The sequence below is a fragment of the Lactuca sativa genome, chromosome 7, assembly GCF_002870075.4.
Source record: "Lactuca sativa cultivar Salinas chromosome 7, Lsat_Salinas_v11, whole genome shotgun sequence".
In the NCBI taxonomy this organism is placed as follows: Eukaryota; Viridiplantae; Streptophyta; class Magnoliopsida; order Asterales; family Asteraceae; genus Lactuca; species Lactuca sativa.
The window spans coordinates 102,919,211-102,991,299 of record NC_056629.2 but is presented as its reverse complement, the minus strand read 5'-3'; the positions used below and the strand labels follow the sequence as shown (position 1 = coordinate 102,991,299).

At 37.9% G+C, this 72,089-nt stretch overlaps 2 protein-coding genes and 1 pseudogene across 2 annotated transcripts; 1 reads left to right on the top strand and 2 right to left on the bottom strand.

Annotated features, from left to right (window-relative positions):
* Nucleotides 1-23,956: 23,956 nt before the first annotated feature.
* On the bottom strand, nucleotides 23,957-26,716 carry LOC111877776 (uncharacterized; annotated as a pseudogene).
* Nucleotides 26,717-30,354: 3,638 nt separating this feature from the next.
* On the top strand, nucleotides 30,355-32,623 carry LOC111877780 (FRIGIDA-like protein 4a). The gene is made up of 3 exons (XM_023874281.3): nucleotides 30,355-31,372; nucleotides 31,483-31,658; nucleotides 31,904-32,623. Exons 1-3 carry the CDS (start codon nucleotides 30,475-30,477, stop codon nucleotides 32,411-32,413), a joined length of 1,584 nt encoding a protein of 527 aa, XP_023730049.1. The 5' UTR covers nucleotides 30,355-30,474; the 3' UTR covers nucleotides 32,414-32,623.
* Nucleotides 32,624-33,843: 1,220 nt separating this feature from the next.
* LOC111877779 (uncharacterized) lies at nucleotides 33,844-39,305 on the bottom strand. Its single transcript, XM_023874280.3, has 3 exons — nucleotides 38,238-39,305; nucleotides 35,728-36,029; nucleotides 33,844-34,445 (listed from the first exon to the last, which is right to left on the bottom strand). The coding sequence occupies exons 1-3, from the start codon at nucleotides 39,116-39,118 to the stop codon at nucleotides 34,063-34,065; spliced, it is 1,566 nt and encodes a 521-aa protein (XP_023730048.1). The 5' UTR covers nucleotides 39,119-39,305; the 3' UTR covers nucleotides 33,844-34,062.
* Nucleotides 39,306-72,089: the final 32,784 nt, after the last annotated feature.

Sequence of the window (72,089 nt, the reverse complement as noted above, 5' to 3'; positions counted from 1 at the left end):
TTGCCTATTGATAGACTAGATAATGCTTTATTAGTCGAAGTAGCTAGTGGCAAGTTTGTACCTGTTAGCTATCGTATGAAAGACATCTTGATCGACCTTAATGGGAATAAGTTTCACGAGGCGTTATTGCCTATCGAACTTAATGGTTTCGACATCGTCTTGGGAATGGATTGGCTTAGCGCCAATGATGCCGAAATTTTATGCAAGAAAAAGATAGTTAAAGTAAACCCGCCTGGAAAAGATTCGTTTATGGTGTATGGGGACAAACGCCGAGTGAATTCTGGGATCATTTCTCTAATGAAAGCCAGAAAGTGTTTGACCAAGGGATGTACATCATATTTAGCATTTGTGATTGATGCTAAGAAAGAAAATAAGGTGATGCAGAGCATTCCAGTGATGTGTGATTATCCGGAAGTATTTCCCGAAGATCTTCCTGGATTACCACCTGATAGACAAGTGGAGTTCAGAATAGACTTGTTACCAGGAACCACGCCAATAGCAAAAGCACCTTATCGATTAGCACCGACGGAGATGAAGGAGCTGATGATGCAACTTCAGGAGTTATTGGACAAAGGTTTCATTAGACCTAGTTCATCGCCCTGGGGAGCTTCGGTGTTATTTGTGAAGAAAAAAGATGGAAGTATGAGAATGTGCATCGATTACAGAGAGCTGAACAAGGCGACGATAAAGAATAGATATCCGTTGCCGAGGATTGATGACCTGTTTGATCAATTGCAAGGTTCAAGCTATTTCTTGAAGATCGATCTTAGGTCAGGATATCATCAGCTGAAAGTAAGAGAGCAAGATATCGAGAAGACTGCATTCAAAACTAGATATGGACACTACGAGTTCTTGGTTATGTCGTTTGGACTAACCAATGCTCCGACAGCGTTCATGGATTTGATGAATAGGGTTTGTGATCCTTTCCTTGATAAATCCGTGATAGTGTTCATAGACGACATTCTGATCTACTCGAAAAGCCAGGAGGAGCATGGCAGGCACTTGCGAGAAGTGTTAGAAGTTTTGAAGAAGGAGAAGCTTTATGCGAAGTTCTCCAAATGTGATTTTTGGATTCGTGAAGTCCAATTCTTGGGTCACGTGGTCAACCAAGAAGGGATAATGGTTGATCCAGCGAAGATCGAAGTTGTGACGAAGTGGGAACAACCGAAAAGTCCCACGGAGATTCGAAGCTTTTTGGGATTAGCCGGATATTACCGCAGGTTTATCCAAGGCTTTTCTTCGATTGCTACTCCATTGACAGCTTTGACCCATAAAGGAGCTACTTATTCTTGGAGTGAGAAGCATAAAGAAGCATTCGAGAAGTTAAAGAAGAAGCTATGCGAGGCACCGATACTTTCTCTACCCGATGGAGTTGAAGACTTTGCTGTTTATAGCGATGCGTCTGGTGTTGGATTGGGTTGTGTTTTGACCCAAAGAGAAAAGGTGATAGCATATGCGTCTCGACAGCTGAAAGAGCATGAAAAGAATTACCCGACTCATGATTTGGAGTTGGCAGCGGTAGTTTTCGCTCTGAAAATATGGAGGCATTACCTCTATGGCACGAAGTGCAAACTCTTCACTGATCATAAGAGTCTCCAATATCTCTTTAATCAGAAGGAATTGAGTATGAGGCAACGACGCTGGCTAGAATTACTTAAAGACTACGACTGCGAGATACTTTACCACCCCGGTAAAGCTAATGTTGTTGCTGATGCTCTCAGTCGGAAGGTCAATCTTGAAAGGAAAAGGCCAAGAGCGTTGAGAATTGAAGTTGTCTCAACCATTGTGGAAAGTATAAAGAAAGCTCAAGAGGGAGCTTCTGAGAAAAATGACCAAAAGGAGGAACGTTTGGGTAAAACGTTGGTGTTTGGTACTAACGGTCATGGACTGAAGGTATTCCAAGATCGTATTTGGGTACCTAAGTCAGGAGGAATTAGGGATCTTCTGATGGAAGAAGCTCACAAAACCATGTACTCAATTCATCCGGGTAGCACTAAAATGTATAGGGACCTGAAACCATACTACTGGTGGCCGACGATGAAGCTTGATGTTGCAAAGTATGTGGCCGAGTGTGTGACTTGTGCGAGAGTCAAGACACAACATCAGAAACCTTACGGGAGTTTAGAACCATTGCCTGTGCCTATGGGTAAGTGGGAAGACTTGCTATGGATTTTGTCACTAAACTGCCAAAAACAAAGAATGGTCACGACATGATTTGGGTGGTCGTTGATCGATTCACTAAGAGTGCGCATTTCATAGCGGCCAGGGAGAAATGGTCTATGGAAAAGCTTGCGAATTCTTACGTGAGGGAAATTGTAAGGCTTCACGGTGTTCCGTTAACGATTGTATCGGATCGTGATAGCCATTTCACCTCAAGGTTTTGGAAAAGTCTACAAGAGGAAATGGGTACCAAGTTATGTTTAAGCACAGCTTACCATCCGCAGACTGATGGTTAGAGTGAAAGAACAATACAAACACTTGAAGATATGCTGAGAGCATGTACCTTGGAATTCCCAGGTAATTGGGATGAACATTTACCGTTGGTAGAATTTTCCTATAATAATAGTTTTCACTCGAGCATTAAGATGGCACCTTATCAAGCTTTGTATGGACAGAAGTGTCGTATGCCGTCTTGTTGGCTTGAGGCTGGGGAAAAGCAGTTTATGGGACCGGAGATGGTTCATCAAACTGCTGAAAAGTTGAAAATAATTAGGGAAAGAATGTTAGCAGCTCAAGATCTTCAAAAGAGCTATGCTGACAAAAAGCGAAGACCGATGACTTTTGAGGTTGGAGATTCGGTTTTGCTTAAAGTCTCGCCGTGGAAGGGACTTATAAGATTTGGTAAAAGGGGAAAGTTGAGTCCAAGGTTTATTGGACCGTTTAAAGTCCTTCAGAGGATTGGGAACCAAGCTTACAAGCTCGAATTACCCGAAGAACTGAATGGAATTCACAACACCTTTCATGTGTGTTATTTGAGGAAGTTCACGGGAGAAGTTCCCGATATAATTCCAATTTCTGAATTGAGAATTGATGAGAACAAAAGGTTGATTGAAGAACCAGAGGCAATTGTTGACTGAAAGACTAAGAAGTTGCGACGCAAAATGGTTGGGTTAGTGCTTGTCCGATGGAAACACACGAATGGGCCGAATCTCACCTGGGAGACGGAGAGTGACATGTTGAGTCGCTATCCGCATTTGTTTGTTGATGTGTGATTCCGAGGACGGAATCATTCTAAGGTGGAGAGAATTGTAACGCCTGTGTTTCCGGGCTTGCCGTTTGTAGCAATATAATAGTCTAGGTTAACCTTTGTAACCCGTTTTGAAATAATAAGATTGTATTATTTGAGTATTATGTGTTTTGTGCTTAATTGCTTAATTATGTGGTTTGATTAATTAAGAATAAAAATAAGCGTCAAAATTTAAGTGTAAAATAAACTTAATATCTTTGATCTATGTTGTAGTAGTTGAAACGAGGTTTCCGAATATATATAGAACGCCCAAATCTGACTTCGTATCAGGAAGTTATGATTTATCGAAGTTCCGGCTTAGCGGTATGCAGCCTGTTATACTCGATTTGAGATCGAGCGGTTTTTAGCCAAAGCAATCTAAATGAGAATCGAAGATCTCATTGTTGGTATCGAAGCGATAAAAAGTTAGGCGAGAACGGACGTCAAACGAAGAAGTTATGAATTTATAACGAAAGTTTCCGTCCCGGCCTATTAAAAATAATTAATAAAAATAAATTCAAAATTAGCCGACGGAGTCTAAACGAAAGTCGTAGAGCGTGGTCTCACCTTTCCGTGGATATAAAGAACGTCGAAAACGGAGTTCGTATGAAGAAGTTATGAATTTCCGAAGTTTATTAATCATTTTGTATTTAAATTTAATTATAAATTCGGAGGTATTATCCGAAGACGAGTCACCGGTGTGATCCGGAGTACGCCCTGCGTACGAGGGTACGCTACCGCGTACTCAGAATAATGTCGACACTTCGGATGACGCATGCGCTTACGACTTCGGAGCAGTACGCCCCGCGTACTTCGAGGCTTCAGCCTCTTATAAATAGGATGCGAGGGTTCCGGGTATTTTTACCATTTTCCTCTCGTTTTTGTGTCGAAGATCTGCGCGAAAACCCCCGAAGCCATCCCGAAGCCCCGGTATCATACTCTAGTCCCGAAGCAAGATCCGAGATCCCGAAGATCCCGAGAAGTGCGGTTTCCGAGTCGAAGCTCTGCCCGCGAGAAGTTGGATTTTTGTGAAGATCTTCCAGATTTGCTGTGGATTACTACTTCTGCAAGTCGTAGTGCTGTCCGATCATCTTCTGATTATGTGAGTGTGTAGTTATTTTCTTCTAATACAATAATACGAAGTATTTTATATGAAATACGTGCTATGTGTATATATTTGGTTGTGTTATGTGTGAATGTGTATTCACTCTCTTCTATCTTATAGATCTGGTTATTTCTCTATGAGATATGTGTTATGTGTGTGTGTGCCTCATCTGTTATGTGATATATGTGTTGACTAAATCATGTTATACAGGTTTTTAAACTATGTATACAAATGTATATTTTTATCTACTAATATGTTGGGTAGAACATGGGTAGATAGTTGGTGTGTAATAAACAGATGAGAGGCCTCGTTGTTGTTTGATTGAGTCATCTAGCGGAGTTTAGATGACGACCACTGGCTATTCTAGACAGTCTTGTGGAAACATTAGCAGGTTCGCCACCTGTAGGTGTTAATGAACTTGGGTGTTCATTCGCTGTACTCCATCCCCCTCATGGTTGCCTTATTTGATTTATATTGCTGAGGTACCCCCAAAGCATGTGTTGTCGCCCCGATGAAATATTCTTAGACTAGGTCCCTTATGTTAGTTGTTTTAGGGACATTAAAGTGAGAATAACGGGAATGGGTAATTGGGTTATTGTTGGTTGGTGAAAATTAAATATGATATGTATTGTGGGTTGAAAACCCTATATGCTCACCAGGCTCCCAAGCCTGACTGTGACAACCCGAAATTTCCATTGTACGAACATTATCTATCCAATAGAAGCTAGTCCAGTTTCTGTGATTTTCACACTTTTCCGAACAAGTTTGTGTACATTAGGGTTTATTTTTAAGGAGATATCAGGAGAATGGATGCTCCTGGTTTTGTGAAATTTGAGCATTTCAAGTTTCATAATGTTACAGTCCAAAATCAGGAATAAAAATATTTTCTGCCAAAATATTCCAGGACTATAAATAGTTTTCTGAATTAAATTAATTCATTATTCACAATTCCAAATAGAGAAAAGCCATATTCTCTCTGACGGATCTTCGGGTTTTCATCCCAGATTGTGAGTCTACTTTACTAAATGTGTTTCAATACTTGTTAGATGCTTTATAACTTCAAATACATGTTTAGATTACAAGATCCGGGAGTTTACCGTCCAATAACGTTCTTGGGGAGTAAACTCCAAAATGGAACATTAAGGCTTCCTAGTCCCGATTCCTTGTTAGACAACTTGTTTAGGGGTTAGTGTATAAGCATTTGGGACTAAAAAGCAACCAAGAAACACAAGAAATTGGAGTTTACGGCCAAGGAACTTCCTTGGGCCGTAAACCCCTTTTTAAGGGACATAGATGCCCTAACTCACCCCCTTAAGCCTAAGGACTTTACCCACTAATGCTTGTGCTTATTTTGGACTTCAAAACACTTCAAAATCATAGATTTATAGGAGTTTACGGCCAAGAATATCTCTTGGGCTGTAAACCCCTTTTCTAAGGGTAAAATGCACCACAATCACACCTTAGGCCTTAATACAATTTACCTTGAACACATGGGACTTGAATGGAGAACAAAAGACATCATAATCACTCCTTAAAAGGAGTTTACGGCCAAGGAACATATCTTGGGCCGTAAACTCCAAGTGAAGGCACAAATGTGTGCCTCTTGTCCCCATTAGCCTTAGATAAAAGTATGGAAGCTATCCTACACATGCAAGGGCCTCAAAACAATTAAAAGCCATCACCCCATAGGAGTTTACAGCCGTAAACTCTAGGGGATAAGGTCCTTTGGCTGTAAACTCCCCTATGGAGCATTCTAGGGCCTTAAACTACTTCATGTGTTATTCCAACAAAGCTAGGAGTGTTCTAGGATCAAGTTAACACTTTAAAAACACCGAAAACCACCATGTGAGGAGTTCATGGCCATAAACCCATGAGTTTACGGCCGTAAACTCCAAAGGGTGGGGTTTGTTGGGTGGTGAACTCTTATGCAAGGCCATTTGATGTTTCAAACCCTTTTGCCTTGTCCCGTAGCAACCTAGATGCAACCATTAGGACCTATAACACTTATAAAAAGTGTTTGCATGTTCCTAAGTGTTTTAACTTATTTATTAAGTTATTATTTGTCTAATTCGTTATATATATGCTTATTATATGATAACTAGGCTCGTGCGTGTAAACAAGTCTCCGTTTGCCACCTAGCACGGTATCCGACACTGCAATTCAAACGACTCACCACAAGTGAGTTCATACCCCTTGAATCAACCTTTGAAATGATTTTAAATACTTTATGGGGGGGGGGGAATACAAGTCAAATACTTATAGTTATTGCTTCAATCACATGTGATTAAAACTAGGAAAACAACGATTTTTACCACTGTTCAAACTGTTTATCAAACTGCTTTACTTTGAAATGTTTTACAAACTCTTTTACTATCCAAACTTACTTACAAACTGTGATTCAAACAAATATTTCTTATACTTAAACTGTTTTTATCAACTTATGCCTTCAAATTGTTTTATAGATCGACATCAAGTCGATCTCCTCTTGAAATTATATTTATGCTTCAAATGTCTTATGAAAACTTATTTATGCTTTTACATATTCAATTGCATGCCCATATATGTATAGATATATAAATAATGTTTAAAGGGCTTAGGAAGGTCATCCGCCCTATTTCCTTTTTCTCGATTTGGATGTGGTCTGGTGGGATTTCGGGTGACCATCCGAAGGTCGTTTCCATATTACTTATATATCATATATACATGTATAGACATAAAAGTACTTCCATATTCATACTTATCAGTACATCAATAGTTAGTTACCATCGGGATAACACAAGTACATATACAGCTATACTAGAAACAAGTACATATACAGCTATACTAGAAACAAGTACATATACAGCTATACTAGAAACAAGTACATATATAGCTATACTAGAAACAAGTACATATACAGCTATACTAGAAACAAGTACATATACAGTTATACTAGAAACAAGTACATATATAGCTATACTAGAAACATGAACATATACAACTATACTAGAACGAGAAACATTACATATACATGAATACGTTAACAATTGTGATCCACTGTGTCGGAGCATGCCTTAAATGTCATGGCCCGAGTTGTAGCCAGAATTCTCTTGGAGGGAGAGCGTGAGTTTGCGTATAGATCTATACTGGATTGACTATCCTACACCTTGCTGCTAGCTACAGCCGGACCTGCAGGTCTGCGGGTGCCAAACGTCATTTCTTTATTTCGACCATTCATTATGTCGTTGTTACCAGTCGATAGCATGGTGCAATTTATCACATTATACCTTAATATAAATCCGGTTTAAGGTAGTAGTAATTAGTACAGCAGTAGTTCTTATTATACAAAGCTACAGTACTACAATGATTTACCCATTACATATTTTAGTGATAATCTCACTTCAGCATTAATGTACAAACTATATTTTATTAAATGATAGTTACTAGGGTAATTACACACTTTTACAACAAACGAGTATACAAGACAGTTAAGCCTTGGTAGAAGGTTACTTTTATAGAAAATATAGGATTTTCTGAGAGATTCAAACTTTTACAAACACTTTCAAACATTTACTTACATTTTTACAAACTTATACATTGAGACAGGTTCAAACGTTTTTGACAACAAACATTGACACTAAAATACTTATGAACTCACCAGCTTAATGCTGATAAACTCTTTCAAAATAACTTGAATTCTCAGGTCATCAGTAGACAGGTACCGAGGCCAGCTTTTGAGAAGATGGAGTGCATTCAAGACTCATCTCATATTATTTTGTGTTACATTATTTTTGGTGTCTATAACTGTACAGAACACACTTGTATTAAAATTATATATTTAATGCAATGGATGGTGTTGTTTACTTATTTACATTTACTGTGTTGTGATACTATACATGACGTCCTTCGCCCCAGAACGTTTCCGCCGTTCTTGGTTTTGGGGTGTGACACTGACCCACTCAGTTTTAAATTGTATTACAGGAAGTGGCGGAAGGGCATGAGATGGATGAACCATCAAGTTGTTTTGTTTACAAGTCTGCATATGTTTATATTTGTTATATGACTTGTAATGTATTCGTTTATGCTTATTGGTCTGTATCGGAACATGACACCCCGAGTTTTGATTATAATGAAAATACATTTCTTTTATGAAATGCTTCGGTAAACATTGTTTTATCATGTTTTGTTTTTGGGAACAAATTCCGCAACTCTTTCAAATCAAAAGGATTTACTCTGAAAATATTTAAAAGCATAAATGAAAATCGGTCTTTTCTGGCCGAGATTTTGGGGATGTCACACTAGCAGTCAGGGTGCGGGGGTGTCAATCCCGTATAGATCTATACACACAATGTCCGCTCTCCCTATAGGAGACTCTGGTTACCAACTAGACGACGGAGAAGGCCGTGTCCCGAAGATGCATCCCAAATAGTGGGTAATGACTTCCAAACAGTGGGTAGTGGGTTTCTAATGTAAGTGTTGAACTAGAGGTAGAGACTCATGACTGAACTGACTAGAGCATACCTATACATATATACTCGTATACATAATATTTAACTAATGAACCAAACGACCTTCGGACGGCCATCCGATCCCACCAGACCACATCTTAACGAAGAAAAGGAAATAGGGCGGACAAACCTTCCTAAGTCTTTCAATCATTATTTATATATATCCATACAAGCACAGACATACACCTAACTACGACTGAGTGTGTAACAAGTGGAAACGTATCATCGTGGTGTGTAATCATACAGTGTGGAATAACCGAATTGTGAAGTATAAGTGTCACCAAAATATAAGTGTATCACGAAGTAGAAGCGATATCAAGTATAAGTGAAGTAGAAGCGATATCAAGTATAAGTGAAGTAGAAGCGAATATCAAGTATAAGTGAAGTAGAAGCGAATATCAAGTATAAGTAAAGTAGAAGCGTATCACTAAGTAAGAGTGTAATCAAGTATAATCATTTAACTAAGTAGAAGTATCCACTAAGTGAAAGTATAACAAGGCAGTGGTATATAACGAGTGGGGTCTCAAAACATGGAAGAAAACTTTATACTTAAGAAAAACACGACTGGGGATTCCTTTGTAAAATAAGTTTGAAAACCTTTAGAATTTCTTTGGAAACCTTTCATAAATTAGTTTTAAATGAAGTTTTGATAAAACAATATAAGTAAGAGATTTGTACAAGTGGAAACATTTTAGAAAACCATTTACAGTATCAAAACCGGTAAAACAGTTAACAGTGTGGTAAATCCTTGTGCATGCAGGTTATCAATCACATGTTATTGATATGATAACTGGCATGTTTAACTTGCATTCCCCCCCTATAAAACATGTAAAAACATTTAAAAGGTTCATTCAGGGGTATGAACTCACCTGAAGTGAGTGGTTCTGATGACAAATGTTGGATCTGTTGCTAAGTATCAAGTGGTGACTTGAGTACACACGCGAATCCTATTTAGCACATATTAGAAACCCACTACTTAGTCGTGTTTTTCTTAAGTATAAAGTTTTCTTCCATGTTTTGAGACCCCACTCGTTATATACCACTGCCTTGTTATACTTTCACTTAGTGGATACTTCTACTTAGTCAAATGATTATACTTGATTACACTCTTACTTAGTGATACCCTTCTACTTTACTTATACTTGATATTCGCTTCTACTTCACTTATACTTGATATTCGCTTCTACTTCACTTATACTTGATATCGCTTCTACTTCACTTATACTTGATACCGCTTCTACTTCATGATACACTTATATTTTGGTGACACTTATACTTCACGATTCGGTTATTCCACACTGTATGATTACACACCACGATGATACGTTCCACTTGTTACACACTCAGTCGTAGTTAGATGTATGTCTGTGCTTGTATGGATATATATAAATAATGATTGAAAGTCTTAGGAAGGTTCGTCCACCCTATTTCCTTTTCTTCGTTGAGATGTGGTCTGGTGGGATCGGATGGCCGTCCGAAGGTCATTTGGTTCATTATTTAAATATTATGTATACGAGTATATATGTATAGGTATGCTCTAGTCAGTTCAGTCATGAGTCTCTATCTCTAATTCAGCACTTACATTAAAAAGCCACTACCCACTGTTTGGAAGTCATTACCCACTATTTGGGATGCATCTTCGGGACACGACCTTCTCTGTCGTCTAGTTGGTAACCAGAGTCTCCTGTAGGGAGAGCGGACATTGTGTGTATAGATCTATACGGGATTGACACCCCCGCACCCTGACTGCTAGCTACAGTCCACGGCCTACCAAGCCAAGGGGTGACAAATGTCATATTTTATAGACGCTTGTAGGGCATCTGGTACACTAGTGTCGATTAGTATGGTTATGAGTATCCCGGGTTACCTTATAATTCATGGCCTTAAGGTAACGGTATTTCACCAGCAATTTACACTGTATGCTGGTAACTCATTTTCAGAGTCACACTATTTGACCTTGCTAGATGTATCTTTCATTTGATACTGTCTGCGGTCTGTATTCTCTGTTTTGACCTTGCTAGATGTATCTTTCATTTGATACTGTCTTCTGTCTGTATTCTCTGTTTTGACCTTGCTAGATGTATCTTTCATTTGATACTGTCTGCGGTCTGTATTCTCTGTTTTGACCTTGCTAGATGTATCTTTCATTTGATACTGTCTGCGATCTGTATTCTCTGTTTTGACCTTGCTAGATGTATCTTTCATTTGATATTGTATGTGGTCTGTATTCTCTGTTTTGACCTTGCTAGATGTATCTTTCATTTGATACTATCTGTGGTCTGTATTCTCTGTATTAGACCTTATTAGATGTACCTTTCATTTGGTACCGTCTAGGGTCTGTGTCGTTCTTTGTTAGACTGAGCCAGGCATTTCGTTCATTCGATGCTTTCCTGGAGTCTATGACCCCTTTTGCCTTAGTCAGCAGTCTTCACTGCTGAGGCATATGTCATTTTCCCTGATCTCCCCTGCTTTCTTTAAAAATTAAATTATGTATTTTGATAATGATAGCATTTAAGGGAAAAACTACTTTTTACCACGTTAACTCCGTCCAGTCTTGGTAGAAGACTGCTTTTATTAAAGAAAATATAGGATTTTTTTGGAAAGAACTCTAATACACTGTAAAGTCTTAAACTACTACATTATAAGGTTATTTGAATAAAATGTCACTAAATACTTATGAACTCACCAACATTTGTAAAAATGCTGATACTCGCTTTTCAAATAACTTGTATTCTCAGGTCCGCATTAGACAGGTACAACCCAGGAGCTTCTGTTGTAGACCATTTTTGTGCCAAGCTGCACCTATATATTTTCTTGTATTACCTTGATGTATTGAAAAGTAAACCATGTAAAATAATTACTATTAATGCAATGTTTTGTTGTACTTTGATTACTATAATACATGTGTTGTGATACTTGACATGACGTCATCCACCCCAGAACGTTTCCGCCGTTCCGGTTTTGGGGTGTGACATGAAGTTCATCTCCACAAATAACTCGGGGTACTGCTCCCGCATATCCGGCTCTGGGTCCCAAGTCAAATCAGACCCCCTTCTGGTGCTGCGACTAGACCTAAACCAGAGGCACTTCCTTGTTCCTCAGAAACTTCACCTCCGATCTAGGATCGCGATCAGTCTCTAGATGTAATTCAGGCTCGCATCCATCTGAATGTCCTCTAATGGTACTACCGCCGTCTCATCAACCACATACTTCTGCAACTGGGACACGTGGAAGATGCTATGGATTTGGCTCAACTCATTAGGTAGCTCCAGCTGTTATGCAACCGTGTCAACCCTAACAATCACCCTAAAAGGTCCAATATATCGAGGCCCCAAATTTCCCCGTTTCCTAAACCAGATCACTCCTTTCCATGGGGAAACTTTCAGAAGCACAAAGTCTCCAACCTGGAACTCAAGCTCGGATCGTCGCCTGTCCGTGTAGCTCTTCTGACGACTCTGAGCTGTTTGCAACCTCTATCTGACCTGCTGAATCTGCTCGGTCGTCTTCGACACAATCTCAGTGCCACCCATAACTCTCTTCTCTACCTCTCCCTAGGAGATGGGAGTGCGACACCTCCTCCCATAAAGAAGCTCAAAAGGGAGGCATGCCGATGCTTGAGTGGTGGCTGTTGTTATAGGAAAACTCAGCCAAAGGTAGGTATGAGTCCCAACTCCCACCGAAATCCATAACGCATGCCCGAAGCATGTCCACGAGTGTCTGGATCGTCCGTTCACTCTGTCCGTCTGTCTGCGAGTGGTAGGCGGTACTAAAATGCAATCATGTTCCCAACTCCTCATGGAACTTCTTCCAGAATCTGGAAGTAAAAATCATATCCCAATCCGAAACTATGGATGTCAGCACTCCATGCTGGGCTACCACCTCTCGCACATAAATCTCTGCCAGCCTCTCAGCAGAAGAGCTCTCAATAATAGCAAGGAAGTGAGCGCTCTTCGTCAATCGATCTACAATCACCCAGATCGTGTCAACCCCATGCGCCTTCCTCGACAATTTGGTGATAAAGTCCATCGCGATTTGCTCCCACTTCCACTGGGTAATCTCCAAAGGCTGCAATGGGCCATGAGGATGCTGGTGCTCTGCCTTGACCCGGTGGCAGGTTAGACACCTCTCTACTACCCATACTACATCATTCTTCATACAGGGCCACCAATAGTCTCTCTTTAGATCCAAATACATCTAAGTGGCCCTGGGATGGATTGAAAATCTCGATGTATGCGCCTCCTCCATCAAAGTGCTATGAGCTCCGCCCGTATAAGGCACCCAAATCTGACCTCGAAAGGTCATAAGCCCCCGACTATCCATCACAAACTCGGATACCTAGCCGATCACCCGCTCCTTCTTGCGGTTCTCTAGTCTCACGACCTCTGCCTGGGCCTCTCGTATGGTATCCAATGCTGGAGTCATCACTCTCATCCTCATGCATATATCCCGAATCGGGGCACTCTTCGCCTTGCGGGTCAGGGCATCAGCTACCACGTTAGCCTTGCCCGGGTGATACAAAATCTCATAATCGTAATCTTTTACCACGTCCAACCATCTCCTCTGCCGCATATTCAGGTTAGGCTAATCCATCAGATACCTCAAGCTCTTGTGGTCCGTGTAGATGGTTCACTGAACCCCATACAAGTAATGGCGCCAGATCTTGAGGGCGAACACCACTGTCCCCAACTTTAAATCGTGGGTAGGATACCTCGTCTCATGAGGCTTCAGCTGCCTCGATGCATATGCTATCACATGCCCTCTCTGCATAAGCACTGCACCTAACCCTAATATATATGCATCACAGTAGACCACGAAGTCCTCCATTCCCTCAGGAAGAGATAACACTGGAGCTTCGCACAACCTCTGTCGAAGAGTCTCAAATGAGGTCTGCTGATTGGGACCCCAAACAAAAGTAACACCCTTCCGGGTCAACTTGGTGAGAGGAACAACAATCTTGGAGAAAACTCTGATAAAACTCCGATAGTAGCCAGCTAACCCCAGAAAACTCCTGATCTCGGTGGGGGATCTCGGCACCTCCCAACTCATAACCGCCTCAATCTTGTCCGGGTCGATCAAAATCCTGATCTTATTAACGAGGTGTCCCAAAAACTGGACCTCTCGTAACCAGAAATCACACTTGGAGAATTTGGCATAAAGCCTCTCCGATCTCAATACTTCGAGAACCTCTCTCAAATGCTCCTCATGCTGCTCTCTAGACTTGAATACACCAAAATATCGTCGATGAACATGATGAACGAACATAGGTCTGCATACTCGGTTCATGAGATCCATAAATGTTGCCGGTGCATTGGTGAGCCCGAAAGGCATCACCACGAACTCGTAATCCCCATAACGAGTTCTAAATGCTGTCTTCGGAATATCCTCATCACGAACCCTCATCTGATGATACCCAGACCTCAAATCAATCTTAGAAAACCAAGATGCACCCTGCAACTGATCGAATAGGTCGTCGATCCTCGGGAGTGGATAACGGTTCTTGACCGTTAGCTTGTTCAACTCCTGGTAATCAATACACATCCGATGCGTACCATCCTTTTTCTTGACAAAAAGGATTGGTGCTCGCCACGGCGAGCTACTCGGCCAAATAAATCCCTTTCCCAACAACTCCTGAAGCTGTGAGAATAACTCCTGCATTTCTGGCGGCGCAAGGCGATAGGGTGTCTTGGCGATAGGTGCCGCCCCTGGAAGCAAATCAGTGCGAAACTCTACCTGCCTCTCGGGAGGCACACCCGGTAACTCCTCGGGGAAAACATACGGAAACTTGCTAACCACCGGAATGTCAGTGACAGTACTCGGTCTCTCCATAACATCCTCCGACACATACGCTAGAAAACCCATGCAACCCTGCTGCAAGCTCTGCCTCGCTCGTGCAGCCGAACAAAATGCTGACCCATATCGGGTACCCTCGCCGGATACCGTAAGTACTCCCCCACTAGGGTTTCGGATGGTCACTAGTTGACGCTCATAGTCGATCATGGCTCCGAATCGGCTCAACCAGTCCATGCCCACGATGACACAGAGATCCCCCATCACGATAGGCACCAAATCTATCGGAAACTCGACTCCAAAAATCTAAAGCACACATCCCCGAATCACATCAGTCGCAAAAACAACATGCTCAGCAGCTATGGAGACTCTCAGAGGTCGACTCAAGGCCTCACATCGGCTACTGATGTGACGACTAAATGCTAACGATACGAAAGATCGACTCGCACCCGAGTCAAACAACACTAAAGCAGGTACAGAACTCACAAGAAAGGTACCTACGCATACCACATATAAGCAATATATATATATATATATATATATATATATATATATATATATATATATATATATATAAGAATAAGTAAAAGATCACATACCAGCCACAACATCAGGTGCTGCGCGGATCTCCTCCGCTGTGAACTGGAAGGCTCTACTGCAAGCCTTCGGTGCCTCAGCCTTCACTGGCCGCCCCTCTGAAGCTCGAGTAGTAGAAGTCGCAAATCCCTGCGCTGATGCCTGAAGTAACTGCGGGCACTCAGCCTTCGATGGCCAGTCTGGTTGCAATGAAAGAAAACTGAAAATCCCTTGGGGCAAGCCCTTGCGATATGCCCCTCCTTCCAGCACTTGTAACACACACCTGATCTGCAAGATCCATTATGGATCTTGCTGCACTTCCTACAAGTGTGACCCTTCTGACCTCCCGATCTCGCATCAATGGGCTTTGCCCGCTTGGCTGCCGGTTGAGACTGTTATTGGAATAGTGTCTAAAGCTACAACTATATTAGACAAGTATTTGATCCGGTTGTGCATGGTCCTTTTGGGTTGCCTTCACCATAGCAACTTGATAGGATGATTTATTAAGAGAGAATAAATATTATTAATATATTATGAGAATAATATAAAGAATAATAATATTGTTATTTGATTAATATAAGTCATAAATTAATTGGTATTAATTTGGTGACTTAAAGAGATTAATTAAATAAGAGGGTATAAACTGTCAATTGTTTGATAGTTAAACTTTAGACTGTAAATCCATAATTGATAGGGGTGGATGGATTCTAGAAGCTATGGATAGCTTCAAATCGTCCAAGGCTATCTAAGGAATGGATTTGGATAGCTTTAAGAGAAGATTATCCAATTAGGGTTTAAGCTGTAACCCTTAAGGGGTCTACAAGTATAAATAAACCCTATGGCAAAGGGAAATCGGAACTTGATCTAAAGAAAAGAATCCCTGGCCGAATTCCCTCCCCTCTCCTCTCTCTCAAATCATCCTCCTTGTTATTTGGTGTTTGTAATCCATTAGAGGAGTGACAATTGTGACTCTAGAGCTCCACGACAACAAGATCAAACAAGAGATTCAAAGGTATAATTCAAGATCTGATTTAGTATTGTTATTATTCCTAATTAGTTATTAGAAGTCTTGGATTCAAAGCATGTTTAATTAGAAAGCCTAGATCCAAGCATTAGGGTTTTGCATGCGCACATAGGAAAGTTCTTATGGCTAAAACCCATCAGTGGTATCAGAGCCTAGCTTGGTTTTCATTAAATTGTTGCTTGTTTGTTTGTAACTTAACTACAAAATTCGATTTTTGTGTTTTTGAGTCATGGACTCGGAGAGTTCCATAGTGGACTCGGCGAGTTGGCCTGACTCGGCGAGTCCCTTGGTGCACTCGGCGAGTCCAAGCGTCAGGAATGGCCAAATTCGGGATTTCTTCATGATTATCTTATGGAAACTTACCTTAATCATATTATATCAACCCTAATCCGATTTTTTGATATATATGACTATAATCTTGATCTAATTAAAGATATTTATCAACTAATAAAATATTTAATTTCCTTATATGATAATTAATTAATTATTTTGATTAACTTGGTAATTATCTTACATGAAATCTTGAATAAATCAAATATAGATAATTAGGGAATTAATTGTTAATTAAAATTATTTGTTATTTGATCCTCCATGTTTTAAATGTTTAAAACTTGTCCTCAAGTTTTGAAATTTATATTTTGTGATTAAAAGTTTTAATTTAGACAATTTAAATTTCAAACCCTAGATTTTAAAAAGGTTTAAAATACAACCCTATACTAATATGATATTACTAGAATAATATATATATATATATATATATATATATATATGTATGACTAAATATGCTAGTCTTACCGTTAGTAGGCCTCATTCACGAAGCCAATCTATAAGGTGGGTATATGGTTGCGGCCTATAAAATGATGCTTAATGGGTGTAAACTCACACCCACCGCTTGCTTGATCGGTGGAGGGTCGTTAGCCAATCGGGTAGGATAGGGCAACCTCATCCTCTCATTAAAAGTATAATAAGTAATACAAAGTAACTACACATTTTTTAAATTTCCCAATCCTAGTTACTTTAGGAAAAGTGAATTGATGCAATCCCATGAAATTACACTTTGCACCCTTGCCAAGATGTTAGTGGATCGTGTGTGGTTTACCGGCACACTAATTGGTTCTAAGCAAATGTGGCATTTATCATAGTTCGATGGAGCGTTTGTGGTTTACCGGCACATCGAATAGGTGATCGTTACAATGAAGGCACCGTGTGAATTTGCATGGTAATTCACACTTGCTTTGTGGTCCTCGGTATCCCAGTCACAAACAAGAGGGGCATATCGAGATTTAAACATGCCATTGAATAGTTTCAATGAATCTCATCCAAACCTAGGAATTCTCAATACATTTAGGACTAATAGTTAGGTTTATGTGGTGGAGAATTAGTGAATCGTCATTCACTTACCTTCATATTATTTGCATGTTGGATTACGGCATCCCTTTTCTAATATGTAAATATTGTTGTTGGATCCTAGCCCTAATTTTTCTTATTGGGTGATAATTAGGGATTCGTATTCTAATCTATCTTTGTCCTTTCTAATTGTAGATGTCGAACGCAAACAACGCTGCTGCTAGTTCTTTCACATTGATGAGCCTTTGCCAAAAGGTCACCTTCGATGGAATGAACTTTAGCGAATGGATAAGATACATTCACACCATTGGTCACTATGAGGATAAGGAGTATGTCCTCGATGAGAAGCTCGAGAAAATCAACCCTGAAATCGCTACTCCGGCTGAAATAACCGCTTTTGAAACTCATGAGCGCAATGCAACGAAGGTACATTGCATCATGATAGCCATCATGAACTCCAAATTCCAAAAGTCCTATGAGGACATGTACCCGTACGAAATGCATCAAGAATTATTGGAGAAATACCACCAAAACGCGAGACAAGAGCGTTATGAGATTTTCACTAACATGATTTCCGCTAAGATGGGTCATGGAGAATCTCTTACCGTGCACCTGTAAAAGATGCAAAGGTATGTCGACCGCCTTCGCAAGTTAAATGTTGACTTTGGAGAAGACTTGGCGATCGACATGGTGCTTCACTCTTTGCCTCCGATGTACAATCAATTTAGGATGACCTACCACATGAACAAAGAGGAGGTCACCCTAAGCAAACTCCAAGGTCTCTTGAGGGTCGCTGAGAGCAACTTCAAGGACAAGTATGTTGCACCAACTCCCAACCCACCCGTTGCTCCTGTCTTGGCTATTGGTCAAGGAAAGGGAAAGAAAAGGAAGGCTTCGTCTAAGAACTATCGCAAGGTTAAAGACCGCGATGGTGCCTCTTCTAGTGCGACCAAAGTGATCCTGCTAAGCCCTGCCCTAACCCTAAGGAGGCAGAGTGTCACCACTGCCATAAGATAGGACATTGGAAGAGAAGCTGCCCAGAGTACCTGCAAGCCATCAAGGAAGGAAAGATCAAGCCGTCTTTCGCAGATATATACACAATTAAATTTAACGATTCTAATCATACTATTTCTTGGGTTCTTGACACCGGTTGTGGTTATCACATTTGTTCTAATGTGCAGGGACTAAGAAGAAGTAGGGATGTGGAGCAAGGAAGGATCAATCTAATCATGGGGAACAGAAGATCGTCGCCTGTGACCAAGATTGGAGTGTATTCTTTAGTGCTTAGGAATAATTTATGTTTAGATTTGAACAATTGTTGCTATTCGCCAGAAATGGCTAGAAACATCATTTCATTTCATGGTTTTTTTAGACAAGGTTTTAGATTTTCTTTTAATAATGAGAATGGTTCTATTTTGGCTTATCTAAATGGTGTCTTTTATTTTGAAGCTATACCATGTAATGGAATTTATGAAACTGTTATGATTGTTGATAACTTAGGAAATGATGTTTTGAACATAGATTCTTCCAATAGTATGGATAGAGCATCCTTGTGGCATTGTCGTCTTGGACATGTCAACAAGAAACGCATAGCCCAACTCCAAAAGGATGGAGTGTTGGAGTCATTCGACCTTAGGGAAGATGACACGTGCGAGTCTTGTTTACTTGGAAAGATGACTAAATCACCCTTCACGAGTACGTGCGAGAGGGGTGAGGGTCTATGGGACCTAATACATACCGATGTATGTGGACCGTTTAGATCAACCACGAAGGATGGGAACCGCTTCTACGTGACCTTTACCGATGCTTATAGTAGATATGGGTATATCTATTTAATCAAGCAAAAGTCAGAAACCTTTGAAAAGTTCAGAGAGTTCAAGAATGAAGTGGAGAATCAATTGGGCAGGAAAATCAAGATGCTTCGATCCGATCGAGGAGGAGAGTACCTAAGTCTTGAATTCCACGATTATCTAAAGGAGTGTGGAATAGTTTCACAATTGACGCCTCCTAGGACACCGCAGTTGAATGGTGTGGCAGAAAGGCGTAATCGAACCTTATTGGATATGGTTCGCTCTATGATGATTCGTGCTTCACTATCAATCTCTTTTTGGGGGTATGCCTTGGAGACTGTCGCCCATATCCTTAACCGAGTCCCTACTAAGAAGGTTGCCAAAACACCACATGAAATGTGGACAGGGAAAGCTCCCTCGTTGGCACATATCAAGGTTTGGGGTTGCGAGGCTTTCGTAAGACGAGATACTCACGACAAGCTTGAACCTCGAAGTGAGCGATGTATTTTCATCGGCTACCCACAGAAATCCTTTAGATATCTCTTCTATAGACCGAAGGACAATGTTGTCTTTGTTGCGAGGAGAGGAGTTTTCCGAGAGCGAGAACTCATAGGTCAAGGAGACAGTGGGAGGCAAATCGAGCTTGAAGAGATTCAAGAGTCGATAGATGAAGGAACCTCTACAGCTGGCGCTCAACCCGAGGAGGAAACTCTGGTTGAACTGATTGACGAGTCCTTACCTCTTAGACGTTCCGATAGAGTTAAAGTTCAACCCCAGTTTTATGGTTTTCATATTACTACCGAAGGGGACACGTATATTAGTGACGGTACACTAATAAACCTTGATGAACCTAACAGCTATAAGGAAGCCATGGCAGGCCCGGAGTCTGCAAAGTGGAAAGAGGCAATGGATAGCAAGATCCAATCCATGTATGATAACCAAGTTTGGAATTTGGTTGATAATGTGCCCAAACGTAAGACCGTTGGGTGCAAATGGATCTTCAAGAAGAAGACCGACATGGATGGAAACGTACACACATATAAAGCGCGATTGGTTGCAAAGGGCTTTACTCAAACTCTCGGAGTTGACTATGATGAGACCTTCTCACCGGTTGCGAAGATAAAATCTATTAGAGTGATGCTAGCGATTGCCGCATTTCATGATTATGAGATTTGGCAAATGGATGTCAAGACCGCTTTCCTTAACGGAAAGTTGGCTAAGGATGTTTACATGGCTCAGCCAGAGGGGTTTGTGGATCCGAAGCATCCGAATAGAGTGTGTAAGCTTGAGAAGTCCATTTTTGGACTTAAGCAAGCGTCTCGCAGATGGAATCTTTGCTTCGATGAGAAAGTCAAAGAGTTTGGATTTGTACGAAGCGAAGATGAATCATGTGTATATGTCAAAGCCAGTGGGAGTATAGTTAGCTTCCTCGTTCTATATGTCGATAACATATTACTCATAGGAAACGACATCCCGACTCTGCAGGAAGTTAAGTCCTGGCTCGGGAAGTGCTTCGCTATGAAGGACCTCGGAGAGGCTTCTTACATTTTGGGAATAAGGATAGTAAGAGAAAGAAGTAAGAGACTAATAGGACTTAGTCAGAACACTTACTTAGAGAAGGTACTAAAACGTTCTAGTATGGAAAACTGAAAGAAGGGAGAATTACCAATACAAAGTAATGCCAAGTTGAGTAAGACTCAAAGTCCGAGTACCGAAGCTGAAATAACAGAAATGAGCCGAGTACCATACGCTTCCGCAGTTGGCCCAATCATGTACACTATGACTTGTACTCGCCCTGATGTAGCCTTTGCTTTGAGCATGGTTAGCAGATATCAAGGGAATCCTGGCAGAGCCCATTGGATTGCGGTGAAGAATATCCTTAAGTACCTTCGGAGGATGAAGGAATGGTTCTTAGTCCTCGGAGGGAGTGATGACTTGAAGGTGCGAGGGTATAGTGACGCCAGCTTTCAGACCGACAGGGACAACTACCGTTCGCAGTCGGGCTAGGTCTTTACCCTGAATGGAGGAGCAGTGACATGGAAGAGTTCCAAGCAGGAAACTGTAGCTGATTCAACGTGTGAATCAGAGTACATTGCAGCGAGCGAAGCGTCGAAGGAGGCAATATGGCTGAGGAACTTCATTGTTGATCTTGGAGTTGTACCTGCCATAAAGGAGCCCATGGAGATTTACTGTGATAATGAAGGAGCGGTTGCCTTGACCAAGGAACCACGGGATCATGGTAGATCATGACAAATCGACAGAAAATATCATTTTATTAGACATCTTGTAGAAGAAGGATAACTCGTGGTGAAGACGATATCATCAGAAGATAACCCAGCAGATCCGCTTACGAAGGGACTGAGTAGGGTTAAGCACTTACAGCATGCTAGGAGTATTGAGCTGAAGGATGATATTAGCATAGATTAGATAGATTGTATTAGAAACATGTAATAGATAAATGTAATTAACATTTGATGATTAAATAAAGGAGTTTTATTTATGAGTAATGTTACTATCTTATGTTAATTGATTAACTATTGTTTCACTTTGCATGTTTTGACTTCCAGAATAATTGAATTTATTAGGAATAATCGAATTATTCAAATTGTCCACAATCGTTCATATGTTGGAAGTAGATATGAATGAAGATTGTCATGAATTGGTATGTAGATTGTCTAAATGGTGTTAGACATAGCAGAGGGTTGCTGCAACGTTCATGAGTGCTTATGAACTGGTTTTGAGCATTGGAACAAACCCGCGCTTGCTGGAATCACCTTATGGAATATGATATAAAAGGGTGATCGCAAGACAATAATATCATATAGTCTTAAAACCTAGATATATGGTTTGTTATTTATTAGATGATTGTACATTGATAATGCGAAAACGCATCAGTAACGCGATGTTATAAAACGTATTGTTGTGTATGGTTGGTTAATGAATAAGTAAATGCATATAAGTCAAAGTTTATCTGTAACTTTTATCCTAGGAAGGTAAAAGCGATATCTCGGCAGCTCGATGATTTGATTTGACTTATGTGTCGGGCCCGGTCAGAACTGAATTGATGTGTTCGATTAAGTTCTATGTCGAATAAATCAGAGATCGAGAAACCTAAATGTTTGACTAATCATTCCATAGAATTGTCAGCATGATATCTAACAGAGGACTGTACGATCCCTTATCTAAAGGACAAGATTGATTAGATCAGAGTTTGACAGCGTCTTTGAGAGCTACGATTGCAAATCGAATTGTACTTATGCATATAGTTACTAGACTTATCCAAGTGGGAGACTGTTGGAATAGTGTCTAAGGCTGCAACTATATTAGGCAAGTATTTGATCCGGTTGTGCATGGTCCTTTTGGGTTGCCTTCACCATAGCAACTTGATAGGATGATTTATTAAGAGAGAATAAATATTATTAATATATTATGAGAATAATATAAAGAATAATAATATTGTTATTTGATTAATATAAGTTATAAATTAATTGGTATTAATTTGGTGACTTAAAGAGATTAATTAAATAAGAGGGTATAAACTGTCAATTTTTTGATAGTTAAACTTTAGACTGTAAATCCATAATTGATAGGGGTGGATGGATTCTAGAAGCTATGGATAGCTTCAAATCGTCCAAGGCTATCTAAGGAATGGATTTGGATAGCTTTAAGAGAAGATTATCCAATTAGGGTTTAAGTTGTAACCCTTAAGGAGTCTACAAGTATAAATAGACCCTATGGCAAAGGGAAATCGGAACTTGATCTAAAGAAAAGAATCCCTGGCCGAATTCCCTCCCCTCTCCTCTCTCTCAAATTATCCTCCTTGCTATTTGGTGTTTGTAAGCCATTAGAGGAGTGACAATTTCATTGGAATCATTAGAATTTTTCATAAAAAACATTTCTTTTCTTTTACCAACTAAAGCTAGTGACTAAGTTCATATGCATTACACCATCTGTAGGTAAAATACATGATTTGGTTAAAACACTCACTTCTAAGGTTGGTAGCTGCGTTCCCTTTGTTGGCATTGGCAGGCTTGGTTCCCTGACCATCACCCATGTCTTTTAACTTTCAGCTGAAATAAAATTCTAAACATTTACAAACCAATAACTTAAACTAAGAGAACAACAATCGAATTCAAATCCAAGCACAATCTTCGGTTACCAAATTTAGAACAACTCTTTGTTCTAAATCTTTAATACCACATAATAACTTTTGAATCACCCACAAGTTTTTTTTTTTTTTTTGTAAACCTACAATATTTTTTTAGTACCTAATTGTAGAGGTGAAAGAACATTCCCACCGAAAAGAGACCAGTCACAAACTTAGTCATACACCTGCATTGCATTCGGAGAGTTAAATTTTAACTTTTGATTCTATAAATTTACCTCTTGATTTCATGGAATCAGAATCAGAATGGAATCACTCATTCCATTAATTTGTGATGTGACTCCTTCCATTTTGTTAATCCTTCATTTCATTCTAGAATGGAATGAAAAGCTGCAACTTAACCAATTTTTATTCATAAATTTTGAATTCCATCATACCAAACACATTCCTCACTTTTATATAACAAATAATTACAACAAAATGAGTTTGTTCTTAACATTCGTAATGGCTCATTCCATTCCATCAGAGAAAACAAACATGTCTTCCTCACTTCTATGGAATGAGCCATTCCATTCCTCCCCTAATTCTATGACAACAAACACTATCTAAAGGAATTCCAAATAAGAACCAAAAAAAACACACACACACATTGACTGGCCTAGGAAAGCGGAAGTGATTCACAAGCTAAAATCCCTCCACGTCCTATTCTCTCACACCACAATCATTAATTGATGCCATTAAATGCATTCCACCACTACAAACCACCACATTTATCAAAATATCAACAAACACGTTTTCAAAAATATATTTTATAACAAAAATAGTTGCATGATTTACATCCTACTTCACAATTACTTCCAAGGTGTCGTATATTTCAATAGCATTTGTTATAGCATTATCTTCACAAGTCGTCCTTGTACAAAAAATCATTCACTGTTTATCCAAATCTTTGCATCATATAATACATCAAGATTCCGTATTAAAACTAAATTAATAATACATTTTATGGTTAAATCTTTTACCAAAATCCCAGAAAAATATATTTTTATAACAGATTACCTCACAAGCAAGCTTTCCTTGAAACCTTCCTGCCTCCAAGAAATCATCATTGAGTGCTAGTGTACTAATTCGAGTTTGTGTAAACCATTACATCAAACTACCTGCATGTTTCTCTATCCCCAAAACAAATTTCAGATTTTCAATTCTCAAAAAGGTATAAAAAAAATGAACAAAGAAATTAAAATTCTTGAGTTTAGGTCTAAAGTTAAGGGAGTCAAGACACAATGTAATTTCCGTCTTTTTGCAACTTCAGCAACATTATATGATGAATGAAAATAAAAGTAAGTACCTCAGTAGGTGCCACGTGCCTAGAAAAGTTTAGATTTTCAGTTGGGTTTTGTGATTAATGAGCAGTGCATGATTGAGTTGTTACACATGAGATACACATCATGCTTTAAGGTAGCCTATATCAGGTTCCTTAGCTGTATACCACATAAATTTTTAGAATCTTTAGGGCTTTTAGGTAATATCAATCTAATATGCTTGAAAATGAATGATTTTAGGTTTCACTAATCTTGTATTATGAAAGAACTCATAGTAGTTACCAATTTTGGAATTTTGTTTGCATTTCTGCATACAACAACAATGTTTCATAATATGAAGAGTAGAAAAAGGAATTATGTCTATGAAAGTAGATATTGTAGTACCTTATCAACAACATCACCAGATAATTGAATGTCTTCATAGTTTCTGTATTGTTCAAGTCTTGTACGTCTGTAACTTTCCCTTGTTATATTCAATCTTTCCCATGGAATGCCCTGGATATCTTTTCCTGATCTTGCTCGAGCAGAGGACGTATCTGTCACCTTTGTAAGCTGCTCAAATTAGAACTTAAAAAGATATGAATTGTCGAAATCAAGTGTATTACATGGTAGATTATAACACATATACATTTGATGATAGATTTTGGAAAAAACACTAAAAGGAATGAAATTTAATTCTTACACTAACCATTTAGTAATCATCAAGATTTCAATCTTCACCATTGTTTTCTCCTCCATCCACACCATCTGCAAAATCTTACACGTCACCTTCTTCTGCCATGCAGTTAATCTGATCAACTTTGCCACTCTGCTGTCACTTCTTCACCATATTCAAAAATCCACAAATATAATACAAAAAATAAGACGCCAAATCATCGTATAATGAAGTCGGAATAGCATAGGCGTACCAAAATAAATTAGTAACATAAAACTGCAATTAATTCAAGTAATTACCTTTGTCTAAAAGTCCTTGTGATCAATAAAATCCACCTGAAAATTTACAATCATTGCTTCAGATCAATGACATACGTAATTAGGGTTCGACTACAACAGAGAAAAATGATGTTATCAGATGAAAGAGTGGTGAAGCATAATATATCGGTTCCGTCGTTCTCTTTTCCGGCGACAAAAGAAGATAGAGATGGCGATGCAGACGGTTGTGGAGCAAGTGATTAAGAGCAAGAGTGAGAACTCCTTCAATTGATAGTAAGGGTGATAGGGTTTTTGACGGGAGACTGTGGCGGTGGAGGGATCATCAATAGTGAAAACACTCAACCTAAATCTTCTTCAGCGGAAACCCTAGAAGCATCGGAGGCGGGAAGATGTTCCGCTGCTTTTAGTGGCTGAGGAGTGAGGAAGAAGGCAAGCAACTGAGAATCTTGAGAGGTGGAAGCGATGGGGGGAAAGCGATACCCACAGAAACGAAAAGGATTCTCCGAAGATGATAGAATGAGAGGCGGTGAGAACATCGACAACGTAACACGTGACAGACACTATACCCGTTTTTATTGGTTACATTAGCGGTGTAACAGAGATGCTGGAAAAGAAAAAAATTTCTCACAAATAAAGAAAACACAGGAAACGGAAACGGAAAAGAAAAAAAACAAAACAACCAATCGTAGAGAAGTCCTGTTCATCATGTACTTTGAAATTAGTATATATATAAATGACATAAATACTATCATGTGCAAGTCACATGGGGGCAGGATAACGTTGGAATGGACGGACATCCAACTCGGGGACTATTCGCGTGCAACTTAACGTTTGTAGGTACCATTTGAGGGAAAAAAACCTCCGTAGGGACTACTTTAAGGAAAAAACCAAAACCTAAAGGACCATTCGTGTAATTTGTTCTTAAATCTAACTTTTCAGCTATTAGATTTTAATGAAAAATACTATTTTACTCTTGTACCAAATTTGTAATATACTACAAACCTCAAGAACCATTTGTGTAATTTTGAAATTTTGTATATAGATAAATTATAAATATAAATTTTGTATATATATATATATATATATATATATATATATATATATATATATATATATATATATATATATATATATATATATATATATATATATATATATATATATATATATATAATTTCAACAATTTGATATCTTTTTTTTTATCTATTTGACATTTTGTTTTCTATTTTTATATTATAATTTTTGTTATTTGAGGTTTTTTAAAGTTTTTATTTATTTTGATTCAATTAAATAAACTTAAATTCGATAAACCATGTCAAAACCGTTTCTTTTTTAATTTTTTTCTTATTTGTGAATTGAAACGTTAATGATTTATTTTTATTCTTTTTTAATTTTATATCGTTCCGATTCATGTTTTTTTTACTTGGATACTCCATAGTTAATATAGTTAGCAACTTTATGTTTGCATTTATCATTATCATTATTTTACCTTTATTTTCTATTTTTTTTTTATAATTTTAGTTATTTATTATTCTTGTATTGTTTTTATTTATTTTGATTCAAGTAATGAAAAATAAAAAAACAAAAAACAAAAACTCAAACACCAAAGTTGTAATATACTCTAATATATTAATATATTTTATACTTTTAATCTTTTTTTGGTTTTTTTCGTATTTTTTTAAAAAAAATCTTATTACTTTTTTTTCTATTCTTGTTTTTTTAGTTGTTTCATTTTATTTTTCATTCATTTGATAACTTTTGTTTTGACCTTTTCCAAAAAATGTAAAATGTATGAATATATTAGAGTATACAAATTTGGTGTTTGAGTTTTTTTGGTTGTCTATTTTTTTTTATAATTTTGGTTATTTATGATTTTTCTAATTTTGGTTATTTTGAATCAACAAAAAAGTTACAAAAACCATACATAACAAAAATTATAAAAAAAATAGAAAACCAAAAATTTTAAAATAAAAAATTGTCTTTTTCATTAAAATTTAACAGCTAAAAAGTTAGAATTAACGACATGAGGACTTTTCATATAATTTTACAAACCACATGGACCAATGGTGTAACGTTTTTCTTTAAAGTTTTCAAAATGATATATTTTGCAAACCATAAGTACCCATTATAAAATTTTGTCTTTCAGTTCATATTAATTGTTTTAAGAAAAAAGTTTTATTAAGATGTTGTATGAAGTTTATTTCTAAGTAAAATATACTTTAAATTATAAGTATGATTTTGGTTCAATTGAGTGCAAGTTATAAATTCAGCAGCACATGCACCCTTTCATGTTTTGGAGCATAATTGCATAAAATTATTTTAGGTGCCTATCCAAAAGCCATGCAACTTTAAGGGGACATGCTAAAGACATCCAAAAAATCCTAAAAAAGTGACATTTGAAATTTCGTTGCATTTGGATAAAAGATAGAAGAGATAATCCCATGATAAAAGTAATGATTTTAGTTTACTTATACAATAAGTTGTTTCTTAATCACATTATTAGGTGATTTATTTCCTTAGTCTACAATTATTGTTCTATAGGAATTAGTGATTTATTTATTTTTATTTTCTGTAAAGTTAGAGGGTATTTGGGAATACTTTTTAAATGACATTTGTTTTTTAACTTTTCTAAAAGTTATAAAAATGTTTGGAATATGTAAAAGTTCTTTTCAAAATAATTTTTTGTAAAGAAGAAAAAAGTAAGTTTACAAAAGTTAAGAAAATGTGATTTTTTTGTAACTTTTAGACTTTTAAAGTTAAATAACACTCAAAAATCAAAAAATACTATCCAAACACTTTTTAAAAACAACTTTTAGCTTTTGATTTCTCAAAAAAACTTTTATAAAAAAAACATTTACAAAAAGAATTTTTAGGCTTAAAAAGTAATTTCAAACATCCAGTTTTTAGAATATCCATTTGAGAATAACTTTTCAGATTTTTTTTCACAATATTAGAGTTGTTTATACATTTTGTGTTGTCTTGATGACGCCTATAGAGATTTTTATCAATAATTGAGTTGCTTTTTATATCAATTATTGTGGCATTCTTTCATTTCTTTTTATTTCTTTCCAGCTAATGTTTTTTTTCATTCATTGTTATTTCCATCTAAACGGTTGCATCAGCTTATTCCACAAAATCTATCACATTTACACATCATGAAACGTGTCGTTCATATAGATATGTGTTGTAAAATCCTGTGGAAGAATATATATATATGTATAGGGTTTTATTAAAAAAGCTATCTCGCAGATGAAAACTATAGTTTTTATTTGTTATTGAAATGTTTCACAAAAATAATTGGAATCTTTTGAAATGTATAACATTACTAAGGTTGTAAAAATCGTTCGACATTAACTAGCCGGTGGACTGGGGTTAAAGGATTAATTGGCTAGACGGAGATTAATCGAGGACCATTAATTGTTGATTTAATAGATGTTAAAATATTAAATATGACTAATATCATATAAAATTTATAAATACCACTAATATCATAACAAAATAGGTTAAAATGATAAATAAAACACTAATCATACATCAAATAGTTTCTATTGAGATATAACTTCTTCAAAGTGTTACATTTTCATCGAGTTGTCCTGTTTCAGTCATTATGTATGTAAGGATTAATCGTTAGACGCACTCTAATCGATCGAGTAACGCCTAGGGGTTAATCGGAAATTAATCGGGATTTTTACAACACTGAACATTATATAAATAGAAAATTGTTTAAAAAAATAAATATATAAATACCTTTTTATAGGCCATTTTGGAAATTGATTAAAAAACCCAATAACTTTTTTTATGTTCAAATCATGATATTACTTAGCCATTGTGGTCATGGAGGTTTAACTGCAATGACTTCAGAACATGAGACATAATCTCATGTTTTTAACAGGAGATTAGTCAGTGCGCAAAATCTGACCTGAAAACCTTCGCTATCAATTTTCCCTTTAAAAAAATGTTACATGAAGTAGATTTTAGATTTTGAGTTTTTGATTAAACCAATAGTTAAAAGCTTGTATTCCTAACCGAAACTTTTGTTAAAATCGATATTTTGTTAAAAACTAAAAACGGGAAACTCGCTTCCAAACAAACATTTTGATTGAACGACAATTGTCGTTTAGGGTTTATAAGTTAATTTGATTTTAGAGTTTTAAAACTAAACAGATTAATATTTGTAAGGTTTTTAAATAAGAAATATAGATATGATAAGCCACAGTAGTCATTTTACTTTGGAATTAAACATAGTTTCTAATACCAATAGAGTAATGGTTGTCACCTCTAATACCGATAGTACTAGGAGGTAATTTAATTTCTCAAAACCATTTATTCAACAAATAAATACATGGACTAAATCCATATATTTTCATATACCTGAAGGACTAATTTTAGAACTTATCTGGGTGTCACTTGTCACGTGCAGATGGTTGGAAAGCATGGCTCGCTGTGGTCACACTACTAGTACTAGAACGCTGGAGTTCTAGACACGTATACGGCGCATCATATCAACATACAGGTAAATACCGCTATTGGTCTCCTTATCGTACGCATGCCTTCTATGTTTGTAACAAACATCATACGTGGCCCAATAACAATCAACCACGTCATCTTCCGACCCCATTCCCTAACCTGCCTTTTTATCGCCACCAGCACCCTCCAACCAATTCTTGCTGTTCCCACTTTCTCTCTCCCTCTACAGTTCTAGGGTTTCTTCTTCTTCTTCTTCTTCTTCTCCTCGTATCCATGACTTAGAACACATCGAAGCTTAATCGATTATGGGTTCCATGTCTACCCCTGATCCCTGCGAGTTAACTCAGCCGCCGAGTTTCGATGAGTTCCAACGCCAGGCTTCGCTCATGACCAGCTGCACTCTCCTCTGGAAAGAACTTACCGATCATTTCACTTCGTTGGAGCAAAATCTCCTCAAGAAATCTGATGCTATCAAGGACAAGATCAAAACCCTAGAAACCCAAACTAAAACCTCCCTCAATTCCCTCGAGGAACGAGAAACCACAATTGAAAATTCCGTCTCCATCGCTATCCGGAAAGTAGAAGAAGCCATGAAAGCCGCAGCAGCTGCAGTCGGAACAAGCAAAAGCGAAGACGCTGAAGATAATCCCGAAGTTGACGATTCCGAGGGTTTGCTGTTGAGGTTGAAGTCCTTCTGTGTGAAGATGGATTCATTAGGATTTTGGGGGTTTATCTCTTCCAGGAAGAAAGAAATGGATGTGATGCGAGCTACAATTCCTATAGCTTTGGCCGAGTGTGTGGATCCTGCTAGGTTCGTATTGGAGGCGATATCGGAGGTTTTTCCGGTGGACAAGAGGCCGGATTGCGTCAATGATTTGGGCTGGGCTTGTGTTTTGATGCTTGAGAGTTTGATTCCGGTGATGATTGATCCGATACTAGGCCATTCACGAGCTTTTGTGACACCGAGTGTGAAGAAAACAGCCAAGGAGATCGCTGAAACGTGGAAGGAGAGTTTGGATGAGCGTGGTGGGATTGAGAATGTGAAAGCACCCGAAGTTCATACATTCTTGCAGCATTTAGTAACTTTCGGGATTGTCAAAGATGAAGATTTCGATTTGTATAGAAAGCTCGTTGTTGGTTCTGCTTGGCGTAAACAGATGCCTAAACTCGCTGTTTCACTTGGCCTCGGTGACCAAATGCCTGGTAAAATTTTACATTATTTTTAAGCACGCCAATGGTATTTGAAGCATTTAACTTACCAAATTCAAGAAATTTACAGAAAAATGTTTGTTGTTCCTTTTGGGTGCATGCAGATATGATTGAAGAATTAATTAGCAGAGGACAACAGGTTGATGCTGTGCATTTCACTCATGAAGTTGGCCTTGTTGAGAGGTTTCCCCCTGTTTCTTTGCTAAAAGCTTTTCTCAAGGATGCAAAGAAGGCTGCAACATCTATCATGGAAGATCCCAACAATTCTGGACGTGCCCAGGTATTAAATACCCCTTTTTTCATTTATAAAATATAAATACTACTAATCATTTCACATCTCAGTTTATGATTATGAGCTTAATTTTGTCAAACATTTCTTAGAAAAGCTTTGTATTTTGATAAATTGCTACACAATCGGATATATTTTTCAAAGTGCACTGTTGATCGAGAATAATGAAAGTACATTGCTATGAGTTGGAAACTTAAATTTACCCTTTTGCCCCTGTTATTTGATTATTTTTACAGCACCTAGCTGCACGTAAAGAACAGTCTGCACTAAGAGTAGTGATAAAATGCATAGAAGAATACAAACTTGAGGCTGAGTTTCCCCCTGAGAACCTAAAGAAACGGTTACAACAGTTGGAGAAGGTGAAGATAGAGAAAAAGAGGCCAGCCGCCACGAGTCCCGCCAACAAAAGAACCAGAGCCTGCAACGTGGGACCCATGCCGCCAGCAAAAGCAGGGCGTATCACAAACACATATGTATCTTCTTTCCCGGCCCCACCAACATTCGTGAGGTCTCCATCACATAATACCCAATATCCACCACCACAATATTCGGTCTATGGACATGGAAACAGGAGTCAGCCTGTAAATCATTATGCCGCCTATTCGCCGGAAGCCGCCCCACATTCTCCGGCGTTCACGTATCCGGGAACTCCTCCGATGAACTATCCTCCTCCACCTCCGGCAGCTGCTTATGGGGGATATGGGAATGGCATGTCACCAGCTTTCCAGCATGCTTATTATCGTTGACAATCAATGACATGACATGACATCAGGCTGAATTCATAATGCTTCTTATTGTCTAATGTGATTTGTGATCACTAACCTTTTAATGGTAGTTGGTGTAATGTACGTTAATATCTTTCCTGTCTGTCTGTATTTCTAATGTTGATTAAGCTGTCAGTCACTACACTGTTAATGTGAAAAAGTAGTTTAAATGTTAAAAAAATAATGTTAAAATCGGTGCATATAAATTACGTCTTTTGTCTTTATAAGAGTGTGTGCCATATATATGTGACTAGATAAACTTTTTAGGATAGGAGATGATTTATACACAACAGTTTTTTTTCATACATAACAATTGATGTTTTATAATGTTGTACTGTACAACTCTATAATGCATATATTGTTGTGTATGATAAAAAACTGTTATGTATTGATGCAAAAAAATTTAAGTATTATCTGATATCTTTTTATTTCAGTTAGTTTTTTAGTACTTCTTGCCATTGAAATGAGACTTTTTTATATTAACAACCTTGCAAGTACAACTTATTCGTTATCTGAAAGCGTTTTTCTCAAATATAACTTGATTAATTTGATGTAAAGATTTTGTAAATGATGATAACATTAGAAGCTAAAAGTAATAAAAGGTATTCTTAATCTTCTTTATTCTAATAAAAGAATAGTTTTATTCTCCTTTTGATGTGTCACTCTATTAAGTCTTTTAATTAATGCATATTTTATTCTTCTTTTATCATGTATCATCCTATTAAGTTTTCTAATTATGCATGTCACTTGTCAATTTATTAATTCTTCATTTCAAATTTCAAATTTTTCACTCTAATTACATTAAATTAATAACATTAGAATAAAAACTACAATAAAATTAATACAAATTATAAAGTGATGTAATTTCATATATTTATTTTATTCGATGATTATAATTTTATATAATAAAAAAACTCTTAATTAATAATTTATTTAAAATAATTGATTAATAATTTTGAATTTTTATACTATGAAAGTTTAATTAATTTTGTAACCGTGGTTCCCACGGGTTATAAACTAATTCATGTATAAACTAATGGAAATATGTCAAAAAATTAAATGTCCTGTCCATTTGATTCTCTAATACAGCTGTTTGTAAAACCAAATCATTTAATACCGAATCATTCCAATCTCTTCTGGATGATAGAGTTCAAAGGCTTTTAATTTACCAATTCAGATTTAACCTTTTAGTGGTTACATAAGTGATTTCACCACCAGTGTGGTCTGCATCCTATGAGCCAATCACATACCAAACATAATATTACCTGTCACGTCTTTGAAGTGTGTAACAAATGTGGCTTAAAAAAAAGGTTGTAGAATGATGAAAACAAAGATGGTATTTACAACTTACTTTTCTACCAACTTATGAAACAAATAAATGCATGCATGCATATAAATCAACACAAGTGCCATACGCAATGATTATATGGAATAACTAACAGCAACACCAAGAAAATAAATAAAACCAAGCGATTCCAAAGGCAACATCTACTTCTAACCAATTTTTACCGAAAGCCCCATGTGTTAATTACTTTCTATCTTCGAACCCAATAAAACATATATAACCAAACAGCATACTTTGTTTGGTGTACCTTACTAGACTTGTTGTTGTTGTTGGTAAATAAATGATATCAAGTAGTAGGGTTAGGGTTTGGGTGTGGTTGCTGTGCTTTTTCTCTCTTGCTCTCGATTGTGACCTTTTTTTTAGTATCAAAATCCAGGCTGTCGAGATCAAACACGGTTCCTAAATAGCCATACAAGACTCTCTCTTTCTCCCCTGTCTTGTTATCAAACTTGACAAAATTTGGATCTTTGTCTTCATCTCTCCCTGAACCTGATCCTGATCTGAGGGATGCCCAGGAGCCACGCCCGTGTTTCTGTCTCTCGAAAAAATCTGCAAGTCTCATGGCATCCTTTAGACCCGAGTGGTCACCACCAAACTTAACCACAGTTATCCCCAAGTGCCCTTCTCTCCCAAACATTGCCTTTGACTTTCCGCTTGTGAATCCAAGATCTGATGAGTACAAAAATCATGCCACATATAAAGATCCATATCTAACATTTACATGGATGGATACAAACATCAATTTGACTTGAACTAACATGCAGAGATTGCATAAGTAGCTGTAGCTCTAAATCTAATAATGCAATGTTAGTTGTAGGTTTTGGACCTTTGAATTCATACTCCATATGATATGATCCAACTTAAAACATCAAAACATCATATGCATAATCTGTTGCAACTATCATTTCCCTATTAGGTGGACAACAAACTTTTTGTAACCAACAATTAAATTTAAATTTTAAACAACACAATGATTTCCCAAACTTATATTTTATATGTAGTAAAGTAACATCATATAATTTGACAATTTTAACTACTTCAATGGCCCACAGAAATTAGGGTAATAGACGAGCAAATATCTTGCAATAAATAAGCATCCTGCATTTCATGAAAATCATGTCTACCATACTTACTAATCTGAGATATAAAAATACTAAATCCTAGCCACTTTGTGAAACAGCTTTCTAATTGCTGTTCCATGGTACTCTCTCTTGTAATGATGTCACACAGAAGAAAAAAAAAAAGAATGGATAGGTCACTACATGAGAATATCCAGGAAAACTTTGATTGGTTCTTCAAGGACATGACAACAACTAGCTATTGCACACTTAAATTCAAAAATATAACATCCTTAACACCCTAGTGGAGACTAATACTAATCTTCACAAATGAGATATAGAAGAAGGAACATATACTACAACTAACATCTTTAAGGATGTGTTTGTTACAACAAACTTTCTACGGTTATTCTTGATGACAAGAATGAGGAGGGGAGGGGAGGACATTTACGTCTTTTACACAAAAGAGACCAAGAGCAAGTCCCTGTCCCACTCCCACCCTTTTGAGAGTGCAATTTTTGTCCCTCTAGAAAGAGAAAGATGGAGAAACAATAAGAAGACAAAACTTCAAAAAAATAACCATTTAAACAGATACCAAACCCAACTTGATTTTTTATGTTATGTACGATTGTTCTATTCTGTAAGTTCAGCCTATTTGACCACTTCCTAATCTATTTATCCTTGGCCTGATTAATACAATAATCAGGCTATAAATGTAGAGAATGCACATCACATTATACATGTATAGAATGCACAATGTATTATAGCCTTATAGGATAGGAAAACATCTTCATGGGTTGTTAAGCATTGGAATTTGGAGGGCATTGGAGTAAATTACCAATTATATATATATAATTATATATAAAGAAGCAAGATATATAAACAATATATACCTCTAAGCTTCATGTCCATTGCTTTGTTGCCTAAACCCTCCATACGTCCATCTCTACCCTTCCCGGTAATTGTATTCTGTATGATGACATGAGGTGGCCACATAATGAGATCATCCCGGTCAGCGCCAGCTTGTTGGCCAGATAATCGCTGATATGACCTGGAGTTATCAGGTGGCATCATGTGGTTCCAGCTCATCAATATGCATAAAGCCTTGTGAAGACCCAAATGCTCAGCAACTTCTTTTTCTTGGTTGTATGTGTGCATGATAAGGCTATGCATGTCTGGGAATTCTTTCGAGGACCTGAATTTGCATAAAACGGCTCATTTCAAATTTCAATTTCCTTCCACCCTACTAAATCATGCTATGAATAATAATCTCCATAACAAACAACACATGGCTATGACTATGACTATGGATATCATATCATATCATTTAATGTCGACTACTGACTGCTTATTAGAGTTAGCTTAAAGCTTTTTGGAAAATCAAACACACATAAGACCAAAATAACCTTCAAATCATAGTTCAAAAACACAAAAAGGAGAAAAAGAAACAGGCCTACCCTGGCTATATCCAACATTCAAAATCCCTACCAGAAAACAAAGTATATCAAACACTATCTCACAATCACAAAACAGCTGTAAGTAAAAGTTAAATAAGTAACTGGATGGAATATTGAATTTGACCTCAATAGTCAATCTATAAAAGAGAAGACATGCATGTCATTCAAATTGGAGTAATTATAATGAAAGTTTCAAGCCCTAGTCAGAGCTACAGTTAACAAAAGCTGGTCTAAGAATCTATATCCTGCTGTAATATAGGGCTAAAAACAGATAGAAATGGCTCCAATTCAAATGATTTCACTCACACCTGAATGATTACTGAGCACTAGACTTAGATCTTTTACTCGTTACAACAACTTTCACCAAAAAACCTTGAGCAACATATAATCACATATGAATCCCTTTTTAAGACCTAAAAACAGTATAGAGAACCTAGCAGCAACCAGCATGTGCTTCAGGAGAGATGGAAGAAGTAACAATTAGGGATACAATCAAAGAAGTCAGTTTAAAAAGACACCAAAATACATTTGAGAAACTAACTCTACAACAAAAATTTCTCCAATATTAGATTCTATTAAGCAAAGTAATGGCTATATGGAATATATATATATATATATATATATATATATATATATATATATATATATATATATATATATATATATATATATATATATTGATAAGTTCCTCAGCAACAAAACAAGGCTAAAGTTTAGCATCTCCATAACTAAGCAAATTGACTCTTGAAAGGAGATTCACATTATGTAAGTTGTAACTAACTAGAAAGCCAACACAACTAAAACAATATCTATGTGCCCTTGAACTCCTGCAAGAGAATTATAGAAATCCATAAGACCATAACCATTGAGATAAATCCAACTATAAGTTGATCAAGAATATACTCTTACAGTCTTACTTATACACTTGTTATCGTGCCATGCCCATGTTGTCAAAATGGCAACAAAAAGTTCATATTCTGTTATTTCTATGTATATACTAAAAAATATATACAACGCTATAACACCAGCTGTCATATATATATATATATATATATATATATATATATATATATATATATTACCATGTGTTATTCATCTACACTATTGTACTTTTTGTTACAGTAAATTAGCAAATTGTATCAGACACTATCTCACAAGTCACAATCACACAACAACTACAAGTAAAAGTTAAAAGAAGTAACTGAAATAATTAATTAAAACTCAATAATCAACCTATAATAAAGAAGACATGTATATCACTCAATGTAGAGTATTCCAAGAATTGTATGGAAAGAATCTAAAGGTTTACATTCTTGAGTAATTATGATGAAAGCTTCAAGGCTTAGTCAGAGGCTTAAAGCTACAATTAAGCAAAATCTGGTGTAAGAATGTGCAACCACAAGAACTTTTACAAACATTCTAAACTATAACTTGTCAAAATGGAGGGCCTAAGCCTTTTCCATACTTATATCACAACAATTTCACCAAAAAACCTTAAACAGAGTTGTTCACAGTTTGTTACTTCTATAGTTCTATGTATGTTGTAAATAAACAGTATATTGAAAACTTATATACTGCTACCATTTCAGCATCCTATATAAGATGGTAGATATTAGAACTAAATACTAAACACCATTATGATAGATCGAAGTTGTTGCCTATAACATAGATAATAGTGCTATGTAATACTATATAAAACATAGTTGTAACTTATACCAAGTGTTGCACAGCATCTGCACTGTATACCAAATTGAATCAAATGCTACATCCCAATCACACAACAGATTTAAATAAAAGTTAAAGAAGTAAATGAAACGCTAAATTAAAACTTAATAGAAGAAATCAGTAATAGGAGAAGCATAGCACGCAGAAGCACTTCTCCATAAAACGTAATAGAAGAAATCAGTAACTGAAATACTAGATTAAAAATTAAAACTTTATCAAACCTGCCGCATGCAAGACACTGAACAGAACCCTGTTTACCATCTGCTAAGTATTTCTTCTTCTGATTTGAATTCTCGTTTATCAGTCTGATAAAATTCATAAATGCACTTTTAAACTTTGCTGGATCAATCTCATTATGCCTACCCTGCAAATTCCTATACTCCCCTTCAGGTCTCATATACTTGGGTGCCCTCGTTTCATCAAGCTGAACTCGATTACTTGGGCCCGCCATATGAGATCCATTAGAACTTGAAATCATATTTCCATACTGCAAAAGCTGTTGTCTTTGCCTTGCGAACTCGTCGTTGACCTCACCCACTTCTCTCCCATCTCTTTCATCACCAAATTTCCTCTTACGAGAGCCTTCAGGTCCTAGCGAATTCCAATAATCTTGATTCTGTTGACGATATTGGTCATCCCCTCCGGGGATCGGTCGGCCGGGTGGAAATTGTCGATCAAACCCTAACCAAGGCTCCGGGCCGTGAGGCCGCATTGGGGGCCTAGGGAGCGGCGGGGGGAAATCTTGGTAATCCGGTGGCAAAGCGAAGTAGGAGCGAGCACTACCATCAGCGATAATGATTGTTCTGCGATCGAGCATGTGAAAACCATACGCCGGAGGTGGCGGTGGCAAAGGCGGTGGTGCAAAGTTTTCGGGTCTGGGATGGGGCGAGGGGATTGGATTGGGGTTGAGCTTTGGAGATGGTTTGTGTCTGGAAGAAGGGGAGGGTTTGGAGTTAGATGGCGGTTTTGAAGGAGAGGGTTTGGAAGGGGCAGATGCAGTGTTATTGGGACCGGATTCCCGATTAGATTTGCGGTGGTGAGAAGCGGAGGAAGAAGCTGATGGCTTGTTGGATGAGCCCTTCACAGGGTTACCTCCGGCCATCTCTTTCCTCTCTGAATGGTTGGAAGTAGCGAGATCCCCACGCAGTCTGAGCTTATATGCTTCTCATTTCTCAAAGAGGAGACCCAAAAGTGGATGAGGATTCCGTTGTAATTTTATTGCCAAGAACACACTGACCAAATGGTAAAAGTAAAACCTAAAGATTGAAACATTTTTAAATGAAAAAAATGAGGATTCGGTTTGCAAGGTTGGTGATGGAATGGGTTTTTAAATGTTGTCTCATCCGTTCAACACAACCACGGAGGTCCTTGATTTTGCAGCTAGACGGGGGAATTGCGAAAAGTCGATTTTACAAGTTTTTTGCTATGGAACCAGCATATGGAGGGTAAGAAACGATGAGTTTTTTACAAAAATATCGTAGTTTTGAAAAGTATTTACCAAAATGGGATAGTTTGAAAATTATTTACAAAATAATTGTAGTTTTATTTAGAAGAATAAAAAACCCTATTAGCCTAGGAAAGGACTTCAATATTCACACACGTTCTTGCCTCATCGTTCATCACGCGTTTGTTCTTCTTCCCTGGATGGCCAATCATTAGAGTCGTTCATCACAATCATCTTCTTCAATTTTCCCTACAGTGAGACTTTCTTCTCATTGACTTATTGGTTTATGTTAGTGTCAATTTTTCTTAGGTCAATTTTTGTTGCATAAAAGGGCTTTATTGATTCCTTAACCAATGTACTTCATGTTTTTATATTAATTTTAGGGCTTTTAATTTTATTGTTCTTGAGTCCCTTTTATCAATGCGTGTGACTTGAAGCAAGATGGATGACTTTCAACTCCTCACTGTTAATCATGATAATGTAAATTTCTTTCAAAATTTTCTTTTGTATATTTTATAGGTTTTGTAGTAAATGCATTTATGTGTAAATTAATGTGTTACCTTATTTTAATAATTGTTTTTGTTTCTCTATAGATTTTTGTCAACATGACATCAAAATTTGTTACTTTGCTATGTTACCGGTACGGAAAAATTTGTGATGGGGAAGAATATATAAATTACAACAAGTCTTCGAGTAAAGCAACAATGATCTATACTTAGAGTTTGACGTCAATCGAGATAAAAATCACCTGGATATAACCAATGTTTTAAAAACCGGTTTTTTAGTTGAACCAGTATGGTGACCGGTTCCCGGTTTAACCGGTTCGACCATCATGTGAATCGGTTTTTATATTTTTCATGTTTTTTTCTATTTTTCTACACGTACATAAATATAAAAATTATGAATTTGATGTTTACAAGTTCAAACGATTTTTTCTAAAAACATGCCGGTTCAATCTAGTTTAGAAATCAATGTAAAACCGGTGATAATTGAACCGCTGCCTCTCCCGGTTCCCGGTCCAACCGGTTAGACCGGCCGGTTCAAACCGGATTTTAAAACATTGGATATAACACCCAGGTACTAAAAATCATATTACACATCAAATTTCAAAATTTTAACCTTTTGTTTCTTTGATGATTTTTGTGAAATTTGTTTGGGGCTACTTCTGTCATATTATGATTTTTGTGAAATATGTTACGGGCTATTGTATAATAAGTTTGAGGCTATCTCTGCTGCCTCTCTGTTGCCACTGGGAAAAGTTACTAGTGTTGTCTATAAACTATTTCTTTGAAGAAAAAGTCATATCGAATAGGATGTACTGGGAATTAAAAATAGTCCATTTGTTTTACACGCATTCACCATAAAGACTAAATAAGCAATCCATTTTAGTAAGTTCCTGTTTTTTATCACAATTTCGTAATTATAATTTGTTATTGTTTCCGCTTATAATTTTTTTTTTGTTATATTACTCGCAGAACTCGAGAATCAGTTTTGATAGAAGAAGAAAGGAACATTATTTTATTTCTTTGAAGAAAAAGTCATATCGAATAGGATGTACTGGGAATTAAAAATAGTCCATTTGTTTTACACGCATTTACCATAAAGACTAAATAAGCAATCCATTTTAGTATGTTCCTGTTTTTTATCACAATTTCGTAATTATAATTTGTTATTGTTTCCACTTATAATTTTTTTTTGTTATATTACTCGCAGAACTCAAGAATCAGTTTTGATAGAAGAAGAAATGAACATTATTTTATTACCTACTGTGAATCATATTGATGTTGTGTCAGACATGATTCACACCAAGGACTTCAACATAATTTCTCAATTTGCCGTCCTGAACAATGGAATGAGTAGCGGATTTGACACGGACAATGAAGGATATGAAAGTGGGGATGAATATGAAACTGAAAATGGAGAAGATGTAACCACATATGGAGCTGACATCGAGGTACCTTCTAATTTTAATAGTTTAGAAGGAATAGATGTGGCTAATGTTGACAATTGGGCGGTGTCACACTCTAAAAATAAAAGTCATTTAACTTAAGATTTGGGAGAAAATTCTTTTAAGAATAAGGATGAACTTGGTCTATAGCTATTAAGCTTTACACGATTAGGAAGCATCGACAATATGAAGTAGTTGAAACATGTCCAACAATTTGGAAGGTAAGATGTAAGTTATGTTCACAAACTGGTTGTAAGTGGCAATTACGTGCATGTAAATGTAAATGTAGTAGGTATTTTGAGATAACACAATATATTGGTCCACATCCTTGTTTCCAGTATAGGATTACTCAAGATCATCCAAATCTGGATGCGAGCTTGATCGCTCAAGAAACTGAACACCATATTAAGGAACAAACATCTATTAGGATTCCTACCTTGAGAACTGAAATAATTGATAAATTAGGATATACTCCTTCGTTCAGGAAAGTCTAGGTGGGAAAGCAAAAGGCGATTGAACATATATTTAGAAACTGGGAAGAATCTTATATTGTTTTACCAAAATTTATGGTTCCACTTCAATTTTACAATCCAGGAACTATAGTTGAATGGTGCACTGCTAGATTGAGTAATGTGGATCACATGGATAATAATGTGGATTGAGGGGAGAGTAATGTTGATAAAGTGGAGTTCATACATGTTTTTTGGGTTTGCTCCTTCTATCAATGAATTTGTGCATTGTCGGCATGTTGTTAGCATTGATGCGACACATTTATATGGTAAGTATAAGGGAAAGATGATGATTGCAATGGGAGTTAATGGTAACAATCAGATTTTTCCTCTTGCATTTGCTATTGTTGAGACCGAGTCATATTACAGGTATTGGTTTCTTAATCATGTCAAGAAACATGTGGTGAAAGAACGTGACAAAATTTGTTTAATATATGATCGTCATAGTGGAATCCTAAGGGTAGTTAATGAGCAAGGATCACCATGGTTGAAGCCCCATAGTTTTCACAGGTATTGTTTATTTAATTTCGTTAACCACTTTTATGGTACTTTTAATTTATTGTTCACGTTTGAAAGGATTTACAGGTACTATTTGCGACATTTTTTCAACAACTTTCATGAAAAGTTTCGCAACTCACATTTAAAAGTTTTAGCTTATTGTGCTGGAAGTCAAAATCAAGTTCGTAAGTTCAACTCTGTCATGGAAAAATTGGAAAACCAAATGCACAAGCTCATCAATGGCTCGAGGTACATTCACTTTGTAGATGGACACTTGCACATGATGGTGGGAAACGTTATGGGCTGCTCACTACAAATATGCCAGAGCTTTTTAATAGTGTACTTAAAGGTGCTCGTTTTTTACCAATCACTTCATGTGTCCAACTTACATTCTATAGATTGGTTCACTACTTTGATGTGAGACGTTCTTTGGGACCTACTGCTCAAGCTAATGGAGATGTGTTTACTCCTCATGTTGTTGTAAAACAAGCGGCATCAATGTCAAAAGCTAGTGCACACACCTTGAAATCTTTCAACCGAGAAAAAGGAATAATTGAGGTGGTTACTCTAAAAGGAAAAAATGTGCAAGTTAGTTGATTTGGAGAAAAAAACTTGCACATGTGGTAAGTGGGAGATATATAAGTATCTGTGCTCTTATGTCTTGAGTGCATGCGCCTATCTTTCTTTAAATCATGGTTGCAGAAATCGGGATTAATCGGCGATTAACCGTGGATTAATCGCTTGGCGTTCTCCAACCGTCAAGGATTAGGACATTAATCGGAAATTTAGGATTAATCGGGTTCGGCGGGATTAATCGGCCTTGGCGGGATTAATTGGTCAACAAAAGTCAACAAAAGTCAAAAAAAGATCAAAAAATTTTTAAAAAATTCACAAAACCAACTTTCTTTTTTTTACTCCAAAATTTTCAAATTTTCAAATATTATAACAAAATGTTCATATTTTCGTATTTCCAAATTTCCAAATTACAATTTTTCTTATTTTCTAATTTTGAAGTACTTGTTTTTCTAAAGATATATTAATATTTAATTGATTTTAATATTTTATTAATAATCTATGGTCTCCGATTAACCCTCGATTAATCCTTTAACACTAGTCGACCGTCAAGCGATTTTTACAACATTGCTTTAAATACGAGTCAATATATTCAACAATATTACTCAATATTTGAATATTTTGCTACCTGGGCATCTGATTTTTCCCCGGTCCCTCATGAAGAATATTGGCCCGAGACATCTATTCAAGGAATGCTTCCCTGACCCCTCATGAAGCATATTGGCCCGAGACATCTATTCGAGGAATGCTTCCAAATTCAAAGTTAAAACAAAAGGAAAAAGGTCTCCCTCGCTCAACAATGCTACAAAATGGAATGGACATTAAAGAATGGAAAATGCTAATCTTTGTGGATTGTGTAGACAAAGTGGTCATGATCAAAAAACATGTCCTTCTAAGCCTAGAAAACGACTTATGGATATGTGAAAGTGATTGATTGAGTAGTATTTATTCTAGATTTTTGGTTATTTATGTTAAAAAAATTCCTAATATTATATTAATAATGATTGATTATTTAAGATTTATCCAAGTTATATTTATATTTATACCATTTGATGTTCATCTTAGTTTTATTGGTATTTTGTATGGTTGTATTCAAAATGATTATAAATTTAGAAATCAGACATTGTTTTAAAAATAAATAATAAAAAAACAATGTATAATAAAACAATTAAGAATTACTTATTACTCTTTGTAATTTTTTTAATAAAGTTTATGGTTTTTTAACGGCTTAAAATAGTTATGTTCACCGCTCAAAAAAACCTGCAAATCAAGAATGATTCAACTGAAAATATTTTAATATAATTAATTAATAAAAAGTAAGGTTACGCGGTTTTTTCATTCTCTTGTACGTAAAATTATATTGTAGACCTAATGATAAATACAAAGTTACCTAATTAATATCTAAAATATATTTTATTAAATTTAAGAAATTGAAAGTTACCAAAAAAATATACTATATTTTGGTAAATAAGTTTAAAACAACAATGGAATGGTAAATATTTTTTAAAATTACAACTTTTAGGTACAAAACTCAAGAAAAGATAGGTTCTTCAACAACCGGCAATTACTTTGTTGACAGACATGATAAAATCTATAGTATTCACATGAATCAAATTTAAGAGAACTTCTCCAAGGAATCTCGATTGGTTTGATTAGTGCACGGATCCTTTTCTTTGCTTTCAAATTGTCAATTGCAATTTTTAAACACGTTGTCCTACCCCTTCTCTAGCAACTTGCTAGTTTTGGGTTTGCTCTATTTACTTAATATATTTCCCGGTTCCAAAAAAAATTATCTTTTATTAAAGTTATATTTCACATTTAAGAGTTGATGGTTATTGAATGTCTCCTTAAGGATTCTATTATTATCGAGTTGAACTAGCTCATTAAAACATGACAAATTATATTATGATCGAGTTCAAATCCTTCAGCTACGGAAGACAAAATCGCATGTGAAGTCCAATGTGACATATGTACCCACATCGTAAACACTACTCCAAAGTTGTCGTCTTGTGAAGTGGTTGGATCTACACTTGATCACAACCAATGAATTCATTTCTTTTCAAACAGTCAAAAACATACATATTTCATGCATATGTTTGTATATAAAAAAAAACAAATTTGTTTATTTTTCAAATTAAAACCATACAGCCTAACTATAAATATCAACTATTTTATACACATTTCACACTACAGGCATACATCATCGTTCTATTTTCTTCAAAATTACGAATCCAAATCAAAATAACACACCCCTCCAAACACTTCAAGTGATCGATATGCACATCTTGGTTACATGCGAATGTTAACATCCTTAATTCAACGATAATTTCTATTCACTAACCTTCCATACCCACAAACTACTACCAACAACAAAGACCATAATAATTTGATCAACCCCACTTCCAAGCTTTTCAACAACAACCTTCTCAGCAATTCCAATCCCAACCTTCTCAACCTCAACAATTTCAAACACAATCATCTCAAGTTCCATTTTCTCAATCTCAACCTATAAACCTCGATAATGACGACGACGAAATCGTCCAAGAAACACAAAGGAAAAATAAAGGAAATGGTAAAGAAAAAAACTATAGGTTGGAGCGAAGAAGAGGAAGAAGCTTTAGAGAAAGCTTGAATTTTCATATCGCAATATGCGTAAACCGGCAAAGCGCAATCGGGACAAAGTTTTTGGAATCGTGTTTTAGACCACTTTAATGTGCTATTAAGAAGGCAAACAAATCGGACGTACAATTCGGTGAATGGAAAATGGCATGACCTACAAGCGGTTTGCACCAAATTTAATGGCATATTTAAAAATCTTAAAAATATGCACAAAAGTGGTAACAACGATTTAAATATTTTATCAACCACATGCTACCAATACAAGCTTTCCAACGGCGGTAAAGGACTCGGCCACCAAAAAACATGGAATGTTTATCGTGCGGGTCCAAAATGGGTCCTTAATTCGGAGACACGCATTCGACATCGGGCCTCGCTCGGTGTATACAGATATGCCAGTTATCTGTCCCTGCCCAGTATACATATAAACATATAAGCATATAATCATACAACACATGCGATAATCACAAAGATAATAGCATACAGAATAGTCATCGGGCCCCGCCCGACATCGGGCCTTGCCCAGTAAGTGTAACATTCGGAATCTAGAAGGTCAATTATTGAAATAAATCCTCTTTTCTAAGGGCCAACTCGTCGAGTTCTTGGAGGGGAACTCGACGTGTTGGCGGTCTTTAGCACGCACATTCCTAAGGACCAACTCGGCGGGTTAGTGAAGGCAACTCGACGAGTTGGACGATGTTTGAGAAACCCTAAGTTTTTTAGGGTGTTGTACCCTATTTAAAGGCCTTAAGTCCTTCTTTTGGCCTCCTTATGAGCCTTCACTGTTCCCAGAAACCCTAAATCGAATTTTAGCCTCCACTATCAAGCAATTGGACCTTGGAGAAGAGTTTGGTGTCCATTTTATGCTTTGTGAAAGGGAGTAGAAGATCTTGAAGTTTCAAGCTTGGAGAAAGAAGCCTTGGATCCAGAATCACTCCATTTCTTGCAGCCATTTCGAGGTATGAAGTTCAAACCTTGATTGGTAGAGGATTAGATCTTCTCATTTGGGTTTTATTGTGATTTTGGCCTCCTTTTGAGTTTATGGATAAGTTAGGTGGTATAAATGTTCATCCCTTCAGATCTAAGTTTGTTTTGCTACCCTTGAGCTTAAAGGTGCAAACTTTAGGAGGATCTTGATGTCATTCATGCATTAAGTCGAGTGTTAAGTTCATTTGAAGCTTAACAGCTTCATTCAGATATGCATGAACTTAAAGTTGGCAACTTTACATGGTTTTATAGCTCAAGGAAATCAAATTTATGCTTTGTGGCCATGCCTTTAAGGATTAGGTGCTTAACGAATTAAGTTGTTGGACATTGAGTGAACTCGGTGAGTTTATGGATAAACTCGACGAGTTGGCTCGATTTTTCATGATATTTCAAAGGAACTCGACGATTTGGCAGGTAAACTAGGCGAGTTGACTTGGGTTTTCTCGGCGAGTTGGGTCAACTCGGACCGTTAACTTTGACTTTTGACTTATATCTTTGACCAAGTTTGTCCCAAGGGGTGTTTATGGTAACCTGATTTGGATTTAAGGAAAATATGGGCTTAGGATAAGACCCATATAGGGTTAGGCCCAATTTGGAAAATTGGGCCATTAGTGGGCCTTTGTGGATCTTTTGGTTTTGGGCCTCAGTTTTGGTGTATGTTGGGTCAGGGGTAGAATGGTAATTTTACCCCAAGTATGGATTATGGATTATGGAATGGAACCCAATTACTAATTGGGTGTGTTGATTGGTATTGATAGCTCGTGAAGCCGGTAGGGTAGCAACTAGGATCAATCTGTGATTGTATTCATTGATGACATCATGTTCTATTTCAAGACCTAGGAGCAGCACGAGGACCACCTGAGGGAGGTATTAGAGACTTTGAGGAGGGATAGACTTTATGAAAAGTTCTCAAAGTATGAGTTATGGTAGCGTGAGGTGCAGTTTCTGGGGCATCTTGTCAACCAGAACGGTATTTTGGTCGATCCAATCAAGGTCGAGGCCATTATGTGGTGGGAGGTTCCGAGGTCTCCATCTGAGATTCAGAGTTTCCTTGGTTTAGCAGGTTACTATCGGAGATTCATCCAAGATTTCTCCAAGATAGTGGTTCCTCTGACTCGGTTGATGAAGAAGACCATCACTTTTCGCTAGGGGCCTGAGCAGCAGGAAACTTTTGAGACCCCAAGGCAAAGATTGTGTGAGGCGCCGATTTTGACCCTTCCGAGGGTGTTGAGGACTTCGTGGTTTATTATGTTGCATCGATCACGAGTTTGGGTGCAATTCTGATGCATAGGGGTCGTGTGGTTGCTTACACTTTGAGATAGTTGAAGCCTCATGAGGCGAATTATTCGACACATGATTTGGAGCTGGGGTTGTGGTTTTCTCCCTCAAGAGTTGGTGACATTACCTTTACAGGGTCCGTTGTACTATTTACACGGATCACAAGAGCCTGAGGTACCTGATGGATCAGTCACATCTGAATATGAGGCAGTGCCGATGGTTAAATGTGGTGAAGGGTTATGTTTGTGAGATCCTTTACCTTACAGGGAAGGCCAATGTGGTGGTCAATGCTCTTAGTTGCAAGGCGGTCGTGGATCCGATCAGGGATATTTGTTTGAGGATGACCATGATTAATCCGCTTTTGGAGTGGATTTGTGAGGCTCATATCGAGGATATAAAGAAAGAGCACTGGAAAAGTGAGAGCGTCGTGAGTCAGGTGGCTTCCTTTGTGTAACATCTATGACTTGAGGTAATGCTAATTATTTAATTTTGTAATTAATTGTTGGACTATGGGATTAATGTTGGATTATTGAGTTGGGATTTTATTGAGTTTGGGGCGTTATTGATTTGGGTTGGCTGAAGACGTATGTTGGGCGTAAGCTTGGCGTACACGAGGCGTAGTGGCAACATTGGATACGGGGGGTGAAGCACGTACACGCAGCGTACGCGAGCTGACTCAAAACCCTAATTTTTAGGGTTTAAGCCATATATATACATCATTATGTCCCATACCCCAGCCTCCTTACCAGGCTCCTTAACTCAGAAACCCTAGAAACCTAACCTTCTTCATCTTCGTGTGATCTTGATCTTGTTAAGCCCATTTTAGTAGCTTGGAGCTTGGAAGGAGAAAGAGGAAGTTGGTGAAGAAGAACTTGTGTAGCTTGAGCTTAAGGATCTGAGACATCATCATCATTTAGCACTCACTTGAGGTAAAAAGCTCAAAACTTTCCTCATGAATGCTTAGATCTCTTGTAATGGGGTTTTGGACCTTTTTGGTCCCAATAATGGAACTTTCTGGTTACAAATCTATTTCTAGGCTTAGGGTTGCCACTCCTAGTGCTATTTGAGTCCTAAAAACAGAAAAGTTACAATCTTGAAGGTCTTGATGTGGCCATGCATAATTATTAGTCAATTCTATGGAAGTAGGTTGCCATATTTCAAGTTTGGGTCCATTTGGGGGTTTGCAAGCCACCAAGTAATCAAATATATGGTTAAGACACTTTATTGGACTCAGATCTATGTTTGGAGCTTTAGGTCTTAAGGGGTTAAGCTCTTTTTGAGATTCTGGCTTAACATGGTAGTACGTTGGGCATACAAACTCATACACACAACATACAAGCCATGCAGCCTGTACGCTTAGCGTACAGAGGAGTACGCCTCGCGTACTCACTGGATTAGGGTTTTCATCATTTGGGCCTCGGGTTGGGCCATTCCACAGACTTTGCTAATTTGGGCCATAGTGGGCCATCAGAAATTAGTTATTTTAGGCTAAGAATATGTTTGGGTTTTAGGGAAGGCCCATTTGAGGAGTTGGGCCCAATTTAGAAAATTGGGCCATTGGTGGGCCACTAGTGAGCTTGGAAAGGCTATCTAGAATTGGGCCTTTCATGTTATGGATTTTGGCCTAGGTCATGGGCCGAATTAGATCAAGGGTAAAATGGTCATTGTACCTAAGAAGGATATTGGGTTTTGACTAAGTGTTATTTTGTACTGATAGCTCGGGGAGTCGTCAAAGCAGCCACTAGAGATTTCGTATCGTGAGATTCTGCATTTAGCTTTGCGAGGTGAGTTTCCTCCTGTGTGAACGGGTCTAAGGCACCAATGTCAGCCTGTATGTTATGTTAGTATGTTCCGGACTAAAGTCCGATGTCGGGCAGTTCCCGATGTAGCTTTATATGTTTTCCGGATTTCGATCCGATGTCGGGCGGTGCCCGAGGAATGTTAGTATGCTTGATGTCTTCGTAATTCTTGCATGTGTCTATACTGTATGTTTTCATATTACGGTCCGATGTTGGGCAATGTCCGAGGAATGTTTGTATGCTACCGGATTTTGGTCCGATGCCAGGCGGGGCCCGAGGAATGTTTATATGTTTATGTTATGTGATTATTTATGTGTATTTTTTGATATGTATATATGTATACCGAGCTTTCCTCGATGTCGGGCAAGGCCCACGATATGTTTATATGTGATTATGTGATTATGTGTATGGTATGTGATAGTTTGAGGAGACTCGCTAAGCTTCGTGCTTACAGTTTTCAGTTTTGGTTTCAGGTACTTCCAGTAGCAAAGGGAAGAGCTTGGGATGACTGCATTGCACGCACCATAATGTTTTAGCCTGGGATGCTTACCCTGATATATTTGAAAAATGTTTTGATATAAGATACTATGACTTATGTTTTGATGAGATGATTTGATAACTATGGTTTTATTAAATAACTAAAAATGAAATTTTTGGTCATGACTTTTGGGATGTTGGAAGTTGATATCAGAGCCTTGGTTTGAGGGATTCGGGCACACTCTCGGGGTGTGTCTGAACTCAAAATGAGGACTTGGTATGAAAATTTTCAAAAGGAAACCATTTTTATAAAAAGAATCTTGAAAAGAGAAAAGGGTTTGGTGCATGCAATCATCCGAGCTCAAGTAAGTTCTCCCAAATTACCCATACACGTTTATGTTATGATATGAATTATGAATATGTGAACTGAAGGCTAGATTAGGGTTAAGGATCTAGGAAGGATGCCTTGTATGCCTACTATATGAGCTTATTGAACTGCATGCTAGTACTGATTAGTCAGTGATATGATGGCCTGATTAGGATATGCTTGGTTTTGTTACTCAGTGCTCGAATGTTGCTTGCTTTGTGCTTTTAGGTGTTTTAGTTATCTTTAACTAACCAGTAAATGAATAAGCTAAGTTACATATTATGAGGAATGAATAATTTCAGAAGGTTAGGTTTAGCCTTATTTCGCAGCTCTTTTCTGAGTCCAACCGTTGTAGGGAGAGACCTCTTATTCGAAGAATTATTTGTTCTTAGTTATATGTAATGGTTTTCACGAGCTAGTTAGGGAAGGGTAGCAGTGACTTCTTATGCAGCTGATGGCAGAGAGTGGGTTGGAGATTACCCTAGGGCAAGCCTAGGATGAGATTAGCATGGAAAGCAGTAGTAGTGAAAGGGACTTGGTAGAGTCAAGGCAGTTCTTGAGGAAAGTACGGAAAGATGTGGAAGGTAGTATGGGACCATACTACTGAAAGCAGAGGATCCGTACTTGAATCAAGGAAGGTTGAGATGAACCCAGGGAACTTCTAGTGTGTGAGATCCCTTGAGTTATGATGAGTATTCAGAGGATTTTTATGGTGTATTTTCAGTATGGTGACGCTACACACTAGACCGGTTGGTAGTCTGGCGCAAGCGAGGGATCAGGCTCGGGCTCTGGTGCCGGGTAACTCGATGATCAGACGGGGGAGTTCGTTTCATCTGATATCACACACAATATCTTTGACCAGACTCCTGTGATCTCCGGTACGGTCAAGGAGGGTATTTTGGAGATTCTTGATGAGAGGCTGGGCGCATTCCGTACCGAGATGGCAGCCATGATGGGGGCGCACACGATGACATTCAGGGAGTTTCGAGCTTGTGGAGCTCCTGACTACCATGGGGCTAGGTGGTAGATTAGTGTCTAATCCTGTAACTATATTTTGTATGTACTTGACCTGATTGTGCATGGTCCTTTTGGGTTGCCTTCACCAAAGCAACTTGACAGGATGGTTTAAGGAGAGAGAGAGAGAGATGTTATTATGGTTTATTAATATATTATATGAATAATATATTAAAAGAGAAATCATATAGTTTAATTAATATTAGACAATAATTAATTTTGTGGCTAAAAGAGATTAATTAAATAAAGGGGACTGGAATTGTCAATTGTGTGATAGTTGGTTTTTGGGCTGTAGATCATCCTGGATATGGGGTGGACGATATTAGGAGTGCAAGCCACTCTAATTTCGGCCATAGAGGCCTTATTCCAGAAGATTCCCAAGCTACTTAGGGCCTAAGTAATCAAATTAGGGTTTTGACTAAAACTCTAGCAGCACAAGTATATAAGGACCCCTAGGGCTAGAAAAATCAGCCACTTAATCCCTTGGAAGCCTGGAACCGATTTCTAGCCTCTCACCCTCTCTCCTAAACGTCATCCTCTTGCTTTGTGGTGTTTGTGAGCCATTAGAGGTGTTACGCTTGTGACACTAAGCTTCTTGAAGATCAAAGGATTCTTGCAACTATTGAAAGGTATTATCTAAACCATTTTTTATAGATTTTGATTTCAATGTATGATAGATTAGGGTATTCAAGTCTTGGATGAATTGCATGTACAATAGAGAAACCTAGATCCAAGCTTTAGGGTTTTTGTATGAGCACACAGGACTGTTCTTTTGACTAAAACCCATCAGTGGTATCAGAGCCTTGATTGGCTTCTATTGTATTTGATGCTTTGTGTTTCATTCATGCTTGAAAAATCTTTTTTTAGTGTTCTGCCTGACAGACTCGGCGAGTCCCAAAGTGGGCTCGACGAGTAGGATGAACTCGACGAGTCCATAAGGGGACTCGGTGAGTCGGGCTATCAGACAGAGGGATTTTCAGGATTTTATGCCTATTTTGCTATGGGATAGTTACCAAATCGTTTTTAATTGATAAAATACGAATTTTATTAATATTGGGTGATTATCCTTGCCAAAATAAAAGATAATTTAAAATTAATTGAATAATTATTTCTTTATATGATAAATGTTAATTATTTGAATTTATTTGATCATTATCTTGCATAAAATTGGATTAGGTCAAAATTAGATAATCACCATAATTAACTGTTTAATTATTTATTTGAATTTTGATCTAGTTAGTTTTGAAATGTTTCAAAACTTGCCATCAAGTATTGGAATTTAATTTTTTAAATTAAAAGTTTAAATTTGAAATTATTAAATTCCAAACCCTAGAATTTTACAAGTTTAAAATTCACCCTATACTATTATAATATTATAAGAATAATTATATATATATATATATATATATATATATATATATATATAACTTAAATGCTAGTCTTACCGTTAGTAGGTCTCATTCACGAAGCCGATCTATAAGGGGGTATAAGGTTATCGTCTATAAAATGGTCGTTTAATGGGTGTCCACTCTCACCCACCGCTTCCTTGATTGGTGGAGGGTTGTTAGCCGAACGGGTAGGATAGGGAAAACCTTTCCTCATTAAAAGTATAACGAATTTATAAAGTAACTAAATGCTTTTACAAAATTCTCAATCTTAGTTACTTTAGGCAAAAGTGAATTTGATGCAATTCCATGAAATTACACTTTGTACCCTTGCTAAGACGTTAGTGGAGCGTGTATGGTTAACCGACACACTAATTTGGCTCTAAGCAAAGGTGGCAAAGGGTGACTCGATGTTTGCCATAGATCGATGGAGCGTGTGAGGTTAACCGGCACGTCGATTAGGTGACTGTAACATTGGGGGCACCATGTACATTTGCATGGTTATTCACAACCTGTTTGTGATCCTCGGCATCCCAGTCACAAACTTGAGGGGCATATCGAGATTTAAACATGTCATTGAAAAGTTCAATGAATCTTAAAAGATCTAGGATTAATTTGTTTTTCATGATGGAAATTAGTGAATCGTCATTCACTTACCTTCAAATTATTTGTTGTTTAGATTACGACATTCCTCTTCTAAATTGCAAATAATGTTGTTGGATCCTAGCCCTAATTTTTCATTTTGGTGTTTAATTGGGGATTCTTATCTAATCAAACTTTGTCTCTTTTATTTTTCAGATGTCGAACTTGAACAACACTTCCAGCTCAAACACCTCCGACTCATTCTCACTCATGAATTTGTGTGGGAGGGTGATTTTCGACGAAAACAATTTTAATGATTGGATACGTAACATAAGAATGGTCACGTGCTACGAGGACAAGGAGTATGTCCTTGACAAGTAACTAAAAGAGGTGGACATGAACACTGCCACTCATGAAGAGATCGCTGCCTTCGAGGCCCATGAGCGTGATGCCACGAAAGCCATTGCATCATGCTAGCAACAATGACTGCTAAACTCCAAAAGTCCTACGAGGAATTCTATCCCTACGAAATGCATCAGGACTTGGTTGAAAGGTATCACCAAAGTGCGAGGCAGGAAAGGTACGAGATCATCACTTCGATGATCACGACCAAGATGTGAGATAGAGAGTCTGTCACTGCTCATTTGCAGAAGATGCAGAGGTATGTTGATCGCCTACTGAAGTTAAATGTTAACTTCGATGAAGAGTTGGTGATTGACATCATTCTTCATTTGCTGCCACCCTGCTTCAACCAGTCTCACATGACCTACCACATGAACAAATAGGAGGTCACGTTGAGCTAGCTGCAAGGTCTATTGAGGACTGATGAGAGTAACCTCAAGGACAAGTCCGTTGCACAAACTCCTACTCCTACTGCTACCCCAGTCTTTGCTATTGGGTAAGGAAGGGCAAGAAGAGGAAGGCTCCCTCAAAGAGCCACCATAAGGGAAAGTCTCACGATGACACCTCTTCTATTGGAACCAAGGTTGGTTCTGCAGGATCCACCTCCAACCCAAAGGACGCAGAGTGCTATCACTGCCATGACATAGGGCATTGGAAACGAAGTTGCCCGAAATATCTGCAAGACATCAAGGATGGAAAGATCAAGTCGTCCTTCGCAGGTATTTATACTATTCAATCTAGTGATTCATCACATGCTATTTCTTGGTACTTGATACAGGATGTGTTTTTCACATTTGTTCTTATTTGTAGGGCGTAAGAAGAAATAGGGATGTGGAGCACGGGAAGATAAACTTGATCATGGGGAACAAAAGATCGTCGCATGTCACCAAGATTGGAGTTTACTCTTTAGTTCTTAGTAATGGATTATGACTAGATTTGAATAATTGTTGCTATTCACCAGAAGTGGCAAGAAACATCATTTCTTTTCATGGTTTATATAGACAAGGATTTATATATTCATTTATAATGAAAAGGGTTCTATTAGTGCTTATCTTAATGGTTTTTCTATTTTGAAGCATTGCCTGGTAATGGAATATATGAAACTGTGATGGTTGTAGATAACATAGGAAATGATGTGTTGCATATCGAATCTTCCAATAGTTTTGACAAAGCATGCTTGTGGCATTGTCATCTTGGACATGTCAACAAGAAACGTATAGCCCAACTCCAAAAGGATGCAATGTTTGAGTCATTCGACTTTAGGGACGATGACGTGTGCGAGTCTTGTTTGCTTGGAAAGATGACCAAGTCACCCTTTACTGGTACTTGTGAAAGGGGTAAGGGTTTATTGGATCTCATACACACCGATGTGTGTGGGCCCTTTAGATCCCCCACAAGGGATGTTGGCCGCTTCTATGTGACTTTCACCGATGATTATAGCAGATATGGGGATATCTACTTAATCAAGCACAAGTCATAAACCTTTGAAAAGTTCAAAGAGTTTAAACAAGAAGTGGAGAACCAGTTGGGTAGGAAAATCAAGATGCTTCGATCCGATCGAGGTGGAGAGTACCTAAGTCTTGAATTCCATGACTACCTCAAGTAATGCAGAATCGTTTCGCAATTGACGCCACCTAGGACACCGCAGTTGAATGGTGTGGCTGAGAGGCGTCTCAAACCTTGCTAGACATGGTTCGTTCAATGATGAGTCGTGCTTCGCTACCTATCTCATTCTGGGGGTATGACTTAGAGACTACCGCCCATATCCTTAACTTAGTCCCTATAAGGAAGGTTGCCAAAACACATCACAACATGTGGATAGGGAAAGCTCCCTCATTGGCACATATCAAGGTTTGGGGTTGCAAGGCTTTCGTAAGACGAGAGACTCACGACAAGCTCGAGCCTCATAGTGAGCGATGTATTTTCATCGGCTATCTGCAGAAGTCCTTTGGATATCTCTTATATAGACCAAGTGATAATGTTGTCTTCGTTGCAAGGAGAGGGGTTTTCCGAGAGAGAGAACTCATAAGCCAAGGGGACAGTGGGAGGCAAATAGATCTTGAAGAGCTTCAAGAATCTAGCGATGAAGGAACCTCTAACGCTGGCGCTCAACCCGAGGAGGAAACTCCGGTTGAACCGATTGACGAATCCTTACCTCTTAGAAGTTCCAATAGAATTAGTGCTCCACCTGTGTTGTATGGTTTTCATATAACAAGTGAAGGTGATACATTTATTAGTGACAATAAACTAATAATTTTGGATGAACCTAATAGCTACAAGGAAGCCATGGCAGGCCCAAAGTCTGCAAAATGGAAAGAGGCTATGGACAGCGAGATTCAGTCCATGTATGAAAAACAAGTTTGGAATTTGGTTGACAATGTGCCAGGTCGTAAGATGATTGGGTGCAAGTGGATCTTCAAGAAGAAGACCGACATGGATGGGAAGGTACACACTTACAAGGCGCGTTTGGTTGCGAATAACTTTACTCAAACTCCAGGAGCTGACTATGATGAGACCTTCTCACCGGTTGCGAAGATAAAATCTATTTGGGTGATGCTAGTCATTACTGCATTTCATGACTATGACATATGGCAGATGGATGTCAAAACTGCTTTCGTTAACAAAAAGTTGGCTGAGGATGTTTACATGAGTCAGCCAGAGGGTTTTGTCGATGCGAAGCACCCCAATAGAGTGTGTAAGCTTGAGAAATCTATTTATGGATTGAAACAAGCATCTTGCCGATGAAATCTTTGTTTCGATGAGAAAGTCAAAGATTTTGGTTTTCTACGAAGCGAGGATGAATCGTGTGTATATGTCAAAGCCAGTGGGAGTATAGTTAGCTTCCCCGTATTGTATGTCGATGACATACTACTCATAGGAAACGACATCCTGACGTTGCAGGAAGTCAAGTCCTGGCTTAGGAAGTGTTTTGCTATGAAGGACCTCAGAGAGGCTGCCTATATTCTAGGAATAAGGATAGTGAGAAACAGGAGTAAAAGGCTAATAGAACTTAGTCAGAATACTTACTTGGACAAGGTACTAAAGCGTTTTACTGTGGAGAATTCCAAGAAAGGGGAGTTACCAATCCAAAGTAATGCCAAGTTGAGTAAGACTCAAAGCCTGAGTACCGAAGTCGAGATAGCAGAGATGAGCCGAGTACCATACGCTTCCGCAGTTGGCTCGATCATGTATGTGATGACTTGTACTCACCCTGATGTTGCGTTTGCTTTGAGCATGGTCAACATATATCAAGGGAACCCTGGCAAATCACATTGGACCACAGTCAAGAATATTCTTAAGTGCCTTCGGAGGACCAAGGAATGGTTTCTAGTCCGTGGTAGGAGTGATGACTTAAGGGTGCGAGGGTATAGTGACGCCAGTTTTCAGACCGACCGGGACAACTACCGTTCTCAGTCGGGCTGGGTCTTTACCCTTAATGGAGGAGCAGTAACTTGGAAGAGTTCCAAGAAGGAGACCATAGCTGATTCAACATGCGAATCAGAGTATATAGCGGCGAGCGAAGTGTCGATATGGTTGAAGAACTTCATTAGAGACCTTGGAGTTGTGCCAGCCATAAAGGAGCCCATGGAAATTTTCTGTGATAATGAAGGAGCGGTTGCCTTGACAAAGGAACCGAGGGATCATGGTAGATCTCGACAGGAAATATCATTTTATTCAACATCGGGTGGAAGAGAGACTCCTCGTAGTGAAGAGGGTATCATCGGAGGATAACCCAGTAGATCCCCTTATAAAAGGAACTGAGTAGGGTTAAGCACATGCAGCACGCTAGGAGCATCGGGTTGAAGGACAATATTAGTTTAGATTAGATAGCTTCGAAACGTTTAATAGATAAATGTAATTGACATTTGATGATTAAATAAATGAGTATTATTTATAAGTAAAGTTATTGTCTTATGTTGATTGTTTACCTGTTGTTTCACTTTGCATGTTTTGACTTCCTGAATAATAAGATTATTCGAACATTCCACAGTTGCTCATACTTTGGGAGTAAGTATGAAAGAAGATTGTCGTGAATTGGTTTGTAGATTGTCTAAAGTGTATTAGACATAGCAAAGGTTTGTTGTAACATTGATGAGTGCCTATGAATATGATTTGAGCATTAGATTAGACCCACGCTTGCTGGTATCACTTCATGGAATTTATCTCGAGTGATCACAAGACGATAATATCATATGGTCTTAAAACCTAGATATATGGTTTATTATTTGCGAGTTGGTTGTGCATTGATAATGCGTAAACGCATTACTAACTTGATGTTATAAAACACATTGTTGTGCATGATTTGATGAGTGAATGGTAAATGCATAGAAGTCGAAGTTTATCTGTTCCTTTTATCTTAAGAGGGTAAAAGCGATATCTGGGACCCCTCGATGATTTGGTTTGACTTATGTGTCGGACCCGGTCAGGACTGAACTGATGTGTTAAATTAAGTTCTGTGTCAGACAAATCAGAGATCGAGAAACAAACTGCTGGACAATAAGTATGACTATGTTCTATGTAATTGTCCACACGATATCTAAAACAGAGGACTATACGATCCCTTATCTAAAGGACAGGTTATTGATAAGATCAGAGTTCGACAGCGTCTTTGAGAGCTACGATTGCTAATCAGATTGTTCTTACATTTGTAGTTACTAGAATTATCCAAGTGGGAGACTGTTGGATTAGTTTCTAAGCTCGTAACTATATTTGGTAAGTACTTGACCCGGTTGTGCATGGACCTTTTGGGTTGCCTTCACCAAAGCAACTTGACAAGATGATTTAAATAGAGAGAGAGAGGTTATTATGGTGTATTAATATATTATATAAATAACATATTAAAATAGAAAACATATAGTTTAATTAGTATTAGGCAAGAATTAATTATGTGGCTAAAAGAGATTAATTAAATAAAGGGGACTGGAACTATCAATTGTGTGATAGTTGGTTTTTGGGCTGTAGATCATCCTGGATATGGGGTGGACAAAATTAGGAGTGGAAGCCCACTCTAATTTTGGCCATAGAGGCCTTATTCCAAAAGATTCCCAAGTTGCTTAGGGCCTAAGTCATCTAATTAGGGTTTTGAGTGAAACCCTAGCAGCACAAGTATATAAGGACCCCTAGGGCTAGCAAAATTGGCCACTTGATCCCTTGGAAGCTTGGAGCCGATTTCTAGCCTCTCACCCTCTCTCCTAAACATCATCCTCTTGCTTGTGGTGTTTTTGAGCCATTAGAGGTGTTACACTTGTGACACTAAGCTTCTTGAAGATCAAAGGATTCTTGTAACTACTGAAAGGTATTATCTAAACTATTTTATTATAGATTTCAATTTCAATGTATGCTAGATTAGGGTATTCAAGTCTTCGATGAATTGCATGTACAATAGAGAAACCTAGATCCAAGATTTAGGGTTTTTGTATGAGAACATAGGATTGTTCTTTTGACTAAAACCCATCAGTAGGGACCCCATTGCTAGCAGCAGGTGGTTGGCGGATGTCGCCAACGCCTTTCGCACCAATCGCTGTCCCGAGGGCAACAAGGTCCGACTTGCTTCCTGCCTCCTGAAGGACAGGTCACGGGATTGGTGGGAGGAGATTGTGCATGCTATTGGTGATGCTGCCCTTGATACTATGACCTGGAGTGACTTCACGACCAGGTTTAGGGGCGAGTTCGCACCTGTGATTGATGTGCAACAGCTTACGCGGGAGTTTCAAGATCTCCACCAAACGACTGAGACGGTGACTGAGATCACCGCCATGTTTAGGGAGTGGGACCCTCTTGTTCCACAGTATGTGGCGGATGAGGAGATGAAAAAGTCCTGGTACCATGAGATGTTGCAGAGTGATATTTGACAGTTTGTTAGATGCTCCATCTACATGAAGCAAGAGGATATGATAGCAAGGGCTCGGGAAAGGGAGCTGGATTTGGAGATGGAGAAGAAGAGGAAACTAGAAGGGGTTCAAACAGGGAGTTCGGGAAAAAAGCCCAAGGTATCGGATCATAGATTGAGGAGCCAGCAGGGCCGCAATCGTTGTGGCTAGTGCGACAAGATGCACGAGGGGGCGTGTAGGGCGGGTAGTGCGGGCTGCTTTAATTGCGGCCGAGCTGGTCATGTTAGCAGAGATTGTACTGCTACCACCACCACCACCACAACAGTATCAAATATGATTGTAGTGGTGTTGATTATGATGGCATGTGCAGAGTAAGAAAAGATCTAGTGAATCATCATACAAACTCAAGAGCATATCAAGTAAATAAATCTTTTCAAGCTCATATTAGATCTAGAAATAATATACAAATTAGGTCTTGTACAAATTCTCTCTCTAGTTTAACACTCCAAATGGCTCTCTTACATAAATGAGTGTCACTCACTTCCTATTTATAAGAAAGACAACTCATCACACAATACAAGTGGTAAAGCACAAATACATCCAAGCGTGACTTTTCACCCTAACATTCTCCCCCTCAAAGTTAGGATTGGATGCCCGACTTCAATATCTAACGAGCTCGCGCGATCAAGACCAAACTCCCCTTCAAATTAACACTGGTCTTCAAATCTGCAAATGAATACTTGAAAAACCCACTTCAAATACCCATCATTCTCCCCTTTTTATAATCAAAAAATGATTATAAAACCCATTAAGGGTGAGAAGCGCACGAGGAATGAACTTCACAATACTCCCCCTTGATGTGTGATGAAACCTTAAAAATCTTACACAGAAAAACAATCACGAAAAAGCCTCGAAATTTTTTTTCCAATCTGTGACCATTTTCGAATTTGGGGTGAGAGTTGCAAGATTTTCCAAAATCTGGGAATAAACTATCAATAATAGAATTCTGCAGGGACCCGTTGTGCCAAAAACAGCTTAAGATGCGAAACACTCCCCCATTTGCGAAACTGGGCATAAAGTGTAAGTTCGCACCAACTGCAGGGACCAAACTTGTAACTTCTTCAATTTCTCAAATTTGGTAGCCCAATTTTGAAGTTGGGTATTTTCTGCCAACTTTTCGAAATTACAGGGACTCTTTTTGAAAGTTCTTCACAATGCTTCAAAATGTTGAAATTATACCCCAATGTCGAATATGGGTATAAACTGCAAAGTTCAACAAAAGTGCAGGGGCTTGAAATGAAAATACTTTCTTTTCTCCCAAAATGTCGAAAGTCAGTCCTAATTTCGAAATGGGTTTAAACAGCCATGTCTTCGAAACTTCAGGAAGCAATTTCGAAACAATTGTGTTTCTTCCTTATTCCCAAGTCGTGAACGAAATCCACATCACCATTGATAACGAAGCTTTTTCTTAATCAAAGAACTATCGAAAATGAAGCATATCGAATTACTAAATAACTTCTAGACCATTCACTTACTTAATCGACACTTCGCTACTACAGGTCTTCCCAAAATCATCGACATCAAAATCTTTGCTATTACGATTACAATCCTTTGCTTTTTGTTACCAAAACCTTCGAAATCAATATCAATTCATTCACCAATCGATTCGACAATTAATATCGAGCCTTCAACCTTCGCTTTTTTGACACCAATGATTCCATCGAACATCGATTTCCATCCTCCCTTTTGTTATCAATCATACTCCAAAACTCAATCTTCGCTTTTTCAAACAATCAATCCAGTCGTTATCAATACCAAACCAATCAATAGTGAACATAACAAGCATAATGAAATCAAAATCGACTTCATTCAATCCTTGACTTCGCATAATCGATTCCAATTTCTACTTAGATTTTGCATCGACCATCTGTTCGTCAATGGATCCAAGTTTCCATCGATTCCAATACTTCCTGTAAATTCGAAATCAATAGAACATATTTTGACTTCCACAAGTCAAATCAGATCGAAATTGCAATTTATCAGCTCGTTCACTCCAAAGCGAACCCAGCATAAGATTACAACATCATCTTCAAATCAAAAATCATATGCCAAAAGCGAAACCCGATCACACATCAAAAATACCTTCATCAGTTAATTTCGAATCCTATGACCAACTCGTTCAATTACAATTCGAAATCTGTATCCAAGTAATCCCATCGATATCACCTTGACTATCAACCTAAAGGTATTCGATCCCAAATTGACCTTTAACTAAGGATGTGAACGGATCGGGGATTCCTTGCGACCTGCAGGGACCCGACCCTAACGGACCGGGGATTCCCCGCCCTAACGGGTAACGGATCGGGTATGGGGATTAGATATCTTACCTGAAGTGGGGACGGGTATAGTACTATCTGCTCCGTTTTAGACCCGATATATATATATATATATATATATATATATATATATATATATATATATATATATATATATATATATTAGTTACTAGTTTTTAATAGCTTTCAATTCACAAGTCATAGAATATTGAACAGTCTTTTAGTAATTCGTGAGCATGCGATTTGTGGGATAGAGACTACCGCGTCGTTTCCGAGTTTAACAAAAGAAAAGAAGAGAAAATAAAAGAAAGTCACGAGAGAAAAGAAGAGAAAGGAAAGGAAAACAAAATTTTCTTTCGTGTTCCCGAGTTGGAGAGAAGTGGAAGGAAAATAAATTATTTTGTTCTTTCTTTCCAAATCCTCCCAAATCCTCCCAAATCGGAAGGAAAGTTAGGAGGGAAAGTGATCCTCTCATTTCCCTCCACTTCCTTCCACTTCTGTCCTTTAATGAAACTCGAGAACACCAATCTCTTTTATTTTCTTCTCATTTCCACTCATTTCATTTCATTTCTCTCGTTAAGTTGAACTCGAGAACGGGGTGTACATGTCAAAGCATCAACAATAAAGATGAACTCTTCTACATTTCTCCTGCATTTCAATTTCACAATCCAAACTCTACTTCTCCAGTCGATCATGTAGAGGGCAAGAATAGCCATCAGCATGAACGATTCTCCTGCATTTCAATTTGTTTTTCACTGGTTTTGAGTAATCTTTATTTGAGATATGTTTTCTTTAATCGATTTCATGAAGTTGCTCTTTGCAATAATCTATTTCGTTTTCTTAACTCAACTTGTTCTCCACAATAATCGATCCATTATTGTGGATTACTGTAGTCAATATGAATATTGGCTTGATCCTTGCTGTATAAAATAAGAAAATACTTGGACATTATTTTTATTTTGATTTAGAGGATCCAGTTGGGAGAAATAGAAACACTGAAGGCATATTTATGTTTCTGAAAAAAGAAACTTTGATTTGTCGTTTGCTATTTGATGCATATCAAAATTTAGAATATGCATTCCATTACCTGTTTAATTTATGTTCGACAGTGTCAATGATTGTTTAGAATAACAAAACACTTGCACATTGTTTTGATTTTTTTTAGTGTTCCTTCCTTTACAATTGAATAACATCTTATTTTTGAATGGCTTAATTTCTATTTGATTGTTTCTATATAATCAAATACTATATGAATTTTAGAATGTATAACTAAATTTATTTCTTTATATATCTTATTTTGTGTAATTGTATTTCTATAAGTTTAATTATTTTTTTGTTGTGATACTCAAGATCAACAACCCCACAACCAAAAAGAATATTGATTTATGAAGTTTGGAGTGATTTTAAAAAGAAAAATATTGATGGAGTTAATAAGGTTATATGTAACCATTATGGGAAACATTTAAGTGGAAAAAACAAGAATGATCGGCACACTTGCATGATAATTACAAGCTTTGTGGATCTAAGTGTTATGGATTTTGATACTTAGTTAATTTCAGATTTAATGTCGATGAAGACCTAAAAGTAGTTTTTGGACGAGAATGCAAAATTGAAATTTATAATTGTTGTATTTATTTTTAGTTTCTTATAACAAACATCAAAATGTTGTAATTTTTTGTACTCTCGTCCATGAAGTATGAACTTTTGAACATCTTAGTTGTCAAGATTCATGATTATATATTTTTTTTATTCTTTTTCATATTTTTAGATTTACAAAAGTAATTAAATTTTTTATACTAAATGGGTATCCATCGGTTCCCCGTATCCAGCGGGGATATTTAGGATTTGGCGGGGCGGGGATGGTATGTGGAATGGATGTGGGTACGGGGACGGGGACTGCCTTCCACGTCGATATCCGCCCCCGTTTGCATCCCATCATCTGAGATGCAAGCGAAGACATACACATCGATTTTTAGAAGTAATGAAATTATTTGAGAATCACGAACCCAACTCTATCATTTGCAAAACCCAATCGAGACCCAGTTGCGAATGAACGACTTCCAGTGTGTTCCCAGTATATGAACAATCCAATCGAACAAACACACATACACCATTCGAAATCAAAATAACCATATATCCAATTGTTATCAAACACGAACATCATGCTGGTTTTGAAATCAAAATCAGTTTCATCAATTTCAGTTCTAAGTTCTCAAGAACACTGATTTTGACTACAAAAAGTCAACTCAAACCAAATGTGCTCTAATGCTCTCCAATCGAAATACGATTCACATTCAAAATCAAACAAACATCCAAAACGATTTTGATCAACATACGAATCGCATTCAACCTATTAACAAGAAAAGAAAAAAAAATGAGATAACGAGATTGAAAACCCAAGAACAAACACGTATCAGATGAGTTGCTTGGACGATCTAAATGTACAACTCGTATAAGCATAGGATGGAGCATCGAATCAGATAGCTGATGACACAATATTCACAAACATTTGGGCTTAATCAACACTTATCGGATCAAAAGAGGAATGACTTGGCTCTAAAATTTCAGTAATGAACAGTAAACTTCGAAATATGGATCACAAAATGACTTTTGGGCTAAATCAAGTATGATGCACACTTTGGATGAACATTAATTTCGAAAAGAAGAAACAAAATTAGAAATATGATTTTAATTTTTGGAATTTTGATCTGAACAAAAATAATTGGCTCAACTATGGGGTTTAAATGGATTAGATCCAATAAGGCAAATCGATAAAAAAACGAAAAACACAATATACGGCACGAGAATTAGCCGATGGAGTCTAAATGAAAGTTGTAGATCTTGTTTTTACCTACGCGTGGATATAAAGAACGTCAAAAACGGAGCTCGTATGCGAGAGTTATGATTTTTTTAAGTTTGAAGGCTGATACGCGATAGGGGGTGACGTGGCACCACCAGAATTGGACACGTGGCACCACCAGAAGGCTGCCACATGACCCAACTCGGCTAGTAGGTCCTCCTACTCGGCGAGTCCATCAGTCAGCACTCCTATAAATAGAGGTGCCGAGTTCCCTCACTTCCTCACACCTTCAAACCTCACTTTCTCTCTCTAGTTTCTCTCTCTAACCTCCCTTAAGCCCCCTAAAGTCTAGGTAAACCCCCTAGCACCCGAAGGAAGCACCGAGGCTCCCAGAATCCTGAGAAAAGATCCTTTCGGCTTAAAAACGCTGCTCCAGTGAAGCCCGGTTTTGCGAAAAACCCGCTGTAAGTGATCTATGTCTACCCTATCCTTTGTATAGCTTATGTTTTAATATAGTAACGTTATTAGGAAATTATAATGAGTATTTGGGATATTATTATGAGTTATATAAGATTGTTTCTTAATGCTTATATAATAGTAATATTATCTAGACTATTAATTAGTCGCGGTTAACGTTAGACTAAACTCTAGTGGTAATGATAGTAGGTTTTGTCTGAGGGAAATTGTTTTAACAGTAACGAAGTGCTGTCCGAGTATCGAGTCATCAGCTTATCAGGTGAGTGCATAGTTACTTTCATCTTACACATAGATATGAAGTATTTTATATAAATTACGTGCTATGTGTGCATATTATCTGAGTACTTGCTGTCTATGCTAGATGAACTATTTTATACATGTTTTAAATGATTTAAACTGTATATGTATTTTATATCTACGATAATGTTGGGGTAAAACATGGGTAGATGTAATAGATGGAATATGAGTTGGATGATGAGTTGAGAGGTGTTATAGACCACGAGGTAAGGGTGAGAGGTAGACGATGTGAGAAACCTTTCCCAAATGATGGCCCCGTCATTCAGCAGAGTATGGATGACAACCATGGACTATTCTAGATAGTCCAATGGAACACTAGCAGGCTCGCAACCTGTAGGTATTGTGAACGATGTGTTCACCCGGTGTACTCTAAACCCTGGTGATCATGCAGACTTGATGCCTAAACCCTGGTGATCATGCAGACTTGATGCCTAAACCCTGGCGACTATACAGACTTAGTGCCCGTTGTGTAAACTGTGGCAGCAATGGACTTCATGTCGATTCCTTAGGACGATCCTTAGGAATGAGTGAATGCGGAATAGCTGACTCTTACGGTAGATCCTTAAGACTAAAGAAGATAATGGGGATGGGTAATTGGGTTGATTGTTTGATTGTTTATACATAATAATTATATTATTGTGGGTTGAAAACCCTATGTACTCACTAGGTTTCCCAACCTGACCCATTCAGTTTATTTATATCACAGGTGTCGATATGAAGTGACATTACACTGAGAGATTAAGGAGATATAGATCACTAGTGTAAATGAATGTAAGTTCTGTTTATGCTTATGTTTTTCTATTGACGATGACATCCCAAATGTTTTAAAATGAATAAAATACGTTTCTTTGGAAATGCTTTGATAATGTATTTATCGTGTTTTTCTGGGAATAAAGTTCGCAACATTTTTATTAAAAGAGGTACTCTGATTTTCATAAAGCATAAACAAAATCGGTCTTTTCTGGCCGTGAAAATGGGGATGTCACAGTTGGTATCAGAGCATTAATTTAAGCGAACTAGGAATTTGTACAAAATTTCTAGACTTAAACTTAGAATGCTAAGTGATGATTGTGAGGAGTGTGTCTAATAGATTTTGGTAATACACCTCAATAAACATAAGCACTAGCTTATTTTAGGAATGATGCCTAAATTGCTTTTATGTGCTAAATGATTTGTTATGCTTTATGCTATAGTTTGATCGGATCTATGGTCTGTTAGCGACCGGATCTGGAAACCTTACGTGTTTAGGATTCTAAACATATGAATACGATATTAGAACTAGCATATAAACGGTTCGGAGTGATAAGGATGATTTAAACGTCAATCCTAAATAAAGATCTAGATTCACCTTATTCGGTGTATAGATCAAGATGGCAAGGACCCGTAGCGGAAACGTGAATGAAATGGGAACCGAAACCAACCCCCAGTGATTGAGCAAATACCGGTTGTGGTAGCCGATGCTGAGCCAATAACAATGGACGGAGTTCAAGCAATGATCCAGGCGATGTTGGATCGTCAAATGGAGGAAACCAGACGTTTTCTCCAGCAAAATCGAGAGGAAGCGACCATAAAGATCGAACAGCCCGAGTTGAACGAAGGGCAGACTGAGGAGGGAAACTACAGTGGGACTATTGGTCAGACCAACCCACCGATAGTTAGGCAAAACCACCAAGATGGAGGAAATGACGGACGTGGATGCAAATACAAGGATTTCATGGTGTCCAAACCACCGAGTCTATCTGGAAGCCCGACGCCGGTGGAAGTCATGAACTGGATCTCTGAGATGGAGACGATGTTTAAGAGTTGCGAGTGTAGCAATAGGCAGAAGACCGCTCTTGCGGTTCCTCTATTGAAATCTGGAGTACTAAGCTGGTGGAAGCTACTAGCTGATTCAATGCCCAAAGGTGAAGCAAGCAAGATGTCGTGGGAGGATTTTCTGGTGCAGTTGAAGATGCAATATTGCTCTGAGCAGGATCTTCTAGAGATCAACAACGAGTTCCAAAATCTAAAGAAAGGAAGAATGAGCGTTACTGAATACGCTGCAAGTTTTACTGAGAAAATGAAGTTTGTTCCTCACCACGTCCCAACTAAACTCTCCAATGTTAACAAATTTTCCCTTGGATTACCAGCGGACTTTGGTCCAATGGTTAAGCAAACAGCCACTTTGAAAGCCGCCATCTGGGCAGCCAGGAATGTTGTGACCCAGATTAGGGAAAAAGGTCTAAAGAGAGCTGAAGTTAGCGAGAAAAGGAAGCATGAAGGATCTTCAAAATCCAACAAAGAAAGGAAATTCTCAAAGACTAAAGAAGGAGGAGGAGGTGAAGCCAAGTGGTGCGAAAAGTGTAAAAAGAAGCACTTCGGGAAGTGTAGCGAGGAGGTGACTTGCTATAAATGTGGAAAGACAGGGCATTACGCCAGCAAGTGTGCGTCCAACAAGAAGGTGTGCTATGGATATAACAAAGAAGGGCATATTTCTAGGGATTGCCCAAAGAAAAACGAGACAACCAGGCCAAACATGCCGCCAAGGCCAAGGGTATTCCACATGATCCTCGACGAAGCAGAAAACAATGCGAGGAACCAAGGATGAGGAATTCATATCCAAAGATCAAGTTATGCAGTAGCCATAGTATCGTATGATGTAGCATATTAGAGGCATAGTCTAAGGTGAACTTGAACACTTATGTAATAGTTTCGAGAAATAATAAAGCCCTCGTTTTGTTATCTGATGTGTTAAACTGTTATGTGACTTTCCTGTATGGTGACTTGGAAAACTGCGAGACAATACTTGGGGCGAGTATGAGTAGGTGTGAAAGGTAGTAGATGCATATACTACCGGAAGCACAGGACTCACGCTTGGATCAGGGAAAGTCACAAGGTTACCAAGAAGCCAATAATTGAGTCCATTTTATTCAAACATGTTGTTACCATCATTTCGGTAATTACTAAGAAGATTGTTGTTATTCTGACCGTAGTGGTTATATCAAATTGAGTCCGAATACGATGAGTATGTTACGTGGTTCAGAGAACCAAGTTCGATGTAACATCTGAATTAAGCCATAGGATCGAAGTAAAAGATAATCGAAGTGATCGGTAGAGGTATCGCGACGGTTGCTTGTAGCTACAAATACTACCTTTTAAGATGTGATTAGAACATGAAGGAAGGTATAGCCTGTTCTGGAATTTGACTCTAAAAGACCTGAGTCTAAGCATTGCAACATACGATGATAGGTCATTAGAATATGACACATCGTTCCATTGTAGTAATAAAAGAACTTATCTTAAGCTTGTATCTAGTAAGGATCGAGATTGTGACTTGAAGGTCATAATATGGAGTCTAACCTGAGAGATCGAGTACTGCTTGTTGTCAATAAGTCTAAGAGATAGCTCCGAAGGAATATAGAAGTTATAATTATTACCTAGGATGAATATATAACATATGGAGTCATTATACGAGCCCTGTTTCGTTGATGATTCTGGGACGTAATCATCCTAAGGGGGAGATAATTGTAACGCACGTAGATCTGGGCTAGTCAATTTAGAGATAAAAGGGGTCGAAAACGACTTTTCGACAAAAGATTATTTAGAATAAATAATCTTAACCAAGTTGTAGAATATGTCACAAGGTTTCCGTACATATAAAGAGCGTCGAAATCCGAGTTATAACGAAGAAGTTATGACCCGTCGAAGTTTCACGACGGAACCAGGACGGCACCGGGAAGCGTAAATAGTGAATTTACGATAGAGCGAGATTTAGGATTAGCGATCTAAACGAAATTCGTAGAATACATTAAACCAAGAGCGCCCATAAAAAAATGCCCAAATCTGATTTCGTATGAGGAAGTTATGAATTTTCTAAGATTTGGCTTAGCAGTACACGACCCAAAACTCGATTTTTAGTTCGAGCGGTTTTTGGCTTACACGACCTAAATGAGAGTTGAAGATCTCATTAATAGGAGCTCAACGGTAAAAATATAGACGAAAACGGATTTCGTTTGAAGGAGTTACGAATTCTTTGCGGTCATTTAGCAGTCTAAACTCCTCCTACTATTAAATTTGAGATCGGTCGAGATTTAGCCGACAGAGTTTAAATGAAAGTTGTAGATCATGTTTTTACCTACGTGTGGATATAAAGAACGTTAAAAACAGAGCTCGTATGCAAGAGTTATGATTTTTCTAAGTTTGAAGGCTGATACGCGATAGGGAGTGACATGGCACCACCAGAAGGCTGCCACATGACCCAATTCGGCTAGTAGGTCCTCCTACTCGGCGAGTCCATCAGTCAGCACTCCTATAAATAGAGGTGCCGAGTTCCCTCACTTCCTCACACCTTCAAACCTCACTTTCTCTCTCTAGCATCCCTTAAGCCCCCTAAAGTCTAGGTAAACCCCCTAGCACCCGAAGGAAGCACCGAGGCTCCTAGAGTCCCGAGAAAAGAGCCTTTTGGCTCGGAAACACTGCTCCAGCGAAGCCCGGTTTTGCGAAAAACCCGTTGTAAGTGAGCTATGCCTACCCTATCTTTTGTATAGCTTATGTTTTAATATAGTAACGTTATTAGGAAATTATAATGAGTATTTGGGATATTATTATGAGTTATATAAGATTGTTTCTTAATGCTTATACAATAGTAATATTATCTAGACTATTAATTAGTCGCGGTTAACGTTAGACTAAACTCTAGTGGTAATGATAGTAGGTTTTGTTCGAGGGAAATTGTTTTAACAGTAACAAAGTGATGTCCGAGTACCGAGTCATCAACTTATCAGGTGAGTGCATAGTTACTTTCATCTTACACATAGATATGAAGTATTTTATATAAATTACGTGCTATGTGTGCATATTATCTGAGTACTTGCTGTCTATGCTAGATGAACGATTTTATACATGTTTTAAATGATTTAAACTGTATATGTATTTTATATCTACGATAATGTTGGGGTAAAACATGGGTAGATGTAATAGATGGAATATGAGTTGGATGATGAGTTGAGAGGTGTTATAGACCACGAGGTTAGGGTGACAGGTAGACGATGTGAGAAGCCTTTCCCAAATGATGGCCCCGTCATTCAGCAGAGTATGGATGACTACCATGGACTATTCTAGACAGTCCAGTGGAACATTAGCAGACTCGCAACCTGTAGGTGTTGTGAACTATGTGTTCACCCGGTGTACTCTAAACCCTGGTGATCATGCAGACTTGATGCCTAAACCCTGGTGATCATGCAGACTTGATGCCTAAACCCTGGTGAATATGCAGACTTGATGCCTAAACCCTGGCGACTATGCAGACTTAGTGCCCGTTGTGTAAACCGTGGCAGCAATGGACTTCGTGCCGATTCCTTAGGACGATCCTTAGGAATGAGTGAACGCGGAATAGCTGATTCTTACGGTAGATCCTTAAGACTAAAGAAGATAATGAGGATGGGTAATTGGGTTGATTGTTTGATTGTTTAAACATAATAATTATATTATTGTGGGTTGAAAACACTATGTACTGACCAGGTTTCCCAACCTGACCCGCTCAGTTTATTTATATCACAGGTGTCGATATGAAGTGACATTACACTGAGAGATTAAGGAGATATAGATCACTAGTGTAAATGAATGTAAGAGAGGTACTCTGATTTTCATAAAGCATAAACAAAATCGGTTTTTTCTGGCCGTGAAAATGGGGATGTCACACTTGAGCTTAAGGATCTGAGAGATCATCATCATTTAGCACTCACTTGAGGCAAAAAGCTTAAAACTTGCCTCATGAATGAAAGCCACCAAGTAAACTTTAAGTGTTAAGACACTTTATTGGACTCGGATATATGTTTGGAGCTTTAGGTCTTAAGGGGTTAAGCTCTTTTTGAGATTTTGGCTTAACAGGGTAGTACGTTGTGCGTACAAGCGCGTACGCGCAACGTATAAGCCATGCAGCCTGTATGCTTAGCGTACAGAGGAGTACGCCCCACGTACTCACTGGATTGGGTTTTTCGTTATTTGGGCCTCTGGTTAGGCCATTCCTTGGACTTTGCTATTTTGGGCCATAGTGGGCCATCAAAAATCAGTTATTTTGGGCTAAGAATATGTTTGGGCTTAAGGGAAGGCCCATTTGAGGAGTTGGGCCCAACTTAGAGAACTGGGCCATTGGTGGGCCACAAGTAGGCTTGGAAAGGCTATCTAGAATTGGGCCTTTCATCTTATGGATTTGGGCCTAGATCATGGGCCGGATTAGATCAAGGGTAAAATGGTCATTTTACCCTAAGAAGGATTATTGGGTTTTGACTAAGTGTTATTTTGTACTGATAGCACGGGGAGTCGTCAAAGCAGCCGCTAGAGATTTCGTACCATGAGATTTTGAATTCAGCTATGCGAGGTGAGTTTCCTCCTGAGTGAACGAGTCGAAGGCTCCAATGCCGGCTCGTATGTTATGTTAGGGGGTGTTTGGGATTGCTTTTAAGACAACTTTTG

Coding starts and splice junctions, on each gene's coding strand:
- LOC111877780 (XM_023874281.3), top strand. CDS start 30,475: ATGGGTTCCATGTCTACCCCTGATCCCTGCGAGTTAACTCAGCCGCCG. Junction 31,373..31,482: donor CCTCGGTGACCAAATGCCTG/GTAAAATTTTAC, acceptor GGGTGCATGCAG/ATATGATTGAAGAATTAATT. Junction 31,659..31,903: donor ACAATTCTGGACGTGCCCAG/GTATTAAATACC, acceptor TTATTTTTACAG/CACCTAGCTGCACGTAAAGA.
- LOC111877779 (XM_023874280.3), bottom strand. CDS start 39,118: ATGGCCGGAGGTAACCCTGTGAAGGGCTCATCCAACAAGCCATCAGCT. Junction 36,030..38,237: donor CAGTGTCTTGCATGCGGCAG/GTTTGATAAAGT, acceptor ATGCAAATTCAG/GTCCTCGAAAGAATTCCCAG. Junction 34,446..35,727: donor AATGGACATGAAGCTTAGAG/GTATATATTGTT, acceptor TGTACTCATCAG/ATCTTGGATTCACAAGCGGA.